We start from the raw sequence: 68,645 nt of genomic DNA, 5'->3' as shown, positions 1-68,645 counted from the left end.
TAAGCCCTCCCATCCTCCCTGGGCTTCTGGCAGCAGGAGTGAAAAGAGAGGAGCAGAGCACTGGGACCCGTTTGACAAAAACCGGCTTCCCACGGGAAAGTCTTTCTCCACGTGCAGACATGCTCCCAGGTGCCTGTGCAAGGGGAAGGAAATGCCATACACTGACCTGGAAGAGACCACAGGGACCAGGCACAGTCTGAACCCTTCCCTCCACCCGGCGGTTTTGCTAGCAGGAGTTCAAGCCCAACGAACACAGCCCGGAGACCCCTGGGTCAAAAACGGCTTCCGACGAACAATAGGTGCTTGCTGTGGAACACCTATCCCAAGTGGGGGTAGCCAGCTCAACAAAATGCCACACACCCAGGTGTAAAAAACAACATTGCCCAGGCATGGTCTAAGCCCCTCACCTCGTCCCTGTGCTTTGGGGAGCCGGAGGGACAGCCGAGGCCCACGGCCCTGAGACCCCTTTGCAAAAAGCCAGCTTCCCACGGAAGGAGTTTTCCTGAGATGCAGACCCTCTCACAAGTGGTTCTGGCAAGGTAAAGCCAATGCCCTCCACTTCTCTGGAAGAAACCCCAGTGCCCAGCCATGTTCTAAGCCCTCCCATCCTCCCTGGGCTTCTGGCAGCAGGAGTGAAAAGAGAGGAGCAGAGCACTGGGACCCGTTTGACAAAAACCAGCTTCCCACGGGAAAGTCTTTCTCCACGTGCAGACATGCTCCCAGGTGCCTGTGGCAAGGGGAAGGAAATGCCATACACTGACCTGGAAGAGACCACAGGGCCCAGGCACAGTCTGAACCCTTCCCTCAACCCGGCGGTTTTGTTAGCAGGAGTTCAAGCCCAACGAACACAGCCCGGAGACCCTGGGGCAAAAACGGCTTCCGACGAACAATAGGTGCTTGCTGTGGAACACCTATCCCAAGTGGGGGTAGCCAGCTCAACAAAATGCCACACACCCAGGTGTAAGAAACAACATTGCCCAGGCATGGTCTAAGCCCCTCACCTCGTCCCTGTGCTTTGGGGAGCCGGAGGGACAGCCGAGGCCCACGGCCCTGAGACCCCTTTGCAAAAAGCCGGCTTCCCACGGAAACAGTTTTCCTGAGGTGCAGACCCTCTCACAAGTGGTTGTGGCAAGGTAAAGCCAATGCCCTCCACTTCTCTGGAAGAAACCCCAGTGCCCAGCCATGTTCTAAGCCCTCCCATCCTCCCTGGGCTTCTGGCAGCAGGAGTGAAAAGAGAGGAGCAGAGCACTGGGACCCGTTTGACAAAAACCGGCTTCCCACGGGAAAGTCTTTCTCCACGTGCAGACATGCACCCAGGTGTCTGTGGCAAGGGGAAGGAAATGCCATACACTGACCTGGAAGAGACCACAGGGCCCAGGAACAGTCTGAACACTTCCCTCAACCCGGCGGTTTTGCTAGCAGGAGTTCAAGCCCAACGAACACAGCCCGGAGACCCCTGGGGCAAAAATGGCTTCCGACGAACAATAGGTGCTTGCTGTGGAACACCTATCCCAAGTGGGGGTAGCCAGCTCAACAAAATGCCACACACCCAGGTGTAAGAAACAACATTGCCCAGGCATGGTCTAAGCCCCTCACCTCGTCCCTGTGCTTTGGGGAGCCGGAGGGACAGCCGAGGCCCACGGCCCTGAGACCCCTTTGCAAAAAGACGGCTTCCCACGGAAGGAGTTTTCCTGAGGTGCAGACCCTCTCACAAGTGGTTGTGGCAAGGTAAAGCGAATGCCCTCCACTTCTCTGGAAGAAACTACAGTGCCCAGCCATGTTCTAAGCCCTCCCATCCTTCCTGGGCTTCTGGCAGCAGGAGTGAAAAGAGAGGAGCAGAGCACTGGGATCCGTTTGACAAAAACCGGCTTCCCACGGGAAAGTCTTTCTCCACGTGCAGACATGCTCCCAGGTGCCTGTGGCAAGGGGAAGGAAATGAGATACACTGACCTGGAAGAGACCACAGGGCCCAGGCACAGTCTGAACACTTCCCTCAACCCGGCGGTTTTGCTAGCAGGAGTTCAAGCCCAACGAACACAGCCCGGAGACCCCTGGGGCAAAAACGGCTTCCGACGAACAATAGGTGCTTGCTGTGGAACACCTATCTCAAGTGGGGGTAGCCAGCTCAACAAAATGCCACACACCCAGGTGTAAGAAACAACATTGCCCAGGCATGGTCTAAGCCCCTCACCTCGTCCCTGTGCTTTGGGGAGCCGGAGGGACAGCCGAGGCCCACGGCCCTGAGACCCCTTTGCAAAAAGCCGGCTTCCCACGGAAACAGTTTTCCTGAGGTGCAGACCCTATCCCAAGTGGTTGTGGCAAGGTAAAGCCAATGCCCTCCACTTCTCTGGAAGAAACCACAGTGCCCAGCCATGTTCTAAGCCCTCCCATCCTCCCTGGGCTTCTGGCAGCAGGAGTGAAAAGAGAGGAGCAGAGCACTGGGACCCGTTTGACAAAAACCGGCTTCCCACGGGAAAGTCTTTCTCCACGTGCAGACATGCTCCCAGGTGCCTGTGCAAGGGGAAGGAAATGCCATACACTGACCTGGAAGAGACCACAGGGACCAGGCACAGTCTGAACCCTTCCCTCCACCCGGCGGTTTTGCTAGCAGGAGTTCAAGCCCAACGAACACAGCCCGGAGACCCCTGGGGCAAAAACGGCTTCCGACGAACAATAGGTGCTTGCTGTGGAACACCTATCCCAAGTGGGGGTAGCCAGCTCAACAAAATGCCACACACCCAGTTGTAAGAAACAACATTGTCCAGGCATGGTCTAAGCCCCTCACCTCGTCCCTGTGCTTTGGGGAGCCGGAGGGACACCCGGGGCCCACGGCCCTGAGACCCCTTTGCAAAAAGCCGGCTTCCCACGGAAGGAGTTTTCCTGAGGTGCAGACCCTCTCACAAGTGGTTGTGGCAAGGTAAAGCAAATGCCCTCCACTTCTCTGGAAGAAACCACAGTGCCCAGCCATGTTCTAAGCCCTCCCATCCTTCCTGGGCTTCTGGCAGCAGGAGTGAAAAGAGAGGAGCAGAGCACTGGGACCCGTTTGACAAAAACCGGCTTCCCACGGGAAAGTCTTTCTCCACGTGCAGACATGCTCCCAGGTGCCTGTGGCAAGGGGAAGGAAATGCCATACACTGACCTGGAAGAGACCACAGGGCCCAGGCACAGTCTGAACCCTTAACTCAACACGGCGGTTTTGCTAGCAGGAGTTCAAGCCCAACGAACACAGCCCGGAGACCCCTGGGGCAAAAACGGCTTCCGACGAACAATAGGTGCTTGCTGTGGAACACCTATCCCAAGTGGGGGTAGCCAGCTCAACAAAATGCCACACACCCAGGTGTAAGAAGCAACATTGCCCAGGCATGGTCTAAGCCCCTCACCTCGTCCCTGTGCTTTGGGGAGCCGGAGGGACACCCGAGGCCCACGGCCCTGAGACCCCTTTGCAAAAAGCCGGCTTCCCACGGAAACAGTTTTCCTGAGATGCAGACCCTCTCACAAGTGGTTGTGGCAAGGTAAAGCAAATGCCCTCCACTTCTCTGGAAGAAACCACAGTGCCCAGCCATGTTCTAAGCCCTCCCATCCTTCCTGGGCTTCTGGCAGCAGGAGTGAAAAGAGAGGAGCAGAGCACTGGGACCCGTTTGACAAAAACCGGCTTCCCACGGGAAAGTCTTTCTCCACGTGCAGACATGCTCCCAGGTGCCTGTGGCAAGGGGAAGGAAATGCCATACACTGACCTGGAAGAGACCACAGGGCCCAGGCACAGTCTGAACCCTTAACTCAACACGGCGGTTTTGCTAGCAGGAGTTCAAGCCCAACGAACACAGCCCGGAGACCCCTGGGGCAAAAACGGCTTCCGACGAACAATAGGTGCTTGCTGTGGAACACCTATCCCAAGTGGGGGTAGCCAGCTCAACAAAATGCCACACACCCAGGTGTAAGAAGCAACATTGCCCAGGCATGGTCTAAGCCCCTCACCTCGTCCCTGTGCTTTGGGGAGCCGGAGGGACACCCGAGGCCCACGGCCCTGAGACCCCTTTGCAAAAAGCCGGCTTCCCACGGAAACAGTTTTCCTGAGATGCAGACCCTCTCACAAGTGGTTGTGGCAAGGTAAAGCCAATGCCCTCCACTTCTCTGGAAGAAACCACAGTGCCCAGCCATGTTCTAAGCCCTCCCATCCTCCCTGGGCTTCTGGCAGCAGGAGTGAAAAGTGAGGAGCAGAGCACTGGGACCCGTTTGACAAAAACCGGCTTCCACGGGAAAGTCTTTCTCCACGTGCAGACATGCTCCCAGGTGCCTGTGGCAAGGGGAAGGAAATGCCATACACTGACCTGGAAGAGACCACAGGGCCCAGGCACAGTCTGAACCCTTCCCTCCACCAGGCGGTTTTGCTAGCAGGAGTTCAAGCCCAACGAACACAGCCCGGACACCCCTGGGGCAAAAACGGCTTCCGACGAACAATGGGTGCTTGCTGTGGAACACCTATCCCAAGTGGGGGTAGCCAGCTCAACAAAATGCCACACACCCAGGTGTAAGAAACAACATTGCCCAGGCATGGTCTAAGCCCCTCACCTCGTCCCTGTGCTTTGGGGAGCCGGAGGGACACGCGAAGCCCACGGCCCTGAGACCCCTTTGCAAAAAGCCGGCTTCCCACGGAAACAGTTTTCCTGAGGTGCAGACCCTCTCACAAGTTCTTGTGGCAAGGTAAAGCCAATGCCCTCCACTTCTCTGGAAGAAACCACAGTGCCCAGCCATGTTCTAAGCCCTCCCATCCTCCCTGGGCTTCTGGCAGCAGGAGTGAAAAGAGAGGAGCAGAGCACTGGGACCCGTTTGACAAAAACCGGCTTCCCACGGGAAAGTCTTTCTCCACGTGCAGACATGCTCCCACGTGCCTGTGGCAAGGGGAAGGAAATGCCATACACTGACCTGGAAGAGACCACAGGGCCCAGGCACAGTCTGAACCCTTCCCTCAACCCGGCGGTTTTGCTAGCAGGAGTTCAACCCCAACGAACACAGCCCGGAGACCCCTGGGTCAAAAACAGCTTCCGACGAACAATAGGTGCTTGCTGTGGAACACCTATCCCAAGTGGGGGTAGCCAGGTCAACAAAATGCCACACACCCAGGTGTAAGAAACAACATTGCCCAGGCATGGTCTAAGCCCCTCACCTCGTCCCTGTGCTTTGGGGAGCCGGAGGGACACCCGAGGCCCACGGCCCTGAGACCCCTTTGCAAAAAGCCGGCTTCCCACGGAAACAGTTTTCCTTAGGTGCAGACCCTCTCACAAGTGGTTGTGGCAAGGTAAAGCAAATGCCCTCCTCTTGTCTGGAAGAAACCACAGTGCCCAGCCATGTTCTAAGCCCTCCCATCCTCCCTGGGCTTCTGGCAGCAGGAGTGAAAAGAGAGGAGCAGAGCACTGGGACCCGTTTGACAAAAACTGGCTTCCCACGGGAAAGCCTTTCTCCACATGCAGACATGCTCCCAGGTGCCTGTGGCAAGGGGAAGGAAATGCCATACACTGACCTGGAAGAGACCACAAGGCCCAGGCACAGTCTGAACCCTTCCCTCAACCCGGCGGTTTTGGTAGCAGGAGTTCAAGCCCAACGAACACAGCCCGGAGACTCCTGGGGCAAAAACGGCTTCCGACGAACAATAGGTGCTTGCTGTGGAACACCTATCCCAAGTGGGGGTAGCCAGCTCAACAAAATGCCACACACCCAGGTGTAAGAAACAACATTGCCCAGGCATGGTCTAAGCCCCTCACCTCGTCCCTGTGCTTTGGGGAGCCGGAGGGACACCCGAGGCCCACGGCCCTGAGACCCCTTTGCAAAAAGCCGGCTTCCCACGGAAACAGTTTTCCTGAGGTGCAGACCCTCTCACAAGTGGTTGTGGCAAGGTAAAGCCAATGCCCTCCACTTCTCTGGAAGAAACCACAGTGCCCAGCCATGTTCTAAGCCCTCCCATCCTCCCTGGGCTTCTGGCAGCAGGAGTGAAAAGAGAGGAGCAGAGCACTGGGACCCGTTTGACAAAAACTGGCTTCCCACGGGAAAGCCTTTCTCCACGTGCAGACATGCTCCCAGGTGCCTGTGGCAAGGGGAAGGAAATGCCATACACTGACCTGGAAGAGACCACAGGGCCCAGGCACAGTCTGAACCCTTCCCTCAACCCGGCGGTTTTGCTAGCAGGAGTTCAAGCCCAACGAACACAGCCCGGAGACCCCTGGGGCAAAAACGGCTTCCGACGAACAATAGGTGCTTGCTGTGGAACACCTATCCCAAGTGGGGGTAGCCAGCTCAACAAAATGCCACACACCCAGGTGTAAGAAACAACATTGCCCAGGCATGGTCTAAGCCCCTCACCTCGTCCCTGTGCTTTGGGGAGCCGGAGGGACACCCGAGGCCCACGGCCCTGAGACCCCTTTGCAAAAAGCCGGCTTCCCATGGAAACAGTTTTCCTGAGGTGCAGACCCTCTCACAAGTTCTTGTGGCAAGGTAAAGCAAATGCCCTCCACTTCTCTGGAAGAAACCACAGTGCCCAGCCATGTTCTAAGCCCTCCCATCCTCCCTGGGCTTCTGGCAGCAGGAGTGAAAAGAGAGGAGCAGAGCACTGGGACCCGTTTGACAAAAACTGGCTTCCCACGGGAAAGCCTTTCTCCACGTGCAGACATGCTCCCAGGTGCCTGTGGCAAGGGGAAGGAAATGCCATACACTAACCTGGAAGAGACCACAGGGCCCAGGCAAAGTCTGAACCCTTCCCTCAACCCGGCGGTTTTGCTAGCAGGAGTTCAAGCCCAAGGAACACAGCCCGGAGACCCCTGGGGCAAAAACGGCTTCCGACGAACAATAGGTGCTTGCTGTGGAACACCTATCCCAAGTGGGGGTAGCCAGCTCAACAAAATGCCACACACCCAGGTGTAAGAAACAACATTGCCCAGGCATGGTCTAAGCCCCTCACCTCGTCCCTGTGCTTTGGGGAGCCGGAGGGACACCCGAGGCCCACGGCCCTGAGACCCCTTTGCAAAAAGCCGGCTTCCCACGGAAACAGTTTTCCTGAGGTGTAGACCCTATCCCAAGTGGTTGTGGCAAGGTAAAGCCAATGCCCTCCACTTCTCTGGAAGAAACCACAGTGCCCAGCCATGTTCTAAGCCCTCCCATCCTCCCTGGGCTTCTGGCAGCAGGAGTGAAAAGAGAGGAGCAGAGCACTGGGACCCGTTTGACAAAAACCGGCTTCCCACGGGAAAGTCTTTCTCCACGTGCAGACATGCTCCCAGGTGCCTGTGGCAAGGGGAAGCAAATGCCATACACTGACCTGGAAGAGACCACAGGGCCCAGGCACAGTCTGAACCCTTCCCTCAACCCGGCGGTTTTGCTAGCAGGAGTTCTAGCCCAACGAACACAGCCCGGAGACCCCTGGGTCAAAAACGGTTTCCGACGAACAATAGGTGCTTGCTGTGGAACACCTATCCCAAGTGGGGGTAGCCAGCTCAACAAAATGCCACACACCCAGGTGTAAGAAACAACATTGCCCAGGCATGGTCTAAGCCCCTCACCTCGTCCCTGTGCTTTGGGGAGCCGGAGGGACACCCGAGGCCCACGGCCCTGAGACCCCTTTGCAAAAAGCCGGCTTCCCACGGAAACAGTTTTCCTGAGGTGCAGACCCTCTCACAAGTGGTTGTGGCAAGGTAAAGCAAATGCCCTCCACTTCTCTGGAAGAAACCACAGTGCCCAGCCATGTTCTAAGCCCTCCCATCCTCCCTGGGCTTCTGGCAGCAGGAGTGAAAAGAGAGGAGCAGAGCACTGGGACCCGTTTGACAAAAACCGGCTTCCCACGGGAAAGTCTTTCTCCACGTGCAGACATGCTCCCAGGTGCCTGTGGCAAGGGGAAGGAAATGCCATACACTGACCTGGAAGAGACCACAGGGCCCAGGCACAGTCTGAACCCTTCCCTCAACCCGGCGGTTTTGCTAGCAGGAGTTCTAGCCCAAGGAACACAGCCCGGAGACCCCTGGGGCAAAAACGGCTTCCGACGAACAATAGGTGCTTGCTGTGGAACACCTATCCCAAGTGGGGGTAGCCAGCTCAACAAAATGCCACACACCCAGGTGTAAGAAACAACATTGCCCAGGCATGGTCTAAGCCCCTCACCTCGTCCCTGTGCTTTGGGGAGCCGGAGGGACAGCCGAGGCCCACGGCCCTGAGACCCCTTTGCAAAAAGCCGGCTTCCCACGGAAACAGTTTTCCTGAGGTGCAGACCCTCTCACAAGTGGTTGTGGCAAGGTAAAGCCAATGCCCTCCACTTCTCTGGAAGAAACCCCAGCGCCCAGCCATGTTCTAAGCCCTCCCATCCTCCCTGGGCTTCTGGCAGCAGGAGTGAAAAGTGAGGAGCAGAGCACTGGGACCCGTTTGACAAAAACCAGCTTCCACGGGAAAGTCTTTCTCCACGTGCAGACATGCTCCCAGGTGCCTGTGGCAAGGGGAAGGAAATGCCATACACTGACCTGGAAGAGACCACAGGGCCCAGGCACAGTCTGAACCCTTCCCTCAACCCGGCGGTTTTGCTAGCAGGAGTTCTAGCCCAAGGAACACAGCCCGGAGACCCCTGGGGCAAAAACGGCTTCCGACGAACAATAGGTGCTTGCTGTGGAACACCTATCCCAAGTGGGGGTAGCCAGCTCAACAAAATGCCACACACCCAGGTGTAAGAAACAACATTGCCCAGGCATGGTCTAAGCCCCTCACCTCGTCCCTGTGCTTTGGGGAGCCGGAGGGACACCCGAGGCCCACGGCCCTGAGACCCCTTTGCAAAAAGCCGGCTTCCCACGGAAACAGTTTTCCTGAGGTGCAGACCCTCTCACAAGTGGTTGTGGCAAGGTAAAGCCAATGCCCTCCACTTCTCTGGAAGAAACCCCAGTGCCCAGCCATGTTCTAAGCCCTCCCATCCTCCCTGGGCTTCTGGCAGCAGGAGTGAAAAGTGAGGAGCAGAGCACTGGGACCCGTTTGACAAAAACCAGCTTCCACGGGAAAGTCTTTCTCCACGTGCAGACATGCTCCCAGGTGCCTGTGGCAAGGGGAAGGAAATGCCATACACTGACCTGGAAGAGACCACAGGGCCCAGGCACAGTCTGAACCCTTCCCTCAACCCGGCGGTTTTGCTAGCAGGAGTTCAAGCCCAACGAACACAGCCCGGACACCCCTGGGGAAAAACGGCTTCCGTCGAACAATGGGTGCTTGCTGTGGAACACCTATCCCAAGTGGGGGTAGCCAGGTCAACAAAATGCCACACACCCAGGTGTAAGAAACAACATTGCCCAGGCATGGTCTAAGCCCCTCACCTCGTCCCTGTGCTTTGGGGAGCCGGAGGGACACGCGAAGCCCACGGCCCTGAGACCCCTTTGCAAAAAGCCGGCTTCCCACGGAAGGAGTTTTCCTGAGGTGCAGACCCTCTCACAAGTGGTTGTGGCAAGGTAAAGCAAATGCCCTCCACTTCTCTGGAAGAAACCACAGTGCCCAGCCATGTTCTAAGCCCTCCCATCCTCCCTGGGCTTCTGGCAGCAGGAGTGAAAAGAGAGGAGCAGAGCACTGGGACCCGTTTGACAAAAACCGGCTTCCCACGGGAAAGTCTTTCTCCACGTGCAGACATGCTCCCAGGTGCCTGTGGCAAGGGGAAGGAAATGCCATACACTGACCTGGAAGAGACCACAGGGCCCAGGCACAGTCTGAACCCTTCCCTCAACCCGGCGGTTTTGCTAGCAGGAGTTCTAGCCCAACGAACACAGCCCGGAGACCCCTGGGGCAAAAACGGCTTCCGACGAACAATAGGTGCTTGCTGTGGAACACCTATCCCAAGTGGGGGTAGCCAGGTCAACAAAATGCCACACACCCAGGTGTAAGAAACAACATTGCCCAGGCATGGTCTAAGCCCCTCACCTCGTCCCTGTGCTTTGGGGAGCCGGAGGGACACCCGAGTCCCACGGCCCTGAGACCCCTTTGTAAAAAGCAGGCTTCCCACGGAAACAGTTTTCCTGAGGTGCAGACCCTATCCCAAGTGGTTGTGGCAAGGTAAAGCCAATGCCCTCCACTTCACTGGAAGAAACCACAGTGCCCAGCCATGTTCTAAGCCCTCCCATCCTCCCTGGGCTTCTGGCAGCAGGAGTGAAAAGAGAGGAGCAGAGCACTGGGACCCATTTGACAAAAACCGGCTTCCCACGGGAAAGCCTTTCTCCACGTGCAGACATGCTCCCAGGAGCCTGTGGCAAGGGGAAGGAAATGCCATACACTGACCTGGAAGAGACCACAGGGCCCAGGCACAGTCTGAACCCTTCCCTCAACCCGGGGGTTTTGCTAGCAGGAGTTCAAGCCCAACGAGCACAGCCCGGAGACCCCTGGGGCAAAAACGGCTTCCGACGAACAATAGGTGCTTGCTGTGGAACACCTATCCCAAGTGGGGGTAGCCAGCTCAACAAAATGCCACACACCCAGGTGTAAGAAACAACATTGCCCAGGCATGGTCTAAGCCCCTCACCTCGTCCCTGTGCTTTGGGGAGCCGGAGGGACACCCGAGGCCCACGGCCCTGAGACCCCTTTGCAAAAAGCCGGCTTCCCACGGAAACAGTTTTCCTGAGGTGCAGACCCTATCCCAAGTGGTTGTGGCAAGGTAAAGCCAATGCCCTCCACTTCTCTGGAAGAAACCCCAGTGCCCAGCCATGTTCTAAGCCCTCCCATCCTCCCTGGGCTTCTGGCAGCAGGAGTGAAAAGAGAGGAGCAGAGCACTGGGACCCGTTTGACAAAAACCGGCTTCCACGGGAAAGTCTTTCTCCACGTGCACACATGCTCCCAGGTGCCTGTGGCAAGTGGAAGGAAATGCCATACACTGACCTGGAAGAGACCACAGGGCCCATGCACAGTCTGAACCCTTCCCTCAACCCGGCGGTTTTGCTAGCAGGAGTTCTAGCCCAACGAACACAGCCCGGAGACCCCTGGGGCAAAAACGGCTTCCGACGAACAATAGGTGCTTGCTGTGGAACACCTATCCCAAGTGGGGGTAGCCAGCTCAACAAAATGCCACACACCCAGGTGTAAGAAACAACATTGTCCAGCCATGGTCTAAGCCCCTCACCTCGTCCCTGTGCTTTGGGGATCCGGAGGGACACCCGAGGCCCATGGCCCTGAGACCCCTTTGCAAAAAGCAGGCTTCCCACGGAAACAGTTTTCCTGAGGTGCAGACCCTCTCACAAGTGGTTGTGGCAAGGTAAAGCCAATGCCCTCCACTTCTCTGGAAGAAACCACAGTGCCCAGCCATGTTCTAAGCCCTCCCATCTTCCCTGGGCTTCTGGCAGCAGGAGTGAAAAGAGAGGAGCAGAGCACTGGGACCCGTTTGACAAAAACTGGCTTCCCACGGGAAAGCCTTTCTCCACGTGCAGACATGCTCCCAGGTGCCTGTGGCAAGGGGAAGGAAATGCCATACACTGACCTGGAAGAGACCACAGGGCCCAGGCACAATCTGAACACTTCCCTCAACCCGGCGGTTTTGCTAGCAGGAGTTCAAGCCCAACGAACACAGCCCGGAGACCCCTGGGGCAAAAACGGCTTCCGACGAACAATAGGTGCTTGCTGTGGAACACCTATCCCAAGTGGGGGTAGCCAGCTCAACAAAATGCCACACACCCAGGTGTAAGAAACAACATTGCCCAGGCATGGTCTAAGCCCCTCACCTCGTCCCTGTGCTTTGGGGAGCCGGAGGGACACCCGAGGCCCACGGCCCTGAGACCCCTTTGCAAAAAGCCGGCTTCCCACGGAAACAGTTTTCCTGAGGTGCAGACCCTATCCCAAGTGGTTGTGGCAAGGTAAAGCCAATGCCCTCCACTTCTCTGGAAGAAACCACAGTGCCCAGCCATGTTCTAAGCCCTCCCATCCTCCCTGGGCTTCTGGCAGCAGGAGTGAAAAGAGAGGAGCAGAGCACTGGGACCCGTTTGACAAAAACCGGCTTCCCACGGGAAAGTCTTTCTCCACGTGCAGACATGCTCCCAGGTGCCTGTGCAAGGGGAAGGAAATGCCATACACTGACCTGGAAGAGACCACAGGGACCAGGCACAGTCTGAACCCTTCCCTCCACCCGGCGGTTTTGCTATCAGGAGTTCAAGCCCAAGGAACACAGCCCGGAGACCCCTGGGGCAAAAACGGCTTCCGACGAACAATAGGTGCTTGCTGTGGAACACCTATCCCAAGTGGGGGTAGCCAGCTCAACAAAATGCCACACACCCAGGTGTAAGAAACAACATTGTCCAGGCATGGTCTAAGCCCCTCACCTCGTCCCTGTGCTTTGGGGAGCCGGAGGGACACCCGAGGCCCACGCCCCTGAGACCCCTTTGCAAAAAGCAGGCTTCCCACGGAAACAGTTTTCCTGAGGTGCAGACCCTCTCACAAGTGGTTGTGGCAAGGTAAAGCCAATGCCCTCCACTTCTCTGAAAGAAACCACAGTGCCCAGCCATGTTCTAAGCCCTCCCATCCTCCCTGGGCTTCTGGCAGCAGGAGTGAAAAGAGAGGAGCAGAGCACTGGGACCCGTTTGACAAAAACCGGCTTCCCACGGGAAAGTCTTTCTCCACGTGCAGACATACACCCAGGTGCCTGTGGCAAGGGGAAGGAAATGCCATACACTGACCTGGAAGAGACCACAGGGCCCAGGCACAGTCTGAACACTTCCCTCAACCCGGCGGTTTTGCTAGCAGGAGTTCAACCCCAACCAACACAGCCCGGAGACCCCTGGGGCAAAAACGGCTTCCGACGAACAATAGGTGCTTGCTGTGGAACACCTATCCCAAGTGGGGGTAGCCAGCTCAACAAAATGCCACACACCCAGGTGTAAGAAACAACATTGCCCAGGCATGGTCTAAGCCCCTCACCTCGTCCCTGTGCTTTGGGGAGCCGGAGGGACACCCGAGGCCCACGGCCCTGAGACCCCTTTGCAAAAAGACGGCTTCCCACGGAAGGAGTTTTCCTGAGGTGCAGACCCTCTCACAAGTGGTTGTGGCAAGGTAAAGCAAATGCCCTCCACTTCTCTGGAAGAAACCACAGTGCCCAGCCATGTTCTAAGCCCTCCCATCCTTCCTGGGCTTCTGGCAGCAGGAGTGAAAAGAGAGGAGCAGAGCACTGGGACCCGTTTGACAAAAACCGGCTTCCCACGGGAAAGTCTTTCTCCACGTGCAGACATGCTCCCAGGTGCCTGTGGCAAGGGGAAGGAAATGCCATACACTGACCTGGAAGAGACCACAGGGCCCAGGCACAGTCTGAACCCTTCCCTCAACCCGGCGGTTTTGCTAGCAGGAGTTCAAGCCCAACGAACACAGCCCGGAGACCCCTGGGGCAAAAACGGCTTGCGAGGAACAATAGGTGCTTGCTGTGGAACACCTATCCCAAGTGGGGGTAGCCAGCTCAACAAAATGCCACACACCCAGGTGTAAGAAACAACATTACCCAGGCATGGTCTAAGCCCCTCACCTCGTCCCTGTGCTTTGGGGAGCCGGAGGGACACCCGAGGCCCACGGCCCTGAGACCCCTTTGCAAAAAGACGGCTTCCCACGGAAGGAGTTTTCCTGAGGTGCAGACCCTGTCACAAGTGGTTGTGGCAAGGTAAAGCAAATGCCCTCCACTTCTCTGGAAGAAATCACAGTGCCCAGCCATGTTCTAAGCCCTCCCATCCTTCCTGGGCTTCTGGCAGCAGGAGTGAAAAGAGAGGAGCAGAGCACTGGGACCCGTTTGACAAAAACCGGCTTCCCACGGGAAAGTCTTTCTCCACGTGCAGACATGCTCCCAGGTGCCTGTGGCAAGGGGAAGGAAATGCCATACACTGACCTGGAAGAGACCACAGGGCCCAGGCACAGTCTGAACCCTTCCCTCAACCCGGCGGTTTTGCTAGCAGGAGTTCAAGCCCAAGGAACACAGCCCGGAGACCCCTGGGGCAAAAACGGCTTCCGACGAACAATAGGTGCTTGCTGTGGAACACCTATCCCAAGTGGGGGTAGCCAGCTCAACAAAATGCCACACACCCAGGTGTAAGAAACAACATTGCCCAGGCATGGTCTAAGCCCCTCACCTCGTCCCTGTGCTTTGGGGAGCCGGAGGGACAGCCGAGGCCCACGGCCCTGAGACCCCTTTGCAAAAAGCAGGCTTCCCACGGAAACAGTTTTCCTGAGGTGCAGACCCTATCCCAAGTGGTTGTGGCAAGGTAAAGCCAATGCCCTCCACTTCTCTGGAAGAAACCACAGTGCCCAGCCATGTTCTAAGCCCTCCCATCCTCCCTGGGCTTCTGGCAGCAGGAGTGAAAAGAGAGGAGCAGAGCACTGGGACCCGTTTGACAAAAACCGGCTTCCCACGGGAAAGTCTTTCTCCACATGCAGACATGCTCCCAGGTGCCTGTGGCAAGGGGAAGGAAATGCCATACACTGACCTGGAAGAGACCACAGGGCCCAGGCACAGTCTGAACCCTTCCCTCAACCCGGGGGTTTTGCTAGCAGGAGTTCAAGCCCAACGAGCACAGCCCGGAGACCCCTGGGGCAAAAACGGCTTCCGACGAACAATAGGTGCTTGCTGTGGAACACCTATCCCAAGTGGGGGTAGCCAGCTCAACAAAATGCCACACACCCAGGTGTAAGAAACAACATTGCCCAGGCATGGTCTAAGCCCCTCACCTCGTCCCTGTGCTTTGGGGAGCCGGAGGGACACCCGAGGCCCACGGCCCTGAGACCCCTTTGCAAAAAGCCGGCTTCCCACGGAAACAGTTTTCCTGAGGTGCAGACCCTATCCCAAGTGGTTGTGGCAAGGTAAAGCCAATGCCCTCCACTTCTCTGGAAGAAACCCCAGTGCCCAGCCATGTTCTAAGCCCTCCCATCCTCCCTGGGCTTCTGGCAGCAGGAGTGAAAAGAGAGGAGCAGAGCACTGGGACCCGTTTGACAAAAACCGGCTTCCCACGGGAAAGTCTTTCTCCACGTGCAGACATGCTCCCAGGTGCCTGTGGCAAGGGGAAGGAAATGCCATACACTGACCTGGAAGAGACCACAGGGCCCAGGCACAGTCTGAACCCTTCCCTCCACCCGGCGGTTTTGCTAGCAGGAGTTCAAGCCCAACGAACACAGCCCGGAGACCCGTGGGGCAAAAACGGCTTCCGACGAACAATAGGTGCTTGCTGTGGAACACCTATCCCAAGTGGGGGTAGCCAGCTCAACAAAATGCCACACACCCAGGTGTAAGAAACAACATTGCCCAGGCATGGTCTAAGCCCCTCACCTCGTCCCTGTGCTTTGGGGAGCCGGAGGGACACCCGAGGCCCACGGCCCTGAGACCCCTTTGCAAAAAGCCGGCTTCCCACGGAAACAGTTTTCCTGAGGTGCAGACCCTATCCCAAGTGGTTGTGGCAAGGTAAAGCCAATGCCCTCCACTTCTCTGGAAGAAACCACAGTGCCCAGCCATGTTCTAAGCCCTCCCATCCTCCCTGGGCTTCTGGCAGCAGGAGTGAAAAGAGAGGAGCAGAGCACTGGGACCCGTTTGACAAAAACCGGCTTCCATGGGAAAGTCTTTCTCCACGTGCACACATGCTCCCAGGTGCCTGTGGAAGGGGAAGGAAATGCCATACACTGACCTGGAAGAGACCACAGGGCCCAGGCACAGTCTGAACCCTTCCCTCAACCCGGCGGTTTTGCTAGCAGGAGTTCAAGCCCAACGAACACAGCCTGGAGACCCCTGGGGCAAAAAAGGCTTCCGACGAACAATAGGTGCTTGCTGTGGAACACCTATCCCAAGTGGGGGTAGCCAGGTCAACAAAATGCCACACACCCAGGTGTAAGAAACAACATTGCCCAGGCATGGTCTAAGCCCCTCACCTCGTCCCTGTGCTTTGGGGAGCCGGAGGGACAGCCGAGGCCCACGGCCCTGAGACCCCTTTGCAAAAAGCCGGCTTCCCACGGAAACAGTTTTCCTGAGGTGCAGACCCTATCCCAAGTGGTTGTGGCATGGTAAAGCCAATGCCCTCCACTTCTCTGGAAGAAACCACAGTGCCCAGCCATGTTCTAAGCCCTCCCATCCTCCCTGGGCTTCTGGCAGCAGGAGTGAAAAGAGAGGAGCAGAGCACTGGGACCCGTTTGACAAAAACCGGCTTCCCACGGGAAAGTCTTTCTCCACGTGCAGACATGCTCCCAGGTGCCTGTGGCAAGGGGAAGGAAATGCCATACACTGACCTGGAAGAGACCACAGGGCCCATGCACAGTCTGAACCCTTCCCTCAACCCGGCGGTTTTGCTAGCAGGAGTTCTAGCCCAACGAACACAGCCCGGAGACCCCTGGGGCAAAAACGGCTTCCGACGAACAATAGGTGCTTGCTGTGGAACACCTATCCCAAGTGGGGGTAGCCAGCTCAACAAAATGCCACACACCCAGGTGTAAGAAACAACATTGTCCAGCCATGGTCTAAGCCCCTCACCTCGTCCCTGTGCTTTGGGGAGCCGGAGGGACACCCGAGGCCCATGGCCCTGAGACCCCTTTGCAAAAAGCAGGCTTCCCACGGAAACAGTTTTCCTGAGGTGCAGACCCTCTCACAAGTGGTTATGGCAAGGTAAAGCAAATGCCCTCCACTTCTCTGGAAGAAACCACAGTGCCCAGCCATGTTCTAAGCCCTCCCATCCTCCCTGGGCTTCTGGCAGCAGGAGTGAAAAGAGAGGAGCAGAGCACTGGGACCCGTTTGACAAAACCGGCTTCCCACGGGAAAGTCTTTCTCCACGTGCAGACATGCTCCCAGGTGCCTGTGGCAAGGGGAAGGAAATGCCATACACTGACCTGGAAGAGACCACAGGGCCCAGGCACAGTCTGAACCCTTCCCTCAACCCGGCGGTTTTGCTAGCAGGAGTTCAAGCCCAACGAACACAGCCCGGAGACCCCTGGGGCAAAAACGGCTTCCGACGAACAATAGGTGCTTGCTGTGGAACACCTATCCCAAGTGGGGGTAGCCAGCTCAACAAAATGCCACACACCCAGGTGTAAGAAACAACATTGCCCAAGCATGGTCTAAGCCCCTCACCTCGTCCCTGTGCTTTGGGGAGCCGGAGGGACACCCGAGGCCCACGGCCCTGAGACCCCTTTGCAAAAAGCCGGCTTCCCACGGAAACAGTTTTCCTGAGGTGCAGACCCTATCCCAAGTGGTTGTGGCAAGGTAAAGCCAATGCCCTCCACTTCTCTGGAAGAAACCACAGTGCCCAGCCATGTTCTAAGCCCTCCCATCCTCCCTGGGCTTCTGGCAGCAGGAGTGAAAAGAGAGGAGCAGAGCACTGGGACCCGTTTGACAAAAACCGGCTTCCCACGGGAAGTCTTTCTCCACGTGCAGACATGCTCCCAGGTGCCTGTGGCAAGGGGAAGGAAATGCCATACACTGACCTGGAAGAGACCACAGGGCCCAGACACAGTCTGAACCCTTCCCTCAACCCGGCGGTTTTGCTAGCAGGAGTTCAAGCCCAACGAACACATCCCGGAGACCCCTGGGGCAAAAACGGCTTCCGACGAACAATAGGTGCTTGCTGTGGAACACCTATCCCAAGTGGGGGTAGCCAGCTCAACAAAATGCCACACACCCAGGTGTAAGAAACAACATTGCCCAGGCATGGTCTAAGCCCCTCACCTCGTCCCTGTGCTTTGGGGAGCCAGAGGGACACCCGAGGCCCACGGCCCTGAGACCCCTTTGCAAAAAGCCGGCTTCCCACGGAGACAGTTTTCCTGAGGTGTAGACCCTCTCCCAAGTGGTTGTGGCAAGGTAAAGCCAATGCCCTCCACTTCTCTGGAAGAAACCACAGTGCCCAGCCATGTTCTAAGCCCTCCCATCCTCCCTGGGCTTCTGGCAGCAGGAGTGACAAGAGAGGAGCAGAGCACTGGGACCCGTTTGACAAAAACCGGCTTCCACGGGAAAGTCTTTCTCCACGTGCACACATGCTCCCAGGTGCCTGTGGCAAGGGGAAGGAAATGCCATACACTGACCTGGAAGAGACCACAGGGACCAGGCACAGTCTGAACCCTTCCCTCCACCCGGCGGTTTTGCTAGCAGGAGTTCAAGCCCAACGAACACAGCCCGGAGACCCCTGGGGCAAAAACGGCTTCCGACGAACAATAGGTGCTTGCTGTGGAACACCTATCCCAAGTGGGGGTAGCCAGCTCAACAAAATGCCACACACCCAGGTGTAAGAAACAACATTGCCCAGGCATGGTCTAAGCCCCTCACCTCGTCCCTGTGCTTTGGGGAGCCGGAGGGACACCCGAGGCCCACGGCCCTGAGACCCCTTTGCAAAAAGCCGGCTTCCCACGGAAACAGTTTTCCTGAGGTGCAGACCCTATCCCAAGTGGTTGTGGCAAGGTAAAGCCAATGCCCTCCACTTCTCTGGAAGAAACCACAGTGCCCAGCCATGTTCTAAGCCCTCCCATCCTCCCTGGGCTTCTGGCAGCAGGAGTGAAAAGAGAGGAGCAGAGCACTGGGACCCGTTTGACAAAAACCGGCTTCCACGATAAAGTCTTTCTCCACGTGCAGACATGCTCCCAGGTGCCTGTGGCAAGGGGAAGGAAATGCCATACACTGACCTGGAAGAGACCACAGGGCCCATGCACAGTCTGAACCCTTCCCTCAACCCGGCGGTTTTGCTAGCAGGAGTTCTAGCCCAACGAACACAGCCCGGAGACCCCTGGGGCAAAAACGGCTTCCGACGAACAATAGGTGCTTGCTGTGGAACACATCCCAAGTGGGGGTAGCCAGCTCAACAAAATGCCACACACCCAGGTGTAAGAAACAACATTGTCCAGCCATGGTCTAAGCCCGTCACCTCGTCCCTGTGCTTTGGGGAGCCGGAGGGACACCCGAGGCCCATGGCCCTGAGACCCCTTTGCAAAAAGCCGGCTTCCCACGGAAACAGTTTTCCTGAGGTGCAGACCCTCTCACAAGTGGTTGTGGCAAGGTAAAGCCAATGCCCTCCACTTCTCTGGAAGAAACCACAGTGCCCAGCCATGCTCTAAGCCCTCCCATCCTCCCTGGGCTTCTGGCAGCAGGAGTGAAAAGAGAGGAGCAGAGCACTGGGACCCGTTTGACAAAACCGGCTTCCCACGGGAAAGTCTTTCTCCACGTGCAGACATGCTCCCAGGTGCCTGTGGCAAGGGGAAGGAAATGCCATACACTGACCTGGAAGAGACCACAGGGCCCAGGCACAGTCTGAACCCTTCCCTCAACACGGCGGTTTTGCTAGCAGGAGTTCAAGCCCAACGAACACAGCCCGGAGACCCCTGGGGCAAAAACGGCTTCCGACGAACAATAGGTGCTTGCTGTGGAACACCTATCCCAAGTGGGGGTAGCCAGCTCAACAAAATGCCACACACCCAGGTGTAAGAAACAACATTGCCCAGGCATGGTCTAAGCCCCTCACCTCGTCCCTGTGCTTTGGGGAGCCGGAGGGACACCCGAGGCCCACGGCCCTGAGACCCCTTTGCAAAAAGCCGGCTTCCCACAGAAACAGTTTTCCTGAGGTGCAGACCCTATCCCAAGTGGTTGTGGCAAGGTAAAGCCAATGCCCTCCACTTCTCTGGAAGAAACCACAGTGCCCAGCCATGTTCTAAGCCCTCCCATCCTCCCTGGGCTTCTGGCAGCAGGAGTGAAAAGAGAGGAGCAGAGCACTGGGACCCGTTTGACAAAAACCGGCTTCCCACGGGAAAGTCTTTCTCCACGTGCAGACATGCTCCCAGGTGCCTGTGGCAAGGGGAAGGAAATGCCATACACTGACCTGGAAGAGACCACAGGGCCCAGGCACAGTCTGAACCCTTCCCTCAACCCGGCGGTTTTGCTAGCAGGAGTTCTAGCCCAAGGAACACAGCCCGGAGACCCCTGGGGCAAAAACGGCTTCCGACGAACAATAGGTGCTTGCTGTGGAACACCTATCCCAAGTGGGGGTAGCCAGCTCAACAAAATGCCACACACCCAGGTGTAAGAAACAACATTGCCCAGGCATGGTCTAAGCCCCTCACCTCATCCCTGTGCTTTGGGGAGCCGGAGGGACACCCGAGGCCCACGGCCCTGAGACCCCTTTGCAAAAAGCCGGCTTCCCACGGAAACAGTTTTCCTGAGGTGCAGACCCTCTCACAAGTGGTTGTGGCAAGGTAAAGCCAATGCCCTCCACTTCTCTGGAAGAAACCCCAGTGCCCAGCCATGTTCTAAGCCCTCCCATCCTCCCTGGGCTTCTGGCAGCAGGAGTGAAAAGTGAGGAGCAGAGCACTGGGACCCGTTTGACAAAAACCAGCTTCCACGGGAAAGTCTTTCTCCACGTGCAGACATGCTCCCAGGTGCCTGTGGCAAGGGGAAGGAAATGCCATACACTGACCTGGAAGAGACCACAGGGCCCAGGCACAGTCTGAACCCTTCCCTCAACCCGGGGGTTTTGCTAGCAGGAGTTCAAGCCCAACGAACACAGCCCGGACACCCCTGGGGCAAAAACGGCTTCCGACGAACAATGGGTGCTTGCTGTGGAACACCTATCCCAAGTGGGGGTAGCCAGGTCAACAAAATGCCACACACCCAGGTGTAAGAAACAACATTGCCCAGGCATGGTCTAAGCCCCTCACCTCGTCCCTGTGCTTTGGGGAGCCGGAGGGACACGCGAAGCCCACGGCCCTGAGACCCCTTTGCAAAAAGCCGGCTTCCCACGGAAGGAGTTTCCTGAGGTGCAGACCCTCTCACAAGTGGTTGTGGCAAGGTAAAGCAAATGCCCTCCACTTCTCTGGAAGAAACCACAGTGCCCAGCCATGTTCTAAGCCCTCCCATCCTCCCTGGGCTTCTGGCAGCAGGAGTGAAAAGAGAGGAGCAGAGCACTGGGACCCGTTTGACAAAAACCGGCTTCCCACGGGAAAGTCTTTCTCCACGTGCAGACATGCTCCCAGGTGCCTGTGGCAAGGGGAAGGAAATGCCATACACTGACCTGGAAGAGACCACAGGGCCCAGGCACCGTCTGAACCCTTCCCTCAACCCGGCGGTTTTGCTAGCAGGAGTTCTAGCCCAACGAACACAGCCCGGAGACACCTGGGGCAAAAACGGCTTCCGACGAACAATAGGTGCTTGCTGTGGAACACCTATCCCAAGTGGGGGTAGCCAGGTCAACAAAATGCCACACACCCAGGTGTAAGAAACAACATTGCCCAGGCATGGTCTAAGCCCCTCACCTCGTCCCTGTGCTTTGGGGAGCCGGAGGGACACCCGAGACCCACGGCCCTGAGACCCCTTTGTAAAAAGCAGGCTTCCCACGGAAACAGTTTTCCTGAGGTGCAGACCCTATCCCAAGTGGTTGTGGCAAGGTAAAGCCAATGCCCTCCACTTCACTGGAAGAAACCACAGTGCCCAGCCATGTTCTAAGCCCTCCCATCCTCCCTGGGCTTCTGGCAGCAGGAGTGAAAAGAGAGGAGCAGAGCACTGGGACCCATTTGACAAAAACCGGCTTCCCACGGGAAAGCCTTTCTCCACGTGCAGACATGCTCCCAGGTGCCTGTGGCAAGGGGAAGGAAATGCCATACACTGACCTGGAAGAGACCACAGGGCCCAGGCACAGTCTGAACCCTTCCCTCAACCCGGCGGTTTTGCTAGCAGGAGTTCAAGCCCAACGAACACAGCCTGGAGACCCCTGGGGCAAAAACGGCTTCCGAGGAACAATAGGTGCTTGCTGTGTAACACCTATCCCAAGTGGGGGTAGCCAGCTCAACAAAATGCCACACACCCAGGTGTAGGAAACAACATTGCCCAGGCATGGTCTAAGCCCCTCACCTCGTCCCTGTGCTTTGGGGAGCCTGAGGGACACCCGAGGCCCACGGCCCTGAGACCCCTTTGCAAAAAGCCGGCTTCCCACGGAAACAGTTTTCCTGAGGTGCAGACCCTATCCCAAGTGGTTGTGGCAAGGTAAAGCCAATGCCCTCCACTTCTCTGGAAGAAACCCCAGTGCCCAGCCATGTTCTAAGCCCTCCCATCCTCCCTGGGCTTCTGGCAGCAGGAGTGAAAAGAGAGGAGCAGAGCACTGGGACCCGTTTGACAAAAACCGGCTTCCCACGGGAAAGTCTTTCTCCACGTGCAGACATGCTCCCAGGTGCCTGTGGCAAGGGGAAGGAAATGCCATACACTGACCTGGAAGAGACCACAGGGCCCAGGCACAGTCTGAACCCTTCCCTCAACCCGGCGGTTTTGCTAGCAGGAGTTCAAGCCCAACGAACACAGCCCGGAGACCCCTGGGGCAAAAACGGCTTCCGACGAACAATAGGTGCTTGCTGTGGAACACCTATCCCAAGTGGGGGTAGCCAGCTCAACAAAATGCCACACACCCAGGTGTAAGAAACAACATTGCCCAGGCATGGTCTAAGCCCCTCACCTCGTCCCTGTGCTTTGGGGAGCCGGAGGGACACCCGAGGCCCACGGCCCTGAGACCCCTTTGCAAAAAGCCGGCTTCCCACGGAAACAGTTTTCCTGAGGTGCAGACCCTATCCCAAGTGGTTGTGGCATGGTAAAGCCAATGCCCTCCACTTCTCTGGAAGAAACCACAGTGCCCAGCCATGTTCTAAGCCCTCCCATCCTCCCTGGGCTTCTGGCAGCAGGAGTGAAAAGAGAGGAGCAGAGCACTGGGACCCGTTTGACAAAAACCGGCTTCCACGGGAAAGTCTTTCTCCACGTGCAGACATGCTCCCAGGTGCCTGTGGCAAGGGGAAGGAAATGCCATACACTGACCTGGAAGAGACCACAGGGCCCAGGCACAGTCTGAACCCTTCCCTCAACCCGGCGGTTTTGCTAGCAGGAGTTCAAGCCCAACGAACACAGCCTGGAGACCCCTGGGGCAAAAAAGGCTTCCGACGAACAATAGGTGCTTGCTGTGGAACACCTATCCCAAGTGGGGGTAGCCAGGTCAACAAAATGCCACACACCCAGGTGTAAGAAACAACATTGCCCAGGCATGGTCTAAGCCCCTCACCTCGTCCCTGTGCTTTGGGGAGCCGGAGGGACACCCGAGGCCCACGGCCCTGAGACCCCTTTGCAAAAAGCCGGCTTCCCACGGAAACAGTTTTCCTGAGGTGCAGACCCTATCCCAAGTGGTTGTGGCAAGGTAAAGCCAATGCCCTCCACTTCTCTGGAAGAAACCACAGTGCCCAGCCATGTTCTAAGCCCTCCCATCCTCCCTGGGCTTCTGGCAGCAGGAGTGAAAAGAGAGGAGCAGAGCACTGGGACCCGTTTGACAAAAACCGGCTTCCCACGGGAAAGTCTTTCTCCACGTGCAGACATGCTCCCAGGTGCCTGTGGCAAGTGGAAGGAAATGCCATACACTGACCTGGAAGAGACCACAGGGCCCATGCACAGTCTGAACCCTTCCCTCAACCCGGCGGTTTTGCTAGCAGGAGTTCTAGCCCAACGAACACAGCCCGGAGACCCCTGGGGCAAAAACGGCTTCCGACGAACAATAGGTGCTTGCTGTGGAACACGTATCCCAAGTGGGGGTAGTCAGCTCAACAAAATGCCACACACCCAGGTGTAAGAAACAACATTGTCCAGCCATGGTCTAAGCCCCTCACCTCGTCCCTGTGCTTTGGGGAGCCGGAGGGACACCCGAACCATGGCCCTGAGACCCCTTTGCAAAAAGCAGGCTTCCCACGGAAACAGTTTTCCTGAGGTGCAGACCCTCTCACAAGTGGTTGTGGCAAGGTAAAGCAAATGCCCTCCACTTCTCTGGAAGAAACCACAGTGCCCAGCCATGTTCTAAGCCCTCCCATCCTCCCTGGGCTTCTGGCAGCAGGAGTGAAAAGAGAGGAGCAGAGCACTGGGACCCGTTTGACAAAACCGGCTTCCCACGGGAAAGTCTTTCTCCACGTGCAGACATGCTCCCAGGTGCCTGTGGCAAGGGGAAGGAAATGCCATACACTGACCTGGAAGAGACCACAGGGCCCAGGCACAGTCTGAACCCTTCCCTCAACCCGGCGGTTTTGCTAGCAGGAGTTCAAGCCCAACGAACACAGCCCGGAGACCCCTGGGGCAAAAACGGCTTCCGACGAACAATAGGTGCTTGCTGTGGAACACCTATCCCAAGTGGGGGTAGCCAGCTCAACAAAATGCCACACACCCAGGTGTAAGAAACAACATTGCCCAAGCATGGTCTAAGCCCCTCACCTCGTCCCTGTGCTTTGGGGACCCGGAGGGACACCCGAGGCCCACGGCCCTGAGACCCCTTTGCAAAAAGCCGGCTTCCCACGGAAACAGTTTTCCTGAGGTGCAGACCCTATCCCAAGTGGTTGTGGCAAGGTAAAGCCAATGCCCTCCACTTCTCTGGAAGAGACCACAGTGCCCAGCCATGTTCTAAGCCCTCCCATCCTCCCTGGGCTTCTGGCAGCAGGAGTGAAAAGAGAGGAGCAGAGCACTGGGACCCGTTTGACAAAAACCGGCTTCCCACGGGAAAGTCTTTCTCCACGTGCAGACATGCTCCCAGGTGCCTGTGGCAAGGGGAAGGAAATGCCATACACTGACCTGGAAGACACCACAGGGCCCAGACACAGTCTGAACCCTTCCCTCAACCCGGCGGTTTTGCTAGCAGGAGTTCAAGCCCAACGAACACATCCCGGAGACCCCTGGGGCAAAAACGGCTTCCGACGAACAATAGGTGCTTGCTGTGGAACACCTATCCCAAGTGGGGGTAGCAAGCTCAACAAAATGCCACACACCCAGGTGTAAGAAACAACATTGCCCAGGCATGGTCTAAGCCCCTCACCTCGTCCCTGTGCTTTGGGGAGCCAGAGGGACACCCGAGGCCCACGGCCCTGAGACCCCTTTGCAAAAAGCCGGCTTCCCACGGAGACAGTTTTCCTGAGGTGTAGACCCTCTCCCAAGTGGTTGTGGCAAGGTAAAGCCAATGCCCTCCACTTCTCTGGAAGAAACCACAGTGCCCAGCCATGTTCTAAGCCCTCCCATCCTCCCTGGGCTTCTGGCAGCAGGAGTGAAAAGAGAGGAGCAGAGCACTGGGACCCGTTTGACAAAAACCGGCTTCCACGGGAAAGTCTTTCTCCACGTGCACACATGCTCCCAGGTGCCTGTGGCAAGGGGAAGGAAATGCCATACACTGACCTGGAAGAGACCACAGGGACCAGGCACAGTCTGAACCCTTCCCTCCACCCGTCGGTTTTGCTAGCAGGAGTTCAAGCCCAACGAACACAGCCCGGAGACCCCTGGGGCAAAAACGGCTTCCGACGAACAATAGGTGCTTGCTGTGGAACACCTATCCCAAGTGGGGGTAGCCAGCTCAACAAAATGCCACACACCCAGGTGTAAGAAACAACATTGCCCAGGCATGGTCTAAGCCCCTCACCTCGTCCCTGTGCTTTGGGGAGCCGGAGGGACACCCGAGGCCCACGGCCCTGAGACCCCTTTGCAAAAAGCCGGCTTCCCACGGAAACAGTTTTCCTGAGGTGCAGACCCTATCCCAAGTGGTTGTGGCAAGGTAAAGCCAATGCCCTCCACTTCTCTGGAAGAAACCACAGTGCCCAGCCATGTTCTAAGCCCTCCCATCCTCCCTGGGCTTCTGGCAGCAGGAGTGAAAAGAGAGGAGCAGAGCACTGGGACCCGTTTGACAAAAACCGGCTTCCACGATAAAGTCTTTCTCCACGTGCAGACATGCTCCCAGGTGCCTGTCGCAAGGGGAAGGAAATGCCATACACTGACCTGGAAGAGACCACAGGGCCCAGGCACAGTCTGAACCCTTCCCTCAACCCGGCGGTTTTGCTAGCAGGAGTTCAAGCCCAACGAACACAGCCTGTAGACCCCTGGGGCAAAAAAGGCTTCCGACGAACAATAGGTGCTTGCTGTGGAACACCTATCCCAAGTGGGGGTAGCCAGCTCAACAAAATGCCACACACCCAGGTGTAAGAAACAACATTGCCCAGGCATGGTCTAAGCCCCTCACCTCGTCCCTGTGCTTTGGGGAGCCTGAGGGACACCCGAGGCCCACGGCCCTGAGACCCCTTTGCAAAAAGCCGGCTTCCCACGGAAACAGTTTTCCTGAGGTGCAGACCCTATCCCAAGTGGTTGTGGCAAGGTAAAGCCAATGCCCTCCACTTCTCTGGAAAAAACCACAGTGCCCAGCCATGTTCTAAGCCCTCCCATCCTCCCTGGGCTTCTGGCAGCAGGAGTGAAAAGAGAGGAGCAGAGCACTGGGACCCGTTTGACAAAAACCGGCTTCCATGGGAAAGTCTTTCTCCACGTGCAGACATGCTCCCAGGTGCCTGTGGCAAGGGGAAGGAAATGCCATACACTGACCTGGAAGAGACCACAGGGCCCAGGCACAGTCTGAACCCTTCCCTCAACCCGGCGGTTTTGCTAGCAGGAGTTCAAGCCCAACGAACACAGCCCGGAGACCCCTGGGGCAAAAACGGCTTCCGACAAACAATGGGTGCTTGCTGTGGAACACCTATCCCAAGTGGGGGTAGCCAGCTCAACAAAATGCCACACACCCAGGTGTAAGAAACAACATTGCCCAGGCATGGTCTAAGCCCCTCACCTCGTCCCTGTGCTTTGGGGAGCCGGAGGGACACCCGAAGCCCACGGCCCTGAGACCCCTTTGCAAAAAGCCGGCTTCCCACGGAAACAGTTTTCCTGAGGTGCAGACCCTATCCCAAGTGGTTGTGGCAAGGTAAAGCCAATGCCCTCCACTTCTCTGGAAGAAACCACAGTGCCCAGCCATGTTCTAAGCCCTCCCATCCTCCCTGGGCTTCTGGCAGCAGGAGTGAAAAGAGAGGAGCAGAGCACTGGGACCCGTTTGACAAAAACCGGCTTCCCACGGGAAAGTCTTTCTCCACGTGCAGACATGCTCCCAGGTGCCTGTGGCAAGGGGAAGGAAATGCCATACACTGACCTGGAAGAGACCACAGGGCCCATGCACAGTCTGAACCCTTCCCTCAACCCGGCGGTTTTGCTAGCAGGAGTTCTAGCCCAACGAACACAGCCCGGAGACCCCTGGGGCAAAAACGGCTTCCGACGAACAATAGGTGCTTGCTGTGGAACACATCCCAAGTGGGGGTAGCCAGCTCAACAAAATGCCACACACCCAGGTGTAAGAAACAACATTGTCCAGCCATGGTCTAAGCCCGTCACCTCGTCCCTGTGCTTTGGGGAGCCGGAGGGACACCCGAGGCCCATGGCCCTGAGACCCCTTTACAAAAAGCCGGCTTCCCACGGAAACAGTTTTCCTGAGGTGCAGACCCTCTCACAAGTGGTTGTGGCAAGGTAAAGCCAATGCCCTCCACTTCTCTGGAAGAAACCACAGTGCCCAGCCATGCTCTAAGCCCTCCCATCCTCCCTGGGCTTCTGGCAGCAGGAGTGAAAAGAGAGGAGCAGAGCACTGGGACCCGTTTGACAAAACCGGCTTCCCACGGGAAAGTCTTTCTCCACGTGCAGACATGCTCCCAGGTGCCTGTGGCAAGGGGAAGGAAATGCCATACACTGACCTGGAAGAGACCACAGGGCCCAGGCACAGTCTGAACCCTTCCCTCAACCCGGCGGTTTTGCTAGCAGGAGTTCAAGCCCAACGAACACAGCCCGGAGACCCCTGGGGCAAAAACGGCTTCCGACGAACAATAGGTGCTTGCTGTGGAACACCTATCCCAAGTGGGGGTAGCCAGCTCAACAAAATGCCACACACCCAGGTGTAAGAAACAACATTGCCCAGGCATGGTCTAAGCCCCTCACCTCGTCCCTGTGCTTTGGGGAGCCGGAGGGACACCCGAGGCCCACGGCCCTGAGACCCCTTTGCAAAAAGCCGGCTTCCCACAGAAACAGTTTTCCTGAGGTGCAGACCCTATCCCAAGTGGTTGTGGCAAGGTAAAGCCAATGCCCTCCACTTCTCTGGAAGAAACCACAGTGCCCAGCCATGTTCTAAGCCCTCCCATCCTCCCTGGGCTTCTGGCAGCAGGAGTGAAAAGAGAGGAGCAGAGCACTGGGACCCGTTTGAAAAAAACCGGCTTCCCACGGGAAAGTCTTTCTCCACGTGCAGACATGCTCCCAGGTGCCTGTGCAAGGGGAAGGAAATGCCATACACTGACCTGGAAGAGACCACAGGGACCAGGCACAGTCTGAACCCTTCCCTCCACCCGGCGGTTTTGCTAGCAGGAGTTCAAGCCCAACGAACACAGCCCGGAGACCCCTGGGGCAAAAACGGCTTCCGACGAACAATAGGTGCTTGCTGTGGAACACCTATCCCAAGTGGGGGTAGCCAGCTCAACAAAATGCCACACACCCAGGTGTAAGAAACAACATTGCCCAGGCATGGTCTAAGCCCCTCACCTCGTCCCTGTGCTTTGGGGAGCCGGAGGGACACCCGAGGCCCACGCCCCTGAGACCCCTTTGCAAAAAGCCGGCTTCCCACGGAAACAGTTTTCCTGAGGTGCAGACCCTATCCCAAGTGGTTGTGGCAAGGTAAAGCCAATGCCCTCCACTTCTCTGGAAGAAACCACAGTGCCCAGCCATGTTCTAAGCCCTCCCATCCTCCCTGGGCTTCTGGCAGCAGGAGTGGAAAGAGAGGAGCAGAGCACTGGGACCCGTTTGACAAAAACCGGCTTCCCACGGGAAAGTCTTTCTCCACGTGCAGACATGCTCCCAGGTGCCTGTGGCAAGGGGAAGGAAATGCCATACACTGACCCGGAAGAGACCACAGGGCCCAGGCACAGTCTGAACCCTTCCCTCAACCCGGCGGTTTTGCTAGCAGGGGTTCTAGCCCAACGAACACAGCCCGGAGACCCCTGGGGCAAAAACGGCTTCCGACGAACAATAGGTGCTTGCTGTGGAACACCTATCCCAAGTGGGGGTAGCCAGCTCAACAAAATGCCACACATCCAGGTGTAAGAAACAACATTGTCCAGCCATGGTCTAAGCCCCTCACCTCGTCCCTGTGCTTTGCGGAGCCGGAGCGACACCCGAGGCCCATGGCCCTGAGACCCCTTTGCAAAAAGCCGGCTTCCCACGGAAACAGTTTTCCTGAGGTGCAGACCCTCTCACAAGTGGTTGTGGCAAGGTAAAGCAAATGCCCTCCACTTCTCTGGAAGAAACCACAGTGCCCAGCCATGTTCTAAGCCCTCCCATCCTCCCTGGGCTTCTGGCAGCAGGAGTGAAAAGAGAGGAGCAGAGCACTGGGACCCGTTTGACAAAACCAGCTGCCCACGGGAAAGTCTTTCTCCACGTGCAGACATGCTCCCAGGTGCCTGTGGCAAGGGGAAGGAAATGCCATACACTGACCTGGAAGAGACCACAGGGCCCAGGCACAGTCTGAACCCTTCCCTCAACCCGGCGGTTTTGCTAGCAGGAGTTCAAGCCCAACGAACACATCCCGGAGACCCCTGGGGCAAAAACGGCTTCCGACGAACAATAGGTGCTTGCTGTGGAACACCTATCCCAAGTGGGGGTAGCCAGCTCAACAAAATGCCACACACCCAGGTGTAAGAAACAACATTGCCCAGGCATGGTCTAAGCCCCACACCTCGTCCCTGTGCTTTGGGGAGCCGGAGGGACACCCGAGGCCCACGGCCCTGAGACCCCTTTCCAAAAAGCCGGCTTCCCACGGAAACAGTTTTCCTGAGGTGCAGACCCTATCCCAAGTGATTGTGGCAAGGTAAAGCCAATGCCCTCCACTTCTCTGGAAGAAACCACAGTGCCCAGCCATGTTCTAAGCCCTCCCATCCTCCCTGGGCTTCTGGCAGCAGGAGTGAAAAGAGAGGAGCAGAGCACTGGGACCCGTTTGACAAAACCGGCTGCCCACGGGAAAGTCTTTCTCCACGTGCAGACATGCTCCCAGGTGCCTGTGGCAAGGGGAAGGAAATGCCATACACTGACCTGGAAGAGACCACAGGGCCCAGGCACAGTCTGAGCCCTTCCCTCATCCCGGCGGTTTGGCTAGCAGGAGTTCAACCCCAACGAACACAGCCCTGAGACCCCTGGGGCCAAAACGGCTTCCGACGAGCAATATGCTCTTGCTGTGGAAAAAATATCCCAAGTGGGGGTAGCCAGGTAAAGAAAATGCCACACACCCAGGTGTAAGAAACAACATTGCCCAAGCATGGTCTAAGCCCCTCACCTCGTCCCTGTGCTTTGGGGAGCCGGAGGGACACCCGAGGCCCACGGGTTGAGACCCGTTTGGCCAAAAGCCGACTTCCCACGGAAACAGTTTTCCTGAGGTGCAGACCCTCTCCCAAGTGGTTGTGGCAAGGTAAAGCAAATGCCATCCACTTATCTGGAAGAAACCACAGTGCCCAGGCATGTTCTAAGCCCTCCCATCCTCACTGGGCTTCTGGCAGCAGGAGTGAAAAGAGAGGAGCACAGCACTGGGACCCGTTTGACAAAACCCGGCTTCCCACGGGAAATTCTTTCTCCACGTGCAGACATGCTCCCAGGTGCCTGTGGCAAGGGGAAGGAAATGCCATACACTGACCTGAAAGAGACCACAGGGCCCAGGCACAGTCTGAGCCCTTCCCTCATCCCGGCGGTTTTGCTAGCAGGAGTTCAAGCCCAACGAACACAGCCCGGAGACCCCTGGGGCCAAAACGGCTTCCGAGGAGCAATATGCTCTTGCTGTGGAAAAAATATCCCAACTGGGGGTAGCCAGGTAAAGAAAATGCCAAACACCCAGGTGTAAGAAACAACATTGCCCAGGCATGGTCTAAGCCCCTCACCTCGTCCCTGTGCTTTGGGGAGCCTGAGGGACACCCGAGGCCCACGGGTTGAGACCTGTTTGGCCAAAAGCCGGCTTCCCACGGAAATAGTTTTCCTGAGGTGCAGACCCTCTCCCAAGTGGTTGTGGCAAGGTAAAGCAAATGCCGTCCACATCTCTGGAAGAAACGGCAGTGCCTAGCCATGTTCTAAGCCCTCCCATCCTCCCTGGGCTTCTGGCAGCCGGAGTGAAAAGAGAGGAGCACAGCACTGGGACCCGTTTGACAAAAACCGGCTTCCCACGGGAAAGTCTTTCTCCACGTGCAGACATGCTCCCAGGTGCCTGTTTCAAGGTGAAGGAAATGCCATACACTGACCTGGAAGAGACCACAGGGCCCAGTCACCTCTGAGCCCTTCCCTCATCCCGGCGGTTTTGCTAGCAGGAGTTCAACCCCAATGAACACAGCCCGGAGACCCATGGGGCAAAAACGGCTTCCGACGAACAATAGGTGCTTGCTGTGGAAAACCTATCCCAAGTGGGGGTAGCCAGGTAAACAAAATGCCACACACCCAGGTGTAAGAAACAATATTGCCCAGGCATCGTCTAAGCCCCTCACATTGTCTCTGTGCTTTTGGGTTAGGGTTCGGGTTAGGGTTAGGGTTCGGGTTCGGGTTAGTGTTCGGGTTCGGGTTAGGGTTCGGGTTCGGGTTCGGTTTCGGGTTAGGTTTCGGTTTCGGGTTCTGGTTCGGGTTTGGGTTCGGGTTCGGGTTCTGGTTCGGGTTTGGGTTCGGGTTCAGGTTCGGGTTCGGGTTCGGGTTCTGGTTCGTGTTATGGTACGGGTTCGGGTTCGGGTTCGGGTCGGGTTCGGGTTAGTGTTAGGGTTCGGGTTCGGGTTCAGTTTAGGCTTCGGGTTAGGGTTCGGGTTAGGTTTCGGGTTCGGTTTCGGGATAGGTTTCGGGTTAGGGTTCGGGTTTGGGTACGGGTTCGGGTTCGGGTTCGGGTTCTGGTTCAGTTTAGGGTTCGGATTTGGGTTCGGGTTCACGTTAGGGTTCGGGTTCGGGTTAGGTTTCGGGTTCGGGTTAGGGTTCGGGTTAGGGTTCGGGTTCGGGTTTGGGTTTAGGGTTCGGGTTTGGGTTAGGGTTGGGGTTAGGGTTAGGGTTCGGGTTCGTTTTAGGATTCGGGTTAGGGTTCGGGTAGGGTTCGGGTGAGGGTTCGGGTTAGGATACGGGTTAAGGTTAGGGTTAGGGTTCGGGTTCAGGTTCAGGTTAGGGTTCGGGTTAGGATTAGGGTTCGGGTTCGGGTTCGGGTTAGGGTTAGGGTTAGGGTTCGCGTTAGGGTTAGGGTTAGGTTTCGGGTTTGGTTAGGTCTAGGGTTCGGGTTAGGGTTAGGGGTAGGGTTCGGGTTAGGGTTAGGGTAGGGTTAGGGTTAGGGTTCGGGTTCGGGTTAGGGTTCGGTTTAGGTTTCGGATTCGGGTTCGGGTTCTGGTTCGGGTTAGGGTTCGCGTTATTGTTAGGGTTAGCGTTAGGGTTAGGGTTGGGGTTCGGGTTAGGGTTCGGGTTCGGGTTAGGGTTAGGGTTCGCGTTTGGTTTCGGGTTAGGGTTAGGGTTAGGGTTAGGGTTCGGTTTAGGGTTAGGGGTAGGGTTAGGGTTCGGGTTAGGGTTACGGTTCGGGTTAGGTTTCGGGTTCGGGTTAGGGTTAGGGTTCGGGTTAGGCTTAGGGTTAGGGTTAGGGTGAGGGTTAGGGTTCGGTTTAGGGTTAGGTTTAGGGTTAGGGTTCGGGTTAGCGTTAGGGTTAGGGTTAGGGTTCGGGTTAGGGTTAGTGTTCCTCTTAGAGTTTGGTTTAGGGTTAGGTTTAGGGTTAGGTTTGGGTTAGGGTTAGGGTTTGGATTCGGGTTCGGGTTAGGGTTAGGTATAGGGTTCGGGTTAGGGTTACAGTTAGCGTTCGGGTTAGGGTTCGGGTTCGTGTTAGGGTTCGGTTTCGTGTTAGGGTTAGGGTTCGGGTTAGGGTTAGGGTTCGTGTGAGGTTTAGGGCTAGGGTTAGTATTAGGTTTTGGGTTACGGTTAGGGTTCAGTTTCGGGTTCGGTTTCGGGTTCAGGTTCGGGATAGGGTTAGGGTTAGGGTTAGGGTTAGGGTTAGGGTTCGGGTTAGGTTTCGGGTTAGGGTTCGGGTTGGGTTAGGGTTAGGGTGAGGATTCGGGTTCGGGTTAGGGTTCGGGTTAGGGTTAGGGTTCGTATTCGGGTTAGGGTTAGGGTTCAGGTTAGGTTAAGGGTGAGGGTTAGGGTTCGGGTTAGAGTTAGGGTTAGGGTTAGGGTTAGGGTTAGGGTTCAGGTTAAGGTTAGGGTTAGGTTTTAGGTTGGGTTAGTGTTAGGGTTCGGGTGAGTTAGGGTTAGGGTTAGGGTTAGGGTTAGGGTTAGGGTTAGGGTTAGGGTTCGTGTTCGGTTGAGGGTTCTGGTTCGGGTTAGGGTTAGGGTCCGGGTTCGGGTTAGGGTTAGGGTTCGGGTTAGGGTTAGGGTTCGGGTTCGTGTTTGGGTTAGGGTTCGGGTTAGGGTTCGGGTTAGGGTTTGGGTTAGGGTTAGCGTTAGGGTTAGGGTTAGGGTTAGGGTTCGGGTTAGGGTTAGGGTTAGGGTTCAGCTTAGGGTTAGGTTTCGGGTTAGGGTTCGGGTTAGGGTTAGGGTTAGGGTTAGGGTTCGGGTTCCGGTTAGGGTTTGGGTTAGTTTTAGGGTTAGGGTCGGGTTAGGGTTAGGGTTTGGGTTAGGGTTATGGTTAGGGTTAGGGTTAGGGTTAGCGTTAGGGTTCGGGTTAGGGTTCAGGTTAGGGTTAGGGTTCAGGTTAGATTAGGGTTAGTGTTAGGGTTAGGGTTCGGGTTAGGGTTCCGGTTATCGTTAGGGTTAGGGTTAGGTTTCGGGTTAGGGTTAGTGTGCGGGTTCGGTTTTGGGTTAGGGATTGGGTTCGGGTAACGTTTGGGTTAGGGTTAGTGTTTGGCTTCGGGTTCGGGTTAGGTTTAGGGTTAGGGTTCGGGTTAGGGCTAGGGTTAGGGTTCAGGTTCAGGTTCCAGTTAGGGTTCGTGTTCGGGTTAGCGTTAGTGTTAGGTTTAGTGTTTGGGTTCGGGTTCGGGTTAGGGTTCGGGTTCGGGTTAAGGTTAGGTTTCAGGTTAGGGTTAGGGTTTGAATTAGGGTAGGGTTAGGGTTAGGTTCGGGTTAGGGTTATGTTTCGGGTTCGTGTTAGGGTTCGGGTTCGCATTCAGGTTAGAGTTAGGGTTAGGTATCGGATTAGGGGTCGGGTTAGGGTTAGGGTTAGGGTTCGGGGTAGGGTTAGAGTTCGGATTAGGGTTAGGCTTCGGGTTAGGGTTACGGTTAGGGTTCGGGTTCGGGTTCGGGTTAGTTTTAGGGTTAGGGTTCAGTTTAGGGATAGGGTTAGGGTAAGGGTCGGGTTAGGGTTCGGGTTACGGTTCGGGTTTGGGTAGGGTTAGGGTTCGGGTTAGGGTTAAGGTTAGGTTTCGGGTTAGGGTTAGGGTTTGGGTTAGGGTTAGGGTTAGGGTTAGGTTCAGGTTAGGGTTAGGTTATGGGTTCTTGTTAGGTTTCGGGTTCGCGTTCAGGTTAGGGTTAGGGTACGGGTTAGGGTTAGGTTTAGGGTTAAGGTTGAGGTTAGGGTTCGGGTTCGGGTTAGGGTTCCTCTTAGTGTTCGGTTTAGGGTTAGGGTTACGGTTAGGTTTGCGTTAGGTTTAGGGTTTGGATTCGGATTCGGGTTAGTGTTAGGGTTAGGGTTCGGGTTAGGGTTACGGTTAGTGTTCGGATTTGGTTTCGGGTTCGGGATAGGGTTAGGTTTCCGGTTACGTTTAGTGTTCAGGTTCGGGTACGGTTTTGGGTTCAGGTTCGGGTTCGGGTTAGGGTTAGGGTTAGTGTTAGGTTTCGGGTTAGGGTTAGGGTTTGGATTCGGATTCGGGTTAGGGTTAGTGTTAGGGTTAGGGTTAGGGTTCGGGTTCGGGTTAGGGTTAGGGTTAGTTTTAGGGTTAGGGTTAGGGTTAGGGTTATGGTTATGGTTAGGGTTAGGGTTAGCGTTAGGTTTCGGGTTAGGGTTCGGGTTAGGGTTCGGGTTGTGTTAGGGTTAGGGTTAGGGTTAGGGTTAGGGTTAGGGTTATGGTTAGGGTTAGGGTTAGTTTTAGGGTTAGGATCGGGTTAGGGTTAGGGTTTGGGTTAGGGTTAGCGTTAGGGTTCTGGTTAGGGTTCGGGTTAGGGTTCGGGTTGGATTAGGGTTAGGGTTAGGGTTCGGGTTCGGGTTAGAGTTCGGGTTAGGGTTAGGGTTAGGGTTAGGGTTAGGGTTAGGGTTAGGGTTCAGGTTAGGGATAGGGTTGGGGTAAGGGTCGGGTTAGGGTTCGGGTTACAGTTCGGGTTCGGGTTAGGGTTAGGTTTAGGGTTCGGTTTCTGGTTTGAGTAGGGTTACGGTTAGGGTTCGGGTTAGGGTTAGGGTGAGGTTTAGGGTTTGGGTTCGCGTTAGGTTTAGGTTTAGGTTAGGGTTAGGGTTAGGGTTAGGGTTAGGGTTCGGGTGAGGTTTAGGGCTCGGGTTAGGGTTAGGGTTAGGGTTAGGGTTAGGGTTAGGTTTCCGGTTAGGGTTAGGGTTCTGATTAGGATTTGCATTCGGCTTAGGGTTAGGGTTCGGGTTCAGTTTCGGCTTCAGATTTGGGTTAGAGTAGGGTGAGGTTTCAGGTTAGGGTTAGTGTTAGGGTTAGTGTTAGGGTTAGGGTTCGGGTTAGGGTTCCGGTTATGGTTAGGGTAGGGTTAGGTTTCGGGTTAGGGTTAGTGTGCGGGTTCGGTTTTGGTTTAAGGATTGGGTTCGGGTAACTTTTGGGTTAGGGTTAGTGTTTGGCTTCAGGTTTGGGTTAGGTTTAGGGTTAGGGTTCGGGTTAGGGTTAGGGTAGGGTTCAGGTTCAGGTTCCAGTTAGGGTTCGTGTTCGGGTTAGCGTTAGTGTTAGGTTTAGTGTTTGGGTTCGGGTTCAGGTTAGGGTTCGGGTTCAGGTTCGGGTTAAGGTTAGGTTTCGGGTTCGGGTTAGGGTTTGGATTAGGGTAGGGTTAGGGTTAGGTTCGAGTTAGGGTTAGGTTTCGGGTTCGTGTTAGGGTTCGGGTTCGCATTCAGGTTAGAGTTAGGGTTAGGTATCGGATTAGGGTTCGGGTTACGTTTCGGGTTAGGGTACGGGGTAGGGTTACGGTTAGGGTTAGGGTTCGGGTTCGGGTTAGTGTTAGGGTTAGGGTTAGGGTTCAGTTTAGGGATAGGGTGACGGTTAGGGTTAGGGTTAGGATTAGGGTTAGGGTTCGGGTTAGGGTTACGGTTAGGGTTAGGGTTAGGGTTAGGGTTCGGGGTAGGGTTAGAGTTCGGATTAGGTTTAGGCTTCGGGTTAGGGTTACGGTTAGGGTTCGGGTTCAGGTTCGGGTTAGGTTTAGGGTTAGGGTTCAGTTTAGGGAAGGGTTAGGGTAAGGGTCGGGTTAGGGTTCGGGTTACGGTTCGGGTTTGGGTTAGGGTTAGGGTTCGGGTTAGGGTTCGGGTTAGGGTTAGGGTTCGGGTGAGGTTTAGGGTTAGGGTTAGGGTTAGGGTTACGGTTCGGGTTAGGGTTAGGGTGAGGTTAGGGTTAGGGTTAGGGTTAGGGTTAGGGTTTATGGTTAGGGTTAGGGTTAGGGTTAGGGTTAGGGTTAGGGTTAGGTTTCAGTTTAGGGATCGGGTTAGGGTTAGTGTCGGGTTAGGGTTCGGGTTACGGTTAGCCTTAGGGTTAGGGTTCTGGTTCGGGTTAGGGTTAGGTTTAGGTTTAGGGTTAGGGTTAGGGTTCGGATTCGGGTTAGGGTTCGGGTTAGGGTTAGAGTTCCTCTTAGGGTTGGGTTAGGGTTAGTGTTAGGGTTCAGGTTAGGGTTCGAGTTCGCGTTAGGGTTAGGGTTATGGTTCAGATTCAGGTTAGGGTTCGGGTTAGGGTTAGAGTTCCTCTTAGTGTTTGGGTTAGGGTTAGGTTTAGGGTTAGGTTTGGGTTAGGGTTAGGGTTTGGATTTGGGTTCGGGTTAGGGTTAGGGTTAGGGTTCGGGTTAGGGTTAGCGTTAGGGTTCGGGTTCGGGTTCGGGTCCGGGTTAGGGTTCGGGTTAGGGTTAGGGTTCTGGTTCGGGTTAGGGTTAGGGTTCGGGTGAGGTTTAGGGTTAGGGTTAGGGTTAGGGTTAGGGTTTATGGTTAGGGTTAGGGTTAGGGTTAGGGTTAGGGTTAGGGTTCAGGTTAGGGATAGGGTTGGGGTAAGGGTCGGGTTAGGGTTCGTGTTACAGTTCGGGTTCAGGTTAGGGTTAGGTTTAGGGTTCGGTTTCTGGTTATGAGTAGGGTTAGGGTTAGGGTTCGGGTGAGGTTTCGGGCTAGGGTTAGGATTAGGTTTCGGGTGTCGGTTAGGGTTCAGGTTCGGGTTCGGTTTCGGGTTCAGGTTCGGGTTCAGCTTTCGGTTAGGGTTAGGGTTAGCGTTCCGTTTCTGGTTATGGTTAGGGTTAGGGTTAGGGTTAGTGTTCGGGTTAGTGTTCGGGTTCGGGTTAGGGTTAGGGTTTATGTTAGGTTTAGGATTAGGGTTAGGGTTAGGGTTCGGGTTAGGGATAGGGTGAGGTTTAGGGTTTGGGTTCGGGTTAGGTTTAGGTTTAGGTTAGGGTTAGGGTTAAGGTTAGGTTTAGGGTTAGGGTTATGTTTCCGGTTAGGGTTAGGGTTCTGATTAGGATTTGCGTTCGGCTTAGGGTTAGGGTTCAGGTTCAGTTTCGGCTTCAGATTTGGGTTAGGTTAGGGTGAGGTTTCAGGTTAGGGTTAGGGTTAGGGTTAGGGTTAGGTTTAGGGTTCGGGTTAGGGTTAGGGTTCAGGTTAGATTAGGGTTAGTGTTAGGGTTAGGGTTCGGGTTAGGGTTCCGGTTATGGTTAGGGTAGGGTTAGGTTTCGGGTTAGGGTTAGTGTGCGGGTTCGGTTTTGGGTTAGGGATTGGGTTTGGGTAACGTTTGGGTTAGGGTTAGTGTTTGGCTTCGGGTTCGGGTTAGGTTTAGGGTTAGGGTTCGGGTTAGGGTTAGGGTTAGGGTTCAGGTTCAGGTTCCAGTTAGGGTTCGTGTTCGGGTTAGCGTTAGTGTTAGGTTTAGTGTTTGGGTTCGGGTTAGGGTTAGGGTTAGGGTTAGGGTTAGGGTTAGGTTTCGGGTTAGGGTTAGGGTTCGGGTTCGGGTTAGGGTTAGGGTTAGGGTCAGGATTAGGGTTAGGGTTAGGGTTAGGGTCGGGTTAAGGTTAGGGTTTGCGTTAGGGTTATGGTTAGGGTTAGGGTTCGGGTTTGCGTTAGGGTTCGGGTTAGGGTTCGGATTAGGGTTCGGGTTGGGTTAGGGTTAGGGTTAGGGTTCGGGTTTGGGTTAGAGTTCGGGTTAGGGTTAGGGTCAGGGTTCGGGTTAGGGTTAGGGTTAGGGTTAGGGTTATCGTTTGGGTTCGGTGTAGGGTTAGGGTTAGGGTTAGGGTTAGGGGTTATGGTTAGGGTTAGGGTTAGGGTTCGGGTGAGGTTTAGGGCTAGGTTTAGGATTAGGTTTCGGGTTACGGTTAGGGTTCAGGTTCGGGTTCAGTTGCGGATTCAGGTTCGGGTTAGGGTTAGGGTTAGGGTTAGTGTTCGGGTTTGGGTTCGTGTTAGGGTTAGGGTTCAGGTTTGGTTTAGGATATGGGTTCGGGTTCGGGTTAGGGTTAGGGTTCAATTACGGGTTCAGGTTCGGGGTAGGGTAGGGTGAGGTTTCATGTTAAGGTTAGGGTTAGGGTTAGTGTTAGGGTTCGGGTTAGGGTTCTGGTTAGGGTTAGGGTTCCTCTTACGGTTGGCGTTAGGGTTGGGGTTAGGGTTAGGTTCGGGTTAGGGTTAGGGTTCGGGTTAGGGTTCGGGTTAGGGTTAGATTTAGGGTTAGGGTTCAGGTTAGGGATAGGGTTAGGGTTAGGGTCGGGTTAGGGTTAGGGTTCGGGTTCGGGTTAGGGATCCGGTTCGGGTCCGGGTTAGGTTAGGCTTAGGGTTCGGTTTATGGTTCGGGTTAGTGTTAGTGTTAAGGTTAGTGTTAGGGTTAGGGTTACGGTTCGGGTTAGTGTTAGAGTGAGGTTTAGGGTTTGGTTTCGCGTTAGGTTTAGGGTTAGGGTTAGGGTTCGGGTTCGGTTAGGGTTAGGGTTCAGGTTAAGGTTAGGGTTAGGATTCGGATTGTGTTAGGGTTAGGGTTCGGGTGAGTTAGTGTTAGAGTTAGGGTTACGGTTCGTGTTTGGTTGAGGGTTCAGCTTCGGGTTAGGGTTAGGGTTAGGGTTAGAGTTAGGGTTAGGGTTAGGGTTAGGGTTAGGTTTCAGGTTAGGGATAGGGTTAGTGTTAGGGTAGGGTTAGGGTTAGGGTGCGGGTTATGGTTTCGGTTAGGGTTAGGGTTCTGGTTCGTGTTAGGGTTAGGGTTAGGGTTAGGGGCAGGGTTAGGGTTCAGGTGATGCTTAGGGTTAGGGTTAGGGTTAGGGTTAGGGTTAGGGTTAGGTTTCGGGTTAGGGTTAGGGTTCGGGTTCGGGTTAGGGTTAGGGTTCATGTTAAGGTTAGGGTTAGGTTTTCGTTTGGGTTAGGGTTAGGGTTAGGGTTAGGGTTAGGGGTTAGGGTTAGGGTTAGGGTTAGGGTTCGGGTTTGGGTTCGTGTTCGGGTTAGGGTTCGGGTTTGGGTTAGGATATGGGTTCGGGTTTGGGTTAGGGTTAGGGTTCAATTTCGGGTTCAGGTTCGGGTTAGGGTAGGGTGAGGTTTCATGTTAAGGTTAGGGTTAGGGTTAGTGTTAGGGTTCGGGTTATGGTTCCGGTTTGGGTTAGGGTTCCTCTTAGGGTTGGGGTTAGGGTTGGGGTTAGGGTTAGGTTCGGGTTAGGGTTAGGTTTAGGGTTAGGGTTCAGGTTAGGGATAGGGTTAGGGTTAGGGTTCGGGTTCGGGTTAGGGATCCGGTTCGGGTCCGGGTTAGGTTAGGCTTAGGGTTAGGGTTAGGGTTCGGGTTAGCGTTAGGGTTAGGGTTAGTGTTAGGTTTAGGGTTACGGTTCGGGTTAGGGTTAGAGTGAGGTTTAGGGTTTGGTTTCGGGTTAGGTTTAGGGTTAGGGTTAGGGTTCGGGTTCGGTTAGGGTTAGGGTTCAGGTTAAGGTTAGGGTTAGGATTCGGGTTGTGTTAGGGTTAGGGTTCGGGTGAGTTAGTGTTAGAGTTAGGGTTACGGTTCGTGTTTGGTTGAGGGTTCAGCTTCGGGTTAGGGTTAGGGTTAGGGTTAGAGTTAGGGTTAGGGTTAGGGTTAGGTTTCAGGTTAGGGATAGGGTTAGTGTTAGGGTAGGGTTAGGGTTAGGGTGCGGGTTATGGTTACGGTTAGGGTTAGGGTTCTGGTTCGGGTTAGGGTTAGGGTTAGGGTTAGGGGCAGGGTTAGGGTTCAGGTGATGCTTAGGGTTAGGGTTAGAGTTAGGGTTAGGGTTAGGGTTAGGGTTCTGGTTCTGGTTCGGGTTAGGGTTAGGGTTAGGGTTAGGGTTAGTTTTCGGGTTAGGGTTTGGGTTCGGGTTCGGGTTAGGGTTAGGGTTCATGTTAAGGTTAGGGTTAGGTTTTGGTTTGGGTTAGGGTTAGCATTCGGGTGAGTTTGAGTTAGGGTTAGGGTTAGGGTTCATGTTCGGTTGACAGTTCAGGTTCGGGTTAGGGTTAGGGTTTGGGTTCGGGTTAGCGTTAGGGTTAGGGTTCGGGTTAGGGTTACAGTTCGGCTTAGGGTTAGGGTGAGGTTTAGTGTTTGGGCTCGGGTTAGGTTTAGAGTTATGGTTAGGGTTAGGGTTACAGTTCGGCTTAGGGTTAGGGTGAGGTTTAGTGTTTGGGCTCGGGTTAGGTTTAGAGTTATGGTTAGGGTTCAGGTTCGGATTAGGGTTAGGGTTTTGGTTAAGGTTAGGGTTAGGTTTTGGTGTGGGTTAGGGTTAGGGTTCGTGGTCGGTTGAGGGTTCAGGTTCGGGTTAGGGTTAGGGTTAGGGTTAGGCTTCGGGTTAGGCTTCGGTTTTGGGTTAGGGGTAGGGTTAGGTTTCGGGTTCGCGTTAGTGTTTGGGTTTGGTTTCGGGTTAGGGTTAGGGTTAGGGTTAGGTTTCAGGTTAGGGATAGGGTTAGTGTTAGGGTAGGGTTAGGGTTAGGGTTCGGGTTATGGTTACGGTTAGGGTTAGGGTTCTGGTTCGGGTTAGGGTTAGGGTTAGGGTTAGGGGCAGGGTTAGGGTTCAGGTGATGCTTAGGGTTAGGGTTAGGGTTAGGGTTAGGGTTATTGTTTGGGCTCGGGTTAGGTTTAGAGTTATGGTTAGGGTTCAGGTTCGGATTAGGGTTAGGGTTTTGGTTAAGGTTAGGGTTAGGTTTTGGTGTGGGTTAGGGTTAGGGTTCGTGGTCGGTTGAGGGTTCAGGTTCGGGTTAGGGTTAGGATTAGGGTTAGGGTTCGGGTTAGGCTTCGGTTTAGGGTTAGGGGTAGGGTTAGGGTTCGGGTTAGCGTTAGTGTTTGGGTTTGATTTCGGGTTAGGGTTAGGGTTAGGGTTAGGTTTCAGGTTAGGGATAGGGTTAGTGTTAGGTTAGGGTTAGGGTTAGGGTTCGGGTTATGGTTACGGTTAGGGTTAGGGTTCTGGTTCGGGTTAGGGTTAGGGTTAGGGGCAGGGTTAGGGTTCAGGTGATGCTTAGGGTTAGGGTTAGGGTTAGGGTTAGGGTAAGGGTTCATGTTCGGTTGAGGGTTCAGGTTCGGGTTAGGGTTAGGGTTTGGGTTCGGGTTAGCTTTAGGGTTAGGGTTAGGGTTAGGGTTAGAGTTCGGCTTAGGGTTAGGGTGAGGTTTAGGGTTTGGGTTCGGGTTAGGTTTAGGGTTATGGTTAGGGTTTAGGTTCGGGTTAGGGTTTAGGTTAAGTTAGGGTTAGGTTTTGGTGTGGGTTAGGGTTAGGGTTCGTGTTCGGTTGAGGGTTCAGGTTCGGGTTCGGGTTCGGGTTAGGGTTAGGGTTCGGGTTAGGGTTCGGTTTAGGGTTAGGGGTAGGGTTAGGGTTCGGGTTAGCGTTAGTGTTTGGGTTTGGTTTCGGGTTAGGGTTAGTGTTAGGGTTCAGATTAGGTTTCGAGTTCGGGTTAGGGTTAGGGTTAGGGTTAGGGTTAAAGTTGAGGTTAGGGTTCGGGTTCGGGTTAGGGTTCCTCTTAGGGTTCGGTTTAGGGTTAGGGTTAGGGTTAGGTTTGGGTTAGGTTTAGGGTTTGGATTCGGATTCGGGTTAAGTTTAGGATTAGGGTTCGGTTTAGCGTTACAGTCAGGGTTCGGGTTAGGTTTCGGGTTCGCGATAGGGTTAGGTTTCGGGTTACGATTAGGGTTCAGGTTCGGGTTCGGTTTCGGGTTCAGGTTCGGGTTCGGGTTAGGGTTAGGTTTCAGGTTAGGGATAGGGTTAGGGTTAGTGTCGGGTTACGGTTATGGTTAGGGATCGGGTTAGGGTTATGGTTAGGTTTAGGGTTCGGGTTGGGTTAGGGTTAGGCTTAGGGTTAGGGTTAGGGTTAGTGTCCGGGTTCGGTTTTGGGTTCGGGTTAGGGTTCGGGTTAGGGTTAGGGTTAGGGTTCAGGTTAGGGATAGGGTTAGGGTTAGGGTTAGCGTCAGGGTTAGGGTTAGGGTCGGGTTAGGGTTAGGGTTTGGGTTAGGGTTACGGTTAGGGTTAGGGTTCGTGTTAGCGTTAGGGTTCGGGATAGGGTTCGGGTTAGGTTTCGGGTTGGGTTAGGGTTAGTGTTAGGATTCGGGTTCGGGTTAGAGTTCGGGTTAGGGTTCGGTTAGGTTTCGGGTTTAGGTTAGGGTTCGGGTTAGGGTTAGGGTTCGGGTTCGGGTTAGGGTTAGGGTTCGGGTGAGGTTTAGGGTTAGGGTTAGGGTTAGGGTTAGGGTTAGGTTTCAGGTTAGGGAGAGGGTTAGGGTAAGGGTCGGGTTAGGGTTCGGGTTACGGTTCAGGTTTGGGTTAGGGTTAGGGTTCCGGTTAATGTTCGGGTTCGGGTTAAGGTTAGGTTTCGGGTTAGGGTTAGGGTTTGGTTTAGGGTTAGGATTTGGGTTAGGTTCGGGTTAGGGTTAGGTTTCGGTTTAGTGTTAGGGTTCGGGTTCGCGTTCAGGTTAGGGTTAGGGTTAGGGATCGGGTTACACTTCGGGTAGGGTTAGAGTTCGGGTTCAGGTTTGGGTTAGGGTTAGGGTTCGGTTTAGGGTTCAGGTTATGGTTCGGGTTCGGGTTAGGGTTAGATTTTGGGTTCGGGTTCGGGTTTGGGTTCGTGTTAGGGTTAGGGTTAGGGTTCAGGTTACGGTTAGGGTTTGGGTTAGGTTTCGGGTTAGGGTTAGTGTTAGCGTTCAGGTGAGGGTTCGAGTTCGGGTTAGTGTTAGTGTTACGATTCGGGTTCCGGTTAGGGTTCGGGTTAGGGTTAGAGTTCCCCTTAGGGTTCGGGTTAGGGTTAGGGTTAGGGTTAGGTTCGGGTTAGGGTTAGGGTTTGGATTCGGGTTCAGGTTAGGGATAGGGTTCGGGTTCGGGTTAGGGTTACGGTTAGGGTTCGGGTTAGGGTTCGGGTTCGGGATAGGGTTAGATTTCAGGTTACGGTTAGGGTTAGGGTTAGAGTTAGGGTTCCAGTTAGGGTTCGGGTTAGGGGTAGGGTTTGGGTTAGGGCTAGGGTTCGGTTTAGGATTAGGGTTCATGTTAGGGGTATTGTTAGGGCTCAGGGTAGGGTTAGGGTTAGGGTTAGGTGTTATGGTTAGGGTTAGGGTTCGGGTTAGGGTCAGGGTCATGGTCAGGATCAGGGTCAGGGTCTGGGTCAGGGTATAGTGTTTGGGTTCCCTTAGGGTACGGTTCGGGTAAGAGACCACAGTGCCAAGGCACCGTCTGAGTCCTTCCCTCATCCCGGCGGTTTTGACAAAAGACATCAACCCGAACGAACCCAGCCCGGAGACGCCCTGGGGCAAAAACGGCTTCCGAGGAACAATATGCTCTTGATGTGGAAAACCTATCCCAAGTGGGGGTAGCCAGGTAAACAAAATGCCACACACCCAGGTGTAAGAGACAACATTCCCCAGGCATGGTCTAAGCCCCTCACCTCATCCCTGTGCTTTTGGCAGCCTGAGGGATACCCGAGACCCACGGCCCTGAGACCCGTTTGGCAAAAAGCCGGCTTCCAACGGAAACAGTTTTCCTGAGGTGCGGACCCTTTCACAAGTGGTTGTGGCAAGGTAAAGCAAATGCCATCCACTTCTCTGGAAGAAACCACAGTGCCCAGCCATGTTCTAAGCCCTCCCATCCTCACTGGGCTTCTGGCAGCAGGAGTGAAAAGAGAGGAGCACAGCACTGGACCCGTTTGACAAAAACCGGCTTCCCAGGAAAAAGTCTTTCTTCACGTGCAGACATTCTCCCAAGTGCCTGTGGCAATGTGAAGGAAGTGCCATACACTGACCTGTAAGAGACCACAGGGCCCAGGCACCATCTGAGCTCTTCCCGCATCCCGGCGGTTTTGCTAGCAGGAGTTCAATCCAAAGGAACCCAGCCCGGAGACCCCCTGGGGCAAAAAGGGCTTCCGACAAACAATATGCTCTTGCTGTGGAAAACCTATCCCAAGTCGGGGTAGCCAGGTAAACAAAATGCCACACACCCAGGTGTAAGAGACAACATTGCCCAGGCATGGTCTAAGCCCCTCACCTCGTCCCTGTGCTTTGGGGAGCCGGAGGGACACTGGAGGCCCACGGCCCTGAGACCCGTTTGGCAAACAGCCGGTTTCCAACAGAAGCTGTTTTCCTGAGGTGCAGACCCTCCTAAGGTTTGCGTTAGCCCCCAGGAGGCCCTTAGGCCCAATCCTCTGGCTGTGTGGCACGCGGTGGGGCGGGCCGAGGGGACTGAGCTGGCGAGCAGGACCATGGGCCCACAGGTTTTGGCGTGGGGGACTTTGAAGATCCTCAGGGGCTAGGAGGGCCCTGCCCCTTCTCCTGCCCCGTATGACCGGTGGGCCCCCTAGAGGCCCAGGTGGCGTGGGGCTGCAGGGTGACTATGGCGCTGGGTCTTGGGTCCCGAAACTCCACCGCTGTGGTGCCAGGCACCTTGGGTGGGCCCCTCAGGAGCCCACCTAGAGTTAGTGTTAGCCCCAGCGAGGCCCGCAAGCCCGACCTGCTGGATGTGCAGCGAGCAGAGGGGCAGCCCAAGATGAGGGCGCTGAGGACTGGGAGCGTGGGCCCAAGCGTTTTGGCGCGGGGGGCCTTCAAAAGTCGTCAGGGGCTCAGAGTGCCCTGCACGTTCTCCCGCTCTGAATGACCGGCGGCGCCAATAATGGCCTCTGTGGCGGTGAGGCGAAGGGTGAATCCAGCGCTGGGGCTCGGGGGTCCCAATCCCCCCGGCGTTGCGGTGCCAGGCTCCTTGGGAGGGGCCCCTCCGGGCAGAACAAGGGTTAGGATTAGCCCCCAGGAGGCCGGCAGGAAGGATCCACCGGCGGTGTGGCTGGGGGTGGGGTTGTGTTGGGGGGGTGTGTGCGGCCTGAGGGGAGGGCGCTGGAGAGCAGAGCATGGCCCCAAGTGTTTTGGCGCAGGGGGCCTTCGAAGCACCCCGGGGGCTCAGAGGGCCCTACCCTTTCACCCCCGCTGAATGACCGGCGGCGCCCCTAGTGGCCTGGATGGCGGGGGGCTGCAGGGTGAGTCCACCGCTGGGGTTTGGAGGTTCCCAATCCCTGGCGTTGGGGCGCCAAGCCCCTTGGGATGGGCCCCTCGGGGACCCACCTAGGGTTTGGGTTAGCCCCCAGGAGGCCTTCAGGCCCAATCCCCTGGCTGTGTGGCTCGCAGTGGGGCGGACCGAGGGGAGGGAGCTGGCGAGCGGACCGTGGGCCCACAGGTTTGGCGCGGGGCCTTCTAAGGAGGTCGGGGGCTCCGAGGGCCCTGCCCCTTCTCCCGCCTGAATGACCAGCGGCGCCCCTAGCAGCCCGGGTGCCAGGGGGCTGCAGGGTGAGTCCGGCCCTGGGGCTAGGACGTCCAGGATCCCAGGCATGGCCGCGCAAGACCCCTTGGGAGGGGCCCCTCCGGGACAGCCCTAGGGTTAAGGTTACCCCCAGGTGGCTGGCAGGTCCGATCCGCCTGCTGTCTTTCGAGCGGAGGGGCCGGTTGAGCTGAGGGCGCTGACTAGTGGGAACGTGGGCCCAAGCGCTTTGGGGCGGGGGGCCATCGAAGGTCGGCGGGGGCTCAGAGGGCCCTGCCCTTTCTCCAGCCCTGAATGAGCGGCAGCGCCCCTAGTGGCCCAGGTGGTGGAGGGGCAGCAGTGTTAGTCTTGCCCTGGGGCTCGGGGGTCCCCAATGCCCGGAGTTGCGGTGCCAGGACCCTTGGGAGGGGCCCCTCGGGGGCCCACCTAGGGTTAGGATTAGCCCCCAGGACGCCGGCAGGCAGGATCCACCGGCGGTGTGGCGAGCCGGGGGGCGGGCCGAGGGGAGGGCGCTGGAGAGCAGGAGCGTGGGCCCAAGTGTTTTGGCGCAGGGGGCCTTCGAAGCTCGCCAGGGGCTCGGAGGGCCCTACCTGTTCTCCCCCCCTGAATGACCGGCGGAGCCCGAAGCGGCCCCGGTGGCGGGGGGCTGCAGGGTGAGTCCAGCGCTGGGGTTGGAGGTTCCCAATCCCCGGCGTTGGGGCGCCAAGCACCTTGGGATGGTCCCCTTGGGGACCCTCCTAGGATTTGGGTTAGCCCCCAGGAGGCCGTCAGGCCCAATCTCCTGGCTGTGTGGCACGCGGTGGGGCGGGCCGAGGGGACGGAGCTGGCGAGCGGGACCGTGGGCCCACAGGTTTTGGCGTGGGGGCCTTCGAAGATCCTCAGGGGCTAGGAGGGCCCTGCCCCTTCTCCCGCCTGAATGACCGGCGGCGCCCCTAGCGGCCCTGGTGGCGGGGGCTTCAGGGTGTGTCCGGCCCTGGGGCTAGGACGTCCAGGATCCCGGGCGTGGCAGCGCAAGGCCCCTTGGGAGGGGCCCCTCAGGAACCATCCAGGGTTAGGGTTAGCCCCCAGGAGGCCGGCAGGTCTGATCTGCCTGCTGTGTTTCGAGCGGAGGGGCAGGTTGAGGTGAGGGCGCTGACTAGTGGGAACGTGGGCCCAAGCGCTTTGGGGCGGGGGGCCATCGAAGGTCCGCGGGGGCTCGGAGGGCCCTGCCCCTTCTCCAGGCCTGAATGAGAGACAGCGCCCCTAGTGGCCCAGGTGGTGGACGGCAGCAGTGTTAGTCTTGCCCTGGGGCTCGGGGGTCCCCAATCTCCAGCATTGCGGCCCCAGGCCCCTTGTCAGGGGCCTCTCGGGGACCGACCTAGGGTTAGGGTTAGCAAGAAGGATGCCGGCAGGCCCGAAATGCCTGCAGTGCAGCGAGTGGAGGGGCGGGCGGAGTGAGGGCGCTGGCGAGGTGGAGCCTTGGCCCAAACATTTTGGAGCGGGGGGGCCTTCGAAAGTTACCTGGGGCACAGAGGGCCCTGCCCGTTCTCACGCCCTGAATGACCGGCGGGCTCCCTAGCGACCCAGGTGGCGGGGGGCTGCAGGGTGAGTCCGGCGCTGGGTCTCCGGTCCCCAATCCCCTGCGTTGGGGCGCCAGGCCCCTGGGGAGGTGCCCCTCAGGAGCCCACCTAGAGTTAGGGTTAGCCCCCAGGAGGCTGGCAAGCCCTATCTGCTGGATGTGCCGCGAGCGGAGGGGCAGGCTGAGCTGAGGGGGCTGAGGAGTGGGAGCGTGGGCCCAAGCGTTTTGGCGCGGGGGGCCTTCCAAAGTCGTCAGGGGCTCGGAATGCCCTGCACGTTCTCCCGCTCTGAATGACCCGCGGCGCCAATAACGGCCTGGGTGGCGGTGGGGCGGAGGGTGAGTCCAGCGCTGGGGCTCGGGGGTCCCAATCCCCCGCGTTGCAGTGCCAGGCCCCTTGGGAGGGGCCCCTTGGAGGCCGAACTAGGGTTAGGATTAGCCCCCAGGGGGCCGGCAGGTAAGATCCACCGGCGGTGTGGCTAGCGGGGGGGGGGGGGGGAGGGGGGAGCCGGAGGGGAGGGCGCTGGAGAGCGGAGCTTGGGCCCAAGTGTTTTGGCGCGGGGGCCTTGGAAGCTCGCCGGGGGCTCGGAGGGCCCTACCCATTCCCCCCTGAATGACCGGCGGCGCCCCTAGCGGCCCGGGTGGCAGGGGGCTGCAGGGTGATTCCAGCGCTGGGGTTTGGAGGTTCCCAATCCCCAGCGTTGGGGCGCCAAGCCCCTTGGGATGGGCCCCTCAGGGACCCACCTGGGATTGCGTTAGCCCCCAGGAGGCCGTCAGGCCCAATCCCCTGGCTGTGTGGCGCGCGGTGGGGCGGGCCGAGGGGACGGAGCTGGCGAGCGGGACCTTGGGACCACAGGTTTTGGCGTGGGGGCCTTCGACGATCCTTAGGGGCTAGGAGGGCCCTGCCCCTTTTCCCGCCTGAATGACCGGCGGCGCCCCTAGCGGCCCCTGTGGCGGGGGCTGCAGGGTGTGTCGGGCCCTGTGGCTAGGAGGTACAGGATCCCCGGCGTGCCTCTCCAGGCCCCTTGGGAGGGGCCCCTCGGGGACCGACCTAGGGTTAGGGTTAGCCCCCAGGAGGCCGGCAGGTCTGATTCGCCTGCTGTTTTTTGAGCGGAGCGACAGGTTGAGGTGAGGGCGCTGACTAGTGGGAACGTGGGCCCAAGCCCTTTGGGGAGGGGGGCCATCGAAGGTCGGCGGGGGTTCGGAGGGCCCTGCCCCTTCTCCCGCCTAAATGACCGGCAGCGCCCCTGCGGCCCAGGTGCCTGGGGGCTGCGGGTAAAGTCCAGCGCTCGGTCTCGGGTCCCCAATCCCCGGCATTGGGGCGCCAGGCCCCTTGGGTGGGGCCCCTCAGGAACCCACCTAGAGTTCGGGTTAGCCCCCAGGAGTCCCGCAAGCCCGATCTGCTGGATGTGCGGCGAGCAGAGGGGCAGGCCGAGCTGAGGGCGCTGAGGACTGGGAGCGTGGGCCCAAGCGTTTTGGCGCGGGGGGGCCTTCAAAAGTTGTCAGGGGCTCGGAGTGCCCTGCACGTTCTCCCGCTCTGAATGATAGGCAGCGCCAGTAATGGCCTGGGTGGCGGTGGGGCAAAGGGTGAGTCCAGCGCTGGGGCTCGGGAGTCCCAATCCCCGGTGTTGCGGTGCTAGGCCCCTTGGGAGTGGCCCTTCGGGGCCGAACAAAGGTTAGAATTAGCCCCCAGGAGGCCGGCAGGAAGGATCCACGGGCGGTGTGGCGAGCGGGGGGGGGGGGTGGGCGGCCGGAGGAGAGGGCGCTGGAGAGCGGAGCGTGGCCCCAAGTGTTTTGGCGCAGGGGGCCTTCGAAGCTCCCCAGGGGCTCAGAGGGCCCTACCCGTTCTCCCCGCCTGAATGATCGGCGGCGGCTGAAGCGGCCCGGGTGGCGGGGGGCTGCAGGGTGAGTCCAGCGCTGGGGTTTGGAGGTTCCCAATCCCCGGCATTGGGGCACCAAGCCCCTTGGGATGGGCCCCTCGGGGACCCACCTAGGGTTTGGGTTAGCCCCCAGGAGGCCTTCAGGCCCAATCCCCTGGCTGTGTGGCTCGCGGTGGGGCGGACCGAGGGGAGGGAGCTGGCGAGCGGGACCGTGGGCCCACAGGTTTTGGCGCGGGGCCTTCTAAGGAGGTCGGGGGCTCCGAGGGCCCTGCCCCTTCTCCCGCCTGAATGACCAGCGGCGCCCCTAGCAGCCCGGGTGCCAGGGGGCTGCAGGGTGAGTCCGGCCCTGGGGCTAGGACGTCCAGGATCCCCGGCATGGCCGCGCAAGACCCCTTGGGAGGGGCCCCTCCGGGACAGCCCTAGGGTTAAGGTTACCCCCAGGTGGCCGGCAGGTCCGATCCGCCTGCTGTCTTTCGAGCGGAGGGGCCGGTTGAGGTGAGGGCGCTGACTAGTGGGAACATGGGCCCAAGCGCTTTGGGGCAGGGGGCCATCGAAGGTCGGCGGGGGCTCAGAGGGCCCTGCCCTTTCTCCAGCCCTGAATGAGCGGCAGCGCCCCTAGTGGCCCAGGTGGTGGAGGGGCAGCAGTGTTAGTCTTGCCCTGGGGCTCGGGGGTCCCCAATGCCCGGAGTTGCGGTGCCAGGACCCTTGGGAGGGGCCCCTCGGGGGCCCACCTAGGGTTAGGATTAGCCCCCAGGACGCCGGCAGGCAGGATCCACCGGCGGTGTGGCGAGCCGGGGGGCGGGCCGAGGGGAGGGCGCTGGAGAGCGGAGCGTGGGCTCAAGTGTTTTGGCGCAGGGGGCCTTCGAAGCTCCCCGGGGGCTCAGAGGGCCCTACCTGTTCTCCCCCCCTGAATGACCGGCAGCGCCCCTAGTGGCCCGGTTGGCGGGGGGCTGCAGGGTGAGTCCAGCGCTGGGGTTTGGAGGTTCCCAATCCCCAGCGTTGGGGTTCCAAGATCCTTGGGATGGGCCCCTCGGGGACCCACCTAGGGTTTGCCTTAGCCCCCAGGAGGCCGTCAGGCCCAATCCCCTAGCTGTGTGGCGCGCGGTGGGGCGGGCCGAGTGGACAGAGCTGGCGAGCGGGACCATGGGCCCACAGGTTTTGGCGTGGGGGCCTTCGAAGATCCTCAGGGGCTAGGAGGGCCCTGCCCCTTCTCCCGCCTGAATGACCGGCGGCGCCCCTAGCGGCCCTGGTGGCGGGGGCTTCAGGGTGTGTCCGGCCCTGGGGCTAGGACGTCCAGGATCCCGGGCGTGGCAGCGCAAGGCCCCTTGGGAGGGGCCCCTCGGGGACCAACAAGGGTTAGGGTTAGCCCCCAGGAGCCCGTCAGGCCCAATCCCCTGGCTGTGTGGCACGCGGTGGGGCGGGCCGAGGGGACGGAGCTGGCGAGCGGGACCGTGGGCCCACAGGTTTTGGCGTGGGGGACTTCGAAGATCCTCAGGGGCTAGGAGGGCCCTGCCCCTTCTCCCGCCCCGTATGACCGGTGGGCCCCCTAGAGGCCCAGGTGGCGGGGGGCTGCAGGGTGAGTCCGGCGCTGGGTCTCGGGTCCCCAACCTCCGCCGCTGTGGCGCCAGGCACCTTGTGTGGGGCCCCTCAGGAGCCCACCTAGAGTTAGTGTTAGCCCCCGGGAGGCCGGCAAGCCCGACCTGCTGGATGTGCGGCGAGCAGAGGGGTAGGCCGAGCTGAGGGCTCTGAGGAGTGGGAGCGTAGGCCCAACCGTTTTGGCGTGGGGGGGCCTTCGAAGGTTGCCTGGGGCACAGAGGGCCCTGCCCGTTCTCACGCCCTGAATGACCGGCGGGCCCCCTAGCGGCCCAGGTGGCGGGGGGCTGCGGGTAAAGTCCGGCGCTTGGTCTCGGGTCCTCAATCCCCGGCGTTGGGGCACCAGGCCCCTTGGGTGGGGCCCCTCAGGAGCCCACCTAGAGTTAGGGTTAGCCCCCAGGACTCCCGCAAGCCCGATCTGCTGGAGGTGCGGCGAACGGAGGGGCAGGCCGAGCTGAGGGCGCTGAAGAGTGGGAACGTGGACCCAAGCGTTTTGGCGCGGGGGGCCTTCGAAAGTCATCAGGGGCTCGGAGTGCCTGCACGTTCTCCCACTCTGAATGACCGGCGGCGCCAATAACGGCCTGGGTGGCGGTGGGGCAGAGGGTGAGTCCAGCGCTGGGGCTCGGGGGTCCCAATCCCCGGCGTTGCGGTGCCAGGCCCCTTGGGAGTGGCCCCTCGGGAGCCGAACAAGGGTTAGGATTAGCCCCCAGGAGGCCGGCAGGCAGGATCCAGGGGCGGTGTGGCGAGCGGGGAGGGGGCGGCCGGAGGGGAGGGCGCTGGAGAGCGGAGCGTGGGCCCAAGTGTTTAGGCGCAGGGGCCTTCGAAGCTCCCCGGGAATTCGAAGGGCCTTACCCGTTCTCCCCCCCCTTAATGACCGGCAGCGCTCCTAGTGGCCCTGGTGGCGTGGGGCTGCAGGGTGAGTCCAGCGCTAGGGTTTGGAGGTTCCCAATTCCCGGCGTTGGGGCGCCAAACCCCTTGGGATGGTCCCCTTGGGGACCCACCTAGGGTTTGCGTGAGCCCCCAGGAGGCCGTCAGGCCCAATCCCCTGGCTGTGTGGCGCGCGGAGGGGCGGGCCGAGGGGACGGAGCTGGCAAGCGGGACCGTGGGCCCACAGGTTTTGGCGTGGGGGCCTTCGAAGAGCCTCAGGGGCTAGTAGGGCCCTGCCCGTTCTCCCGCCTGAATGACCGGCGGCGCCCCTAGCGGCCCTGGTGGCGGGGGCTTCAGGGTGTGTCCGGCCCTGGGGCTAGGACGTCCAGGATCCCGGGCGTGGCTGCACAAGGCCCCTTCGGAGGGGACCCTCGGGGACTGACCTGGGGTTAGGGTTAGCCCCCAGGAGGCCGGCAGGTCCAATCCGCCTGCTGTGTTTGGAGCGGTGGGGCAGGTTGAGGTGAGGGCGCTGACTAGAGGGAACGTGGGCCCAAGCGCTTTGGGGCGGGGGGGGCCATCGAAGGTCGGCGGGTGCCGGAGGGCCCTGCCCGTTCTCCCGCCGGGAATGAGCGGCAGCGCCCCTAGTGCCCAGGTGGTGGAGGGGCAGCAGTGTTAGTCTGGCCCTGGGGCTCGGGGGTCCCCAATCCCCAGTGTTGCAGCCCCAGGCCCCTTGTCTGGGGCCTCTCGGGGACTACCTAGGGTCAGGGTTAGCAAGCAGGATGCCGGCAGGCCCGAAATGAACGCTGTGCAGCGAGTGGAGGGGCGGGCCGAATGAGGGCGCCGGCGAGCGGAAGCCTGGGGCCAAACATTTGGCGAGGGGTCCTTCGAAGGTAGCCGGGAGCTCAGAGTGCCCTGCCCGTTCTCCCGCCCTGTATGACCGGTGGGCCCCCTAGAGGCCCAGGTGGCGGGGGGCTGCAGGGTGAGTCCGGCGCTGGGTCTCTGGTCCCCAACCTCCGCCGCTGCGGCGCCGGGCCCTTGGGTGGGGCCCCTCAGGAACTCACCTAGAGTTAGTGTTAGCCCCCGGGAGGCCGGCAAGCCCGACCTGCTGGATGTGCGGCGATCAGAGGGGTAGGCCGAGCTGAGGGCGCTGAGGAGTGGGAGCAAGGGCCCAACCATTTTGGCGCAGGGGCCTTCGAAGGTCATCAGGGTCTAGGAGGGCCCTGCTCCCTCTCCCGCTTGAATGAACGGCGGCGCCCCTAGCGGCCGGAGTGGCGGGGGCCTGCAGGGTGATTCCACCGCTGGGGTTCAGTGGTTCCCAATCCCCGGCGTTGGGTTGCCAAGCCCCTTGGGAGGGTCCCATCGGGGACCAACCTAGGGTTCACGTTAGCCCCCATGCGGCCGGCAGGTGCAATCTGCTTGCTGTGTTTCCAGCGGAGGGGCGGGTTGAGGTGAGGGCGCTGACTAGTGGCAACGTGGGCCCAAGCGCCTTGGGGCGGGGGGCCATCGAATGTGGAAGGGGGCTCGGAGGGCCCTGCCTGTTCTGCCGCCCTGATGACAGGCGGCGCCAATAACGGCCCGGGTGGCGGTGGGGCGGAGGGTGAGTCCAGCGCTGGGTCTCGGGTCCCCAATCCCAGGCGTTGGGGCACCAGGCCCCTTGCGAGGGGCCCCTAAGGAGCCCACCTAGAGTTAGGGTTAGCCCCCAGGAGGCCGGCAAGCCCGATCTGCTGGATGTGCAGCGAGCGGAGGGGCAGGCCGAGCTGAGGGCGTTGAGGAGTGGGAGCGGGGGCCCAAGAGTTTGGCGTGGGGGCCTTCGAAATCCGCCAGGGGCTCGGTGTGCCCTGCACATTCTCCCGCCCTGAATGAGCAGCGGCGCCAATAAAGGCCCGGGTGGCGGTGTGGCGGAGGGTGAGTCCAGCGCTGGGGCGGGGGTCCCCAATCTCTGGCATTGCGGTGCCAGACCTCTTGGGAGGAGCCCCTTGGGGGCCGACCTAGGGTTAGGATTAGCCCCGAGGAGGCCGGCAGGCAGGATCCATGGGCGGTGTGGCGAGGGGGGGGCCGGCCGAGGGGAGGGCGCTGGTGAGTGGGAGCGTGGGCCCAAGTGTTTTGGCTCAGGCGGCCTACGAAGCTCGCCAGGGGCTTGGAGGGCCCTACCAGTTCTCGAGCCTGAATGACTGGCGGCGCCCCTAGCGGCCCGGGTGGCGGGGGGCTGCAGGGTGAGTCCAGCGCTGGGGTTCGGAGGGTCCCAATCCCCAGCGTTGGGGCGCCAAGCCCCTTGAGATGGGCCCTTCGGGGACCGACCTAGGGTTAGGATTAGCCTCCAGGAGTATGGTAGTCCGATCCGCCTGCTGTGTTTCGAGCGGAGGGGCGGGTTGAGGTGAGGGCGCTGACTAGTGGCAACGTGGGCCCAAGCGCTTGGGGAGCAGGTGCATCGAGGGTCCGGGGGGCTGGGAGGGCCCTGTATGTTCTGTTGCCCTGAATGAGCGGCAGTGCCCCTAGTGGCCCAGGTGGTGGAGGAAAGCAGTGTTAGTTTGGTCCTGGGGCTCAGGAGTCCCCAATCCCCAGCGTTGCAGCCCCAGGCCCCTTGTAATGGGCCTCTCGGGGACTGACCTAGGGTTAGGGTTAGCAAGCAGGATGCCGGCAGGCCCGAAATGCCGGCTGTGCTGTGAGTGGAGGGGCGGACGGAGTGAGGGCGCTGGCGAGCAGAAGCCTGGGCCCAAACATTTTGGCGCAGGGGGCCTTCAAAGGTCGCTGGGGGCTCAGAGTGCCCTGCCCGTTCTCCCCCCCTGATTAACCGGCGGGCCCCCTAGCGGCCCCGGGGGTGGGGGGCTGCAGGGTGAATCCGGTGCTGGGTCTCGGGTCCCCAATCCCTGGCGTTGGGGCGCCAAGCACCTTTGGATGGGCCCCTCGGGGACCCGCCTTGGGTTAGGCTTAGCCCCCAGGAGGCCATCAGGCCCAATCCCCTGGCTGTGTAGCGCGCGTTCCTTCGGGCCTGGGGAGGGAGCTGGTGAGCGGGACCGTGGGCCCACAGGTTTTGGCGCTGGGGCGGCCTTTGAAGGTCGTCAGGGGCTTGTAGGACCCTGGCCCTTCTACCGCCTGAATGACCGGCAGCGCTCCTAGCGGCCCGGGTGGCGGGTGGCTGCAGGGTGAGTCCGGCCCTGGGGTAGGACGTCCAGGATCCCGGGCATGGTGGCGCATGGCCCCTTGGGAGGGGCCCCTCGGGAACCGACCTAGGGTTAGGGTTAGCCCCCAGGAGGCCGGCCGGTCCGATCCGGCTGCTGTGTTTCGAGCGGAGGGGCGGGTTGAGGTGAGGGCGCTGACTAGTGGGAACGTGGGCCCAAGCGCTTTGGGGCAGGGGGCCATCGAATGTGGAAGGAGGCTTGGAGGGCCCTGCCTGTTCTCCCGCCAGGAATGAGCGGCAGCGCCTCTAGTGGCCCAGGTGGTGGAGGGGCAACAGTGTTAGTCCGGACCGGGGGCACTGGGTTCCCCAATCCCCAGCTTTGCATCCCCGGGCCCCTTATCAGGGGCCTCTCGGGGACTGACCTAGGGTTAGGGTTAGCAAGCAGGATGCTGGCATGCCCAAAATGCCGGCTGTGCGGCGAGTGGAGGGGTGGGCGGAGTGAGGGCGCTGCGAGCAGTAGCCTGGGCCCAAACATTTTGGCGCCTGGGGCCTTCCAAGGTCGATGGTGGCTCAGAGGGCCCTGCCCGTTCTGCCGCCGTGATGACAGGCGGCGCCAATAACGGCCCGGGTGGCGGTGGGGCGGAGGGTGAGTCCAGCGCTGGGTCTCGGGTCCCCAATCCCAGGCGTTGGGGCGCCAGGCCCCTTGTGAGGGGCCCATAAGGAGCCCACCTAGAGTTAGGGTTAGCCCCCAGGAGGCCGGCAAGCCCGATCTGCTGGATGTGCAGCGAGCGGCGGGGCAGGCCGAGCTGAGAGCGTTGAGGAGTGGGAGCGGGGCCCAAGAGTTTGGCGCGGGGGCCTTCGAAATGCGCCAGGGGCTCGGTGTGCCCTGCACATTCTCCCGCCCTGAATGACCAGCGGCGCCAATAAAGGCCCGGGTGGCGGTGTGGCGGAGGGTGAGTCCAGCGCTGGGGCGGGGGTCCCCAATCCCTGGCATTGCGGTGCCAGACCTCTTGGGAGGGGCCCCTTGGGGGCCGACCTAGGGTTAGGATTAGCCCCGAGGAGGCCGGCAGGCAGGATCCATGGGCGCTGTGGCGGGGGAGGGGCGGGCCGAGGGGAGGGCGCTGGTGAGTGGGAGCGTGGACTCAAGTGTTTTGGCGCAGGCGGCCTTGGAAGCTCGCCAGGGGCTCGGAGGGCCCTACCCATTCTCGAGCCTGAATGACTGGCGGCGCCCCTAGCGGCCCGGGTGGCAGGGGGCTGCAGGGTGAGTCCAGCGCTGGGGTTCGGAGGTTCCCAATCCCCAGCGTTGGGGCGCCAAGCCCCTTGGGATGGGCCCTTCGGGGACCGACCTAGGGTTAGGATTAGCCTCCAGGAGTAAGGCAGGTCCGATCGGCCTGCTGTTATTCGAGCGGAGGGGCGGGTTGAGGTGAGGGCGCTGACTAGTGGCAACGTGGGCCCAAGCGCTTTGGGGAGCGGGTGCATCGTCGGTCGGGGGGCTAGGAGGGCCCTGTATGTTCTGTTGCCCTGAATGAGCGGCCGCGCGCCTAGTGGCCCAGGTGGTGGAAGGCAGCAGTGTTAGTCTGGCCCTGGGGCTCGGGGGTCCCCAATCCCCAGCGTTGCAGCCCCAGGCCCCTTGTCATGGGCCTCTTGGGGACTGACCTAGGGTTAGGGTTAGCAAGCAGGATGCCGGCAGGCCCGAAATGCCGGCTGTGCTGTGAGTGTAGGGGCGGACAGAGTGAGGGCGCTGGCGAGCGGAAGCCTGGGCCCAAACATTTTGGCGCGGGGGCCTTAGAAGGTCGCTGGGGGCTCAGAGGGCCCTGCCTGTTCTCCCCCCCTGAATAACCGGCGGGCCCCCTAGCGGCACCGGGGGTGGGGGGCTGCAGGGTGAATCCGGCGCTGGGTCTCGGGTCCCCAATCCCTGGCGTTGGGGCGCCAAGCACCTTGGGATGGGCCCCTCGGGGACCCACCTAGGTTTAGGCTTAGCCCCCAGGAGACCATCAGGCCCAATCCCCTGGCTGTGTAGGGCGCGTTGCGGCGGGCCAGGGGAGGGAGCTGGCGAGCGGGACCGTGGGCCCACAGGTTTTGGCGCTGGGGCGGCCTTCGAAGGTCTTCAGGGGCTTGTAGGACCCTGGCCCTTCTACCGCCTGAATGACCGGCGGCGCTCCTAGCGGCCCCGGGTGGCGGGTGGCTGCAGGGTGAGTCCGGCCCTGGGGTAGGACGTCCAGGATCCCGGGCATGGCGGCGCAAGGCCCTGTGGGAGGGGCCCCTCGGGAACCGACCTAGGGTTAGGGTTATCCCCCAGGAGGCCGGCAGGTCCGATCCGGCTGCTGTGTTTCGAGCGGAGGGGCGGGTTGAGGTGAGGGCGCTGACTAGTGGGAACGTGGGCCCAAGCGCTATGGGAGCTTGTGCATCGTCGGTCGGGGGAGCTGGGAGGGCCCTGTATGTTCTCCTGCCCTGAATGAGCGGCAGCGCCCCTAGTGGCCCAGGTGGTGGAGGGGGAGTAGTGTTAGTTTGGCCCTGGGGCTCGAGGGTCCCCAATCCCCAGCGTTGCAGCCCCAGGCCCCTTGTCAGGGGCCTCTCGGGGACTGACTTAGGGTTAGGGTTAGCAAGCAGGATGCCGGCAGGCCCGAAATGGCGGCTGTGCGGCGAGTGGAGGGGCGGGCAGAGTGAGGGCGCTGGCGAGCAGGACCCTGGGCCCAAACATTTTGGTTCCTGGGGCCTTCCAAGGTCGCCTGTGACTCAGAGGTCCCTGCCCATTCTGCCGCCCTGATGACAGGCGGCGCCAATAACGGCCCGGGTGGCGGTGGGGCGGAGGGTGAGTCCAGCGCTGGGGCGGGGGTCCCCAATCTCTGGCATTGTGGTGCCAGGCCCCTTGGGAGGAGCCCCTTGGGGGCTGACCTAGGGTTAGGATTAGCCCCGAGGAGGCCGGCAGGCAGGATCCATGGGCGGTGTGGCGAGGGGGGGGCGGGCCGAGGGGAGGGCGCTGGTGAGTGGGAGCATGGGCCCAAGTGTTTTGGCGCAGGCGGCCTTCGAAGCTCGCCAGGGTCTCAGAGGGCCCTACCCGTTCTCGAGCCTGAATGACTGGCGGCGCCCCTAGCGGCCCGGGTGGCGGGGGGCTGCAGGGTGAGTCCAGCGCTGGGATTCGGAGGTTCCCAATCCCCAGCGTTGGGGCGCCAAGCCCCTTGGGAGGGGCCCTTCGGGGACCGACCTAGGGTTAGGATTAGCCTCCAGGAGTACGGCAGGTCCAATCCGCCTGCTGTGTTTCCAGCGGAGGGGCGGGTTGAGGTGAGGGCGCTGACAAGTGGGAACGTGGGCCCCAGCGCTTTGGGGCGGGGGGGGGCCATCGAAGGTGGGCGGGGGCTCGGAGGGCCCTGCCCCTTCTCCCGCCTGAATGACGGGCGGCGCCCCTAGCAGCCCAGGTGGCGGGGGGGCTACGGGTAAAGTCCAGCGCTCCGTCTCGGGTCCCCAATCCCCGTCGTTTGGGCGCCAGGCCCTTTGGGAGGGGCCCCTCAGGAGCCCACCTAGAGTTAGGGTTAGCCCCCAGGAGGCCGGCAAGCCCTATCTGCTGGATGTGCGGCGAGCGGAGGGGCAGGCCGAGCTGAGGGTGCTGAGGAGTGGGAGCGTGGGCCCAAGCGTTTTGGCGCGGGGGGCCTTCCAATGTCGTCAGGGGCTCGGAATGCCCTGCACGTTCTCCCGCTCTGAATGATCGGCGGCGCCAATAACGGCCTGGGTGGCGGTGGGGCGGAGGGTGAGTCCAGCGCTGGGGCTCGGGGGTCCCAATCCTCAGTGTTGCAGTGCCAGGCCCCTTGGGAGGGGCCCCTTGGGGGCCGAACTAGGGTTAGGATTTGCCCCCAGGAGGCCGGCAGGCAGGATCCACCGGCGCTGTGGCGAGCAGGGGGGCTGGCCGAGGGGATTTCGCTGGAGAGCGGGAGCGTGGGCCCAAGTGTTTTGGCAGAGGGGGCCTTCGAAGCTCGCCGGGGGCTCGGAGGGCCCTACCTGTTCTCCCGCCCTGAATAACCGGCGGCACCTGAAGCGGCCCGGGTGGGTGGCGGGTGGCTGCAGGGTGTCCAGCGCTGGGCTTTGGAGGTTCCCAATCCCCGGCGTTGGGGCGCCAAGCCCCTTTGGATGGGCCCCTCGGGGACCCACCTAGGGTTTGCGTTAGCCCCCAGGAGTCCGTCAGGCCCAATCCCCTGGCTGTGTGGCGCAAGGTGGGGTGGGCCGAGGGGACGGAGCTGGCGAGCAAGACCATGGGCCCACAGGTTTTGGCGTGGGGGCCTTCGAAGATCCTCAGGGGCTAGGAGGGCCCTGCCCCTTCTCCCACCTGAATGACCGGCGGCGCCCCTAGCGGCCCCGGTGGCGGGGGCTGCAGGGTGTGTCCGACCCTGGGGCTAGGACGTCCAGGATCCCTGGCGTGGCTACGCAAGGCCCCTTGGGAGGGGCCCCTCGAGGACCGACCTAGGGTTAGGGTTAGCACCCAGGAGGCCGGCAGGTCCGATCCGCCTGCTGTGTTTCGAGCGGAGGGGCAGGTTGAGGTGAGGGCGCTGACTAGTGGGAACGTGGGCCCAAGCGCTTTGGGGCGGGGGGCCGTCGAGGGCAGCGGGGGCTCAGAGGTCCCTGCCCCTTCTGCCGCCCTGAATGAGCGGCAGCGCCCCTAGTGCCCAGGTGGTGGAGGGGCAGCAGTGTTAGTCTGTCTCTGGGGCTCGGGGGTCCCCAATCCCCAATGTTGCAGCCCCAGGCCCTTTGAAAGGGGCCTCTCGGGGACTGACCTAGGGTCAGGGTTACCAAGCCGGATGCCGGCAGGCCCGAAATGCCCGCTGTGCAGCGAGTGGAGGGGCGGGCCGAATGAGGGCGCTGGCGAGCGGGAGCCTGGGCTCAAACATTTGGCGGGGGGTCCTTCGAAGGTAGCCAGGAGCTCAGAGGGCCCTGCCCGTTCTCCCGCCCTGTATGACCGGTGGGCCCCCTAGAGGCTCAGGTGGCGGGGGGCTGCAGGGTGAGTCCGGCGCTGGGTCTCGGGTCCCCAATCTCTGGCGCTGAGGCGCCGGGCCCCTTGGGTGGGGCCCCTCAGGAGGCCACCTAGACTTAGTGTTAGCCCCCGTGAGTCCGGCAAGCCCGACCTGCTGGATGTGCGGTGAGCAGAGGGGTAGGCCGAGCTGAGGGCGCTGAGGAGTGGGAGCGTGGGCCCAACCGTTTTGGCGCGGGGGCCTTCGAAGTTCATCAGGGGCTAGGAGGGCCCTGCTCCTTCTCCCGCCTGAATGACCGGCGGCGCCCCTAGCGGCCAGAGTGGCGGGGGGCTGCAGGCTGATTCCACCGCTGGGGTTCAGTGGTTCCCAATCCCCAGCGTTGGGTCGCCAAGCCCCTTGGGAGGGGCCCCTCGGGGACCCACCTAGGGTTCAGCTTAGCCCCCAGGAGGCCGGCAGGTCCAATCCGCTTGCTGTGTTTCGAGCAGAGGGGCGGGTTGAGGTGAGGGCGCTGACTAGTGGGAACGTGGGCCCAAGCGCTTTGGGGCGGGGGGGGGGGGGGCCATCGAAGGTGGGCGGGGACTCGGAGGGCCCTGCCCCTTCTCCCGCCTGAATGACGGGCGGCGCCCCTAGCGGCCCAGGTGGCGGGGGGCTGCGGGTACAGTCCGGCGCTCCGTCTCGGGTCCCCAGTCCCCGGAGTTTGGGCGCCAGGCCCTTTGGGAGGTGCCCCTCAGGAGCCCACCTAGAGTTAGGGTTAGCCCCCAGGAGGCCGGCAAGCCCGATCTGCAGGATGTGCGGCGAGCGGAGGGGCAGGCCGAGCTGAGGGCGCTGAGGAGTGGGAGCGTGGGCCCAAGCGTTTTGGTGCTGGGGGCCTTCGAATGTCGTCAGGGGCTCGGAGGGCCCTACCCGTTCGACCCTGAATGACTGGCGGCGCCGCTAGCGGCCCGGGTGGCGAGGGGCTGCAGGGTGAGTCCAGCGCTGGGGTTCGGAGGTTCCCAATCCCCAGCGTTGGGGCGCCAAGCCCCTTGGGATGGGCCCTTCGGAGACCGACCTAGGGTTAGGATTAGCCTCCAGGAGTATGGCAGGTCCGATCTGCCTGCTGTGTTTCGAGCGGAGGGGCGGGTTGAGGTGAGGGCGCTGACTAGTGGCAACGTGGGCCCAGGCGCTTTGGGCAGCGGGTGCGTGGACGGTCGGGGGGGTTGGGAGGGCCCTGTGAGTTCTCCTGCCCTGAATGAGCGGCAGCGCCCCTAGTGGCCCAGGTGGTGGAGGGGCAGCAGTGTTAGTTTGGCCCTGGGGCTCGGGGGTCCCCAACCCCAGCGTTGCAGCCCCAGGCCCCTTGTCAGGGGCCTCTCGGGGACTGACCTAGGGTTAGGGTTAGCAAGCAGGATGCCGGCAGGCCCGAAATGCCGGCTGTGCGGCGAGTGGAGGGGCGGGCGGAGTGAGGGCGCTGGCGAGCAGAAGCCTGGGCCCAAACATTTTGGCACGGGGGGCCTTCGAAGGTCGCTGGGGGCTCAGAGGGCCCTGCCCGTTCTCCCCCCCTGAATAACCGGCGGGCCCCCTAGCGGCCCAGGGGGTGGGGGGCTGCAGGGTGAATCCGGTGCTGGGTCTCTGGTCCCCAGTCCCTGGCGTTGGGACGCCAGGCACCTTGGGATGGGCCCCTCGGGGACCCACCTAGGGTTTGGCTTAGCCCCCAGGAGGCCATCAGGCCCAATCTCCTGGCTGTGTAGCGCGCGTTCCTTCGGGCCTGGGGAGGGAGCTGGCGAGCGGGACCGTGGGCCCACAGGTTTTGGCGCGGGGGGGCCTTCGAAGGTCGTCAGGAGCTTGTAGGGCCCTGCCTCTTCTACCGCCTGAATGACCGGCGGCGCTCCTAGCGGCCCGGGTGGCGGGTGGCTGCAGGGTGAGTCCGGCCCTGGGGTAGGACATCTAGGATCCCAGGCATGGCGGCGCATGGCCCCTTGGGAGGGGCCCCTCGGGAACCGACCAAGGGGTATGGTTAGCCCCCAGGAGGCCGGCAGGTCCGATCCGGCTGCTGTGTTTCGAGCGGAGGGGCGGGTTGAGGTGAGGGCGCTGACTAGTGGGAACGTGGGCCCAAGCGCTGTGGGGCAGGGGGCCATCGAATGTGGAAGGGGGCTTGGAGGGCCCTGCCCGTTCTCCCGCTGGAAATGAGCGACAGCACCCCTAGTGGCCCAGGTGGTGGAGGGGTAACAGTGTTAGTCCGGCCCTGGGGCACTGGGGTCCCCAATCCCCACCGTTGCATCCCCGGGCCCCTTGTCAGGGGCCTCTCGAGGACTGACCTAGGGTTAGGGTTAGCAAGCAGGATGCCGGCAGGCCCGAAATGCCGGCTGTGCGGCGAGTGGAGGGGCGGGCGGAGTGAGGGCGCTGGTGAGCCGGAGCCTGGGCCCAAACATTTTGGCGCCTGGGGCCTTCCAAGGTCGCTGGGGTCTCAGAGGGCCCTGCCCGTTCTGCCGCCCTGATGACAGGCGGCGCCAATAATGGCCCGGGTGGCGGTGGGGCGGAGGGTGAGTCCAGCGCTGGGTCTCGGATCCCCAATCCCAGGCGTTGGGGCGCCAGGCCCCTTGCGAGGGGCCCCTAAGGAGCCCACCTAGAGTTAGGGTTAGCCCCCAGGAGGCCTGCAAGCCCGATCTGCTGGATGTGCAGCGAGCGGAGGGGCAGGCCGAGCTGAGGGCGTTGAGGAGTGGGAGCGGGGGCCCAAGAGTTTGGCGTGGGGGCCTTCGAAATGCGCCAGGGGCTCGGTGTGCCCTGCACATTCTCCCGCCCTGAATGACCAGCGGTGCCAATAAAGGCCCGGGTGGCGGTGTGGCGGAGGGTGAGTCCAGCGCTGGGGCGGGGGTCCCCAATCTCTGGCATTGTGGTGCCAGGCCCCTTGGGAGGGGCCCCTTGGGGGCCGACCTAGGGTTAGGATTAGCCCTGAGGAGGCGGGCAGGGAGGATCCATGGGAGGTGTGGTGGGGGAGGGGCGGGCCGAGGGGAGGGCGCTGGTGAGTGGGAGCGTGGGCACAAGTGTTTTGGCGCAGGGAGCCTTCGAAGCTCGCCAGAGGCTCGGAGGGCCCTACCCGTTCTCGAGCCTGAATGACTTGCGGTGCCCCTAGCGTTCCAGGTGGCGGGGGCTGCAGGGTGAGTCCAGCGCTGGGGTTCGGAGGTTCCCAATCCCCAGCGTTGGGGCGCCAAGCCCCTTGGGATGGGCCCTTCGGAGACCGACCTAGGGTTAGGATTAGCCTCCAGGAGTAAGGCAGGTCCGATCGGCCTGCTGTTATTCGAGCGGAGGGGCGGGTTGAGGTGAGGGCGCTGACTAGTGGCAACGTGGGCCCAAGCGCTTTGGGCAGCGGGTGCATGGACGGTCGGGGGGGCTGGGAGGGCCCTGTAAGTTTTCCTGCCCTGAATGAGCGGCAGCGCCCCTAGTGGCCCAGGTAGTGGAGGGGCAGCAGTGTTAGTTTGGCCCTGGGGCTCGTGGGTCCCCAATCCCCAGCGTTGCAGCCCCAGGCCCCTTGTCAGGGGCCTCTAGGGGACTGACCTAGGGTTAGGGTTAGCAAGCAGGATGCCGGCAGGCCCGAAATGCCGGCTGTGCAGCAAGTGGAGGGGCTGGCGGAGTGAGGGCGCTGGCGAGCAGAAGCCTGGGCCCAAACATTTTGGTGCAGGGGGCCTTTGAAGGTCGCTGGGGGCTCAGAGGGCCCTGCCCGTTCTCCCCCCCTGAATAACCGGCGGGCCCCCTAGCGGCCCAGGGGGTGGGGGGCTGCAGGGTGAATCTGGCGCTGGGTCTCGGGTCCCCAGTCCCTCTCGTTGGGATACCAAGCACCTTGGGATGGGCTCCTCGGGGACCCACCTACGGTTTGGGTTAGCCCCCAGGAGGCCATCAGGCCCAATCCCCTGGCTGTGTAGCGCCTGTTGCGGCGGGCCAGGGGAGGGAGCTGGCAAGCGGGACCGTGGGCCCACAGGTTTTGGCGCGGGAGGGGCCTTCGAAGGTAGTCAGGGGCTTGTAGGGCCCTGCCCCTTTTACCGCCTGAATGACCGGCAGCGCCAATAACGGCCCGGGTGGCGGTGGGGCGGAGGGTGAGTCCAGCGCTGGGTCTTGGGTCCCCAATCCCAGGCGTTGGGGCGCCAGGCCCCTTGCGAGGGGCCCCTAAGGAGCCCACCTAGAGTTAGGGTTAGCCCCCAGGAGGCCGGCAAGCCCTATCTGCTGGATGTGAGGCGAGCGGAGGGGCAGGCCGAGCTGAGGGCGCTGAGGAGTTGGAGCGTGGGCCCAAGCATTTTGGTGGGGGGGGCCTTCGAATGTCGTCATGGGCTCGGAGTGCCCTGCACGTTCTCCCGCTCTGAATGGTCGGCAGCGCCAATAACGGCCTGGGTGGCGGTGGGGCGGAGGGTGAGTCCAGCGCTGGGGCTCGGGGGTCCCAATCCCCGGGGTTGCGGTGCCAGGCCCCTTGGGAGGGGCCCCTTGGGGGCCGAACTAGGGTTAGGTTTAGCCCCCAGGAGGCCGGCAGGCAGGATCCATTGGCGCTGTGGGGAGCAGGGGGGCGGGCCGAGGGGAGGGCGCTGGAGAGCGGGAGCGTGGGCCCAAGTGTTTTGGCGCAGGGGGACTTCGAAGCTCGCCGGGGCCTCGGAGGGCCCTACCTGTTCTCCCGCCCTGAATGACCGGCGGCGCCCCAAGCGGCCCGGGTGGCGGGGGGCTGCAGGGTGAGTCCAGCGCTGGGCTTTGGAGGTTCCCAATCCCCGGCGTTGGGGCGCCAAGCCTCTTGGGATGGGCCCCTTGGGGACCCACCTAGGGTTTGCGTTAGCCCCCAGGAGGCCGTCAGGCCCAATCCCCTGGCTGTGTGGTGCGCGGTGGGGCGGGCCGAGGGGACGGAGCTGGCGAGCGGGACCGCGGGCCCACAGGTTTTGGCGCGGGGGCCTTCGAAGGAGGTCGGGGGCTCAGAGGGCCCTGCCCCTTCTCCTGCCTGAATGACCGGCGGCGCCCCTAGCAGCCCGGGTGCCAGGGGGCTGCAGGGTGAGTCCGGCCCTGCGGCTACGACATCCAGGATCCCCGGCATGGCGGCCCAAGACCTCATGGGGCTGCGGGTAAAGTCCGGCGCTCCGTCTTGGTTCCCCAATCCCCGGCGTTTGGGCGCCAGGCCCCTTGGGAGGGGCCCCCCGGGGGCCGACCTAGAGTGAGGGTTAGCCCCAGGAGGACGGCAGGCCGGATCCGCCGGGTGTGCCGCAAGCAGAGGGGCGGGCCGACATGAAGGTGCTGGCGAGCGAGCTTGGGCCCAAGCGTTTTTGCGCGGGGGGCCTTCGAAGTTTGCTGTGGGCTCAGAGGGCCCAGCCCGTTCTCCCGCCCTGAATGACCGGGGGCGCCCCTAGCAGCCCGGGTGGCGGCGGGGCGGCACGGTGAATCCGGCGCTGGAGCTCAAGGGTCCCCAATCCCTGGCGTTTTGGTGCGAAACCCCTTGGGATAGGCCCCTCAGGGGCCAACCTAGGGTTAGGGTTAGCCCCTATGAGGCCGGCAGCCCTGATCCGCCGGCTGTGCAGCGAGCGGAGGGGTGGGCTGAGGTGAGGGCTCTGGAGAGCGGGAGCGTGGGCCCAAGCGTTTTGGCGCGGGGGGGGGGCCTTCGAAGGTCTTCGGGGGCTCGGAGGGCCCTGCCCGTACTCCCGCCCTGAATGACCGGCGGCGCCCCGAGCGCAGGGTGGCGGCGGGGCAGCAGCGTGATTCCAGCGCTGGGGCTCCGGGGTCCCCAATCCCCGGTGTTGCTACGCCAGACCAGTTGTGAGGTGCCCCTCGGGGACCGACCTAGGGTTAGTGTTAGCCCCAAGGAGGCCGGCAGGCACGATCCGCCAGCGGTGCGGCGAGCGGAGGGGCGGGCCGAGGTGATTGCGCTCACGAGGGGGAGCGTGGGCCCTAGCGTTTTGGCTCCAGGGGCCTTCGAAGGTCCCAGGAGGCTCGGAGGGCCCTGCCCGTTCTCCGGCCCTGAATGACCAGCGGTACCACTAGTGGCCCGGGTGGCGGTGGGGCGGCACAGAGAGCTTGGCGCTGGGGCTCGGGGGTCTTCAATCGCAGGCATTTGGGTGCCAGGCCCCTTGGGAGGGGCCCCCCGGGGGCCGACCTAGAGTGAGGGTTAGCACCAAGGAGGCCAGCAGGCCTGATCCGCCTGCTCTGCGTCGAGTGGAGGGGCGGGTCGAGGTGAGGGCACTGTCGAGGCGAGCGTGAGCCCAAGCGTTTTGGCCCAGGGGGCCTTCGAAGGTAATCGGGGGATCGGAGGACCCTGCCCGTTCTCCCGCCCTGAATGACCGGCCGCACCCCTAGCGGCCCAAGTGGCGGTGGGGCAGCAGGGTGAGTCCGGCGCTGGGGTTCGGGGGTCCCCAATCCCCGGTGTTGCGGCGCCAGGCCCCTTGAATAGGCCCCTCGAGGGCCTACCTAGGGTTAGGGTTAGCCCCCAGGAGGCCAGCATGCCTGCTTCTCCAGCTGCGCGGCGAGCGGAGGAGCGGGCCGAGGTGAGGGCGCTGGCGAGCGGGAGCGTGGGCCCAAGCGTTTTGGGGCGAGGGGCCTTCGAAGGTCGAAGGGGGCTCGGAGGGCCCTGCCCCTTCTCCCGCCCTGAATGACCGGTGGCGCCCCTAGCGGCCCAGGTGGTGGCGGGGTGGCAGTGTGAGTGCGGCAATGGGGCTCGGGGGTCCCCAATCCCTGGCGTTGCGGCACCAGATCCCTTGGGAGGGGCCCCTTGGTGGCCGATCTAGGGTTACGGTTAGTGCTCCATTCTAGTCGGCAGACAGTGACCCTAGGTATGATGAGAGGGAGGGGGTAACAGGGCATTTCATCTGATCGCCCCCCCACCCCTCTGGCCTCCTCTAGCTTCGGATGCGTCCTCTCTTCCTGGGACGAGATCGGCGGAGCCCGCGAGCAGCGGGGCATGTGAGTGAGCTTTGGCTAATGCAGAGGGCCCTTCCTTCTTCGAGAGGGCAGTGAGGGGACTGTGTTCTGGGGGCTGCTGGACCCTCATCCCACACATCTGCAATTCCTGTGAGAGGGTCCAGGTCTGAGGGCTGCTTCTGCAGAAGAGGAAAGGGGTCCTGAGGAGCCCTGGGTGGGCTGTGGGCACTGTGGGAGAGCAGAGGGGGCTGGAGGGCAGCCTCAGCCCCTAACAGAGTCATTCCCCATCCCCGCCGCCTCCCAGCCCTGTCTCTACCCCAATCCTGGGACCCAGAACAAAGGGCATGGCTTCCACACATCTGGTGGAACGTCGACACTGGGTGCTCAGCAGGTACTCAGGAGACCCAGGGAGAGCTCGGGGACTGGACGTCCCCCACCCAGTGGGAGATTAGCGTCCACGGAAGGACACCCTCTCCTGGCACCTACTGAACGAGGCAGCACGTAGGCACGGGAGGGGAAGTGGGAGGTATCGGGAGGGTCCTGGGAAGGCCAGGGATGGGACAGAGTCCCTTTGTTCCCTCCTTGGTTGGACAGTCACAGAGCACTAGTGTGCCCTGAGGGCAAACACCACGGCAGACACGCCACCCCTCCCTGCCCACATGCAGTGGAAGTCACACGGCAAGTGGGCAGGGAGACTGAGCAGGGCATCCAGCTTCCGCTTGGAGGACAAAAATGGTCACACCAGGGGTCAAGGGCTCCCACTCACAGAGGCTTTGGGTCAGCCCAAAGGTGGACATGGAGTAGGAATGGGCTCTGACAGCCGGGAGCCGGGGACCCAGGGGCCCAGGTTCCCACAGGGGTTCCCTGGGGCATCCGTGTGGGAGGTGCCCTGTCCTCTGACTCCTCTGCCCACCTGTCTGTCCCCAGGGCCATCTCCTCCATCCTGGGCACCTGGCTGGGCCACTACCCTGAAGATTTCTTCCAGCCCCCAGAATTTCCCTGCCTAAAGACACTACTGGCATACGTAGGGCTCAACGTGCCAGGCTCAGACCTGGAGCAACGTGCCTGGCTCCTCCTCTCTCGGCTGCGACACCTCGAGCCCGCTGAGCCGGAGGCTGGGGGTGAGGAGGACTGGGGGTGACTGATGGAGGGCTGTGGAGGGGAGAGAGTGGGCCACACAGAGCAAGCCTCCACAGACTGCAGTGTGGCTGGGAGCAAGGAGTGGTCTCAGATCACTGTCCCCATGGGCTACAGTTTGGGGAGACCACCCAGGGACGGGTTCTTAGACTCAAACAATATTGAGTGGTGGGCAAAGTTGCCTTCATTTGGAAGGGACATGGAAAGACAATCATGATGACCATACTTTCTCTTCTTGGAGCGACAGCAGCAGCCCCAGAGCGAGATCCGGAACCGCGCCGAAAGCTAGTCCCAGCTCCCACTGTGGTGCCTGCTGCAGCTTCAGAGCCTGAGCTGGAAAATCCCAACACTGTTGCTGGAGCTCAGCAACTCAAAAGAGCAGGGACGTCACCTGCCATGTCGGGCCCAGTGCAGCTGGTGGTCAGAGCTCTGATCCACCCTGAGGACGTGCAAGAGTCACCTGCGCCTTTGGAAAGCCAGGAGCCTCAGCAGGCCCCAGCACCAGCCATGGAGGTCCCTGAAGAACCCGTGATGACACCTCCCATTTCAGAGCCACGGCAGGATATACTCACAGCTCTGACTCCCTGTCGGGAGCTTGAAGACCCCCCTGCACCTTGTGCAGCCTCGGTGCCCGCGCACACTGCAGCACTAGCTATGGAGGTCCCTGAAGGGCCCCTGATGCCACCTGTCCTGTCAGAGCCAACGGAGGTTACACTCACAGCTCTGACGAACGGTCATGAGCTGCAAGAGCCACTGGCATCTATGGCAGCCTGGGCGCCCGCGCACGCTGCAGCACTAGCTATGGAGGTCCCTGAAGGGCCCCTGATGCCACCTGCCCTGTCAGAGCCAACGGAGGTTACACTCACAGCCCTGATGAACGGTCATGTGCTGCAAGAGCCACTGGCATCTATGGCAGCCTGGGCACCCGCGCACGCTGCAGCACTAGCTATGGAGGTCCCTGAAGGGCCCCTGATGCCCCTTGCCCTGTCAGAGCCAGTGGAGGATATACACAGAGCTCTCACTCCCTGTCAGCAGCTTCAAGAGCCACCTGCACCTTTGGCAGCCCCGGAGTCCA

Source organism: Ursus americanus, unplaced genomic scaffold, assembly GCF_024610735.1.
Source record: "Ursus americanus isolate L20-20 unplaced genomic scaffold, mUrsAme1.1.p SCAF_99, whole genome shotgun sequence".
In the NCBI taxonomy this organism is placed as follows: domain Eukaryota; kingdom Metazoa; phylum Chordata; class Mammalia; order Carnivora; family Ursidae; genus Ursus; species Ursus americanus.
The sequence above is the reverse complement of the archived record's forward strand: the minus strand, read 5'-3'. Positions refer to the sequence as shown.